The sequence below is a fragment of the Mercenaria mercenaria genome, unplaced genomic scaffold (genome assembly GCF_021730395.1).
Source record: "Mercenaria mercenaria strain notata unplaced genomic scaffold, MADL_Memer_1 contig_2084, whole genome shotgun sequence".
Lineage (NCBI taxonomy): Eukaryota > Metazoa > Mollusca > Bivalvia > Venerida > Veneridae > Mercenaria > Mercenaria mercenaria.
The window spans coordinates 3,624-67,563 of NW_026460119.1; the positions used below are offsets into that span (position 1 = coordinate 3,624).

The window sequence follows — 63,940 nt, forward strand, 5'->3', positions numbered from 1 at the left end:
TTGTTCATTGAACATTGGTTTACTCACCGCCTGACTCTGCTATTTTAGATTCTAATAGTGACATACGGCAAACATTGGTAAATCAAGCATACAGGGGGACAACAAAAATTTTAGAGTGTGTTCGAGTGTTAAGTGTTAAATAGTGTTAAGAGTCTTCCGAGATCTCAAGAATAAAAAATGTTTCGCTAAACATAACACCCTTAACGTGAATATTGAAGATTATCTATCAATCCATACTGAAAAACCATTAGAAATTTATACAGTTTGAATTTGCGTTTCCCTAATTAGATGTTGTATAAGTTGACTAGAAAAATATTAAGTTTCGCATTAGAAAGATATGTATTAATAATTATTTCTAAAAACCTGATATATTTGCAATGTGCGAAATGACGCATGTAACAAACACCTGCAGAAATAATGCATTAAAATCAAATCCTGACGATGATAACAACAAAAACAACTAGTATATCCATAATGTGTGGGTAAACATTCCACTCATTGCCTATGCACGTAGTAGCTTTGCACACATGTCGAATATACAGACTTCCTAAAATGCGACCTTCAAATTTTCCCGGAAGTAAAAAAAATAAAAGTACACAGCAGAAGTCGCATTTGTATTGGCTTATAGCAAGAGTTCATGCGCAGGGGTCACCCCGTCTAAAAGTATGCGCGTGGACTTTTTTTATTTTTTTTTTTTTTCTTTGCTAATGGGAAGTCAATTTTCAGCACTTTCTTACGATTTGAAAATACCCGGGCTTCAGCACATGTCAGCTTTTCATCTACGAAAAGAATATTTGCACTCGGAAAAAACAACACAAATTCCACAGAGGTCCGTAACGGAGCAAGGGAATATGGAGATTTTAGAACATCGTCAAATCGTCTTTTTTGATGTTGTCTAAAAGTTTCTATGTAATGTCTCGGATGTCAGATATTTCGGTGATATTTTCAAAATGAATTTCGTTTGATAATTGACACAGTGTTATGTCCCTTTGTCGATGCATTCATGTATGAGTGTTTGCAGTTACTCAGTAAAATATTTAATTGATGTAGAGGTATATTATGACTCAGTGTTTCAGTGACGCAAACATTTTACAATCTCATTATATATCTACTGTTTCTGTTGATTGAAAGATATGAACACTTAGTGCTATGAACAGAGAAATTCACAAAACTCTGATTCTTCACCGTTCTAAGTCTCTAAAATTCAAGTGACATAATAAGTTTTGTTATGTATCTTTGTACTAAAGTAACTTGATGTGCCTTTAAATATCTTAGTTAAAATCAAATGAATACGGGCCCAGTATCTTACTATTAGCACGCACTTTCCGCGGTAAAGTTACATAGGATGGTCGGAAACTTTTATTAGTTTAGATTCCTCAAAATATCCGGGGTTTCTGTGTGATTCATCCTACTGTTATCTGTGTTTGACTGTTGCAATGTCGCGATTCCTATGAGATTTAAATGATCTGTATAATGTGTTGTATAAATGTGAAACACAAAATATGTTAACGCTGCAATGCATCTCTTATCGACTATTTGTTAACATTTTCAAAGGCAGGTCCAACAATCCCAAACCGCCATGCCTATAAATAGCTATGCTGCTCACATCTGGCGTACATTTCAAATTCCAGGCACGCCCCTGGACGCGCTCTTACTAGTTAAGTTCTACCTTTACTTGTAAAATATCCTGTACAATACCTTTTTTCTCATCGCTAAAGCTATTAGATTATTATTAGCTATAAAATGCAAAGGCAAACTACAAATTTCATAATAAAGTGTTTAAACTTATCAGAATATTGTAAAAATGTCTTAGGTATTGCAGCGTTTGCAGCTTTTTCTTTCTTGTAATGTTCGTACATCTTGTATTCATAACATTTAGGGTCTGTTCCTTTCACCTAATCCGGTAAAATCTGGTAGCGTTAGTGGCAAGGAAAATTTTGACGCCGTCTTTGGGACTCCCTAACGCTCCGACTCGCGCCATTTACGTCAGTGCCAAGAGAAATAAACACATTATTATTTTGTGATGCATGGTTTATCAATGAGGTACATGTATATTCAAAACAATATCATTCTTGAGGTGTATTTCTACATTTACTGTTATTAATAACGACATTTTTACAACATTTATCCGAATGCAGTTCTTATCACGACGCCGCTTGTAGCCTTGGATGGGGATGTACCCAGTCAACATCGTGTTGGATATATATTTTTCATTCGGTTTGCTAATGCACGTCGTCAAGTTGACGATTTAAATTAACGGAAACAATAAAATTACAAATAAGCTTCTTCAGCAAGGTTACTGCTACCGCGGCGATTTCTTCGGTTTGTTTACATCTTACATGTGGTCATCTTATTTTGAATAAAGCATTGATAGTGAGGAAATTTTTAACCTTTACCCTGCTAAATTTCTAAAATTGACTGGTCCATCATTCAATTTGGGCAAAACCATTTATTATTCGAAGGGGTGTTCATCGAAATTTTACTGACTGAAGAGCTATCAGTGCAGGCCATGATCAGCCTGCATTGACGTGCGGGCTGATCTTGGTCTGCACTGGTCGCAAAGGCAAAAGCACTTGCCGCTAGCAGGCTAGAGGTAAAAGATGCTGAAATTAAAACAAAAACATGTTTTACGGTCGCGACCTAATATATTCTTTAAGATATTAACTGACGGCTGAACCGATGTGTCTGTGACTGAGATAAATATGTAAATCATCTAATATGAGCCCTCTGTTTTTTTTCTTTTCGTCAGAAATCGACAAATGCCACGATATATTAACCATTTAATTTATGACACAATCTTGTGTTTGTCAAATGAAATGAAATTTTGCTTGCATAACCAAATAAAATTTATTTTAGAATTTTTCTGAAGTTATCATTCTTGGATATCATGCAAGTTATTCCTTAATTGTATATCAGACACATTGAGCCTTATAAAGTAAAAATGCTGTATAAATTTATCTCACCAGAAGTAAACAAATCAATTAAATCCTATTTTTAGTAAACCGTGTATTATAAACGTTGGAATCCCAAATAAAACGCAAAATACGCAAATACCAACCCACTCATTGAAGTAAAATCAGCTACAGTCGATTTACCACAGGTATGGTATATTAACGGCTTATAACTGAAGGTTAAATGACAAATAAAATAAGTCCTTAAAAATTCGTTAAATCATACCTGACGTATAATGCTCATATTCTAAACATATAAAGAATGATTCAAGAGTCGTTGATTAAACGTTGTGTAAAGAAAATAACGGATAATCATGACTTATTGGTTTTATCGCCGATGCTGATTTTATTAAATTTTATCATATTTTAGCTAGTTTTAACAGTTTTAACCAAAATTTGAAACAACTTTAACATGTTTTACATAGAACTGAAACAAAGGTAATAAAACAACTATAAGAAATCAAATAGTAAACATAGGAAGAAAATATCATTTACAGTAAAGTTAGGCAAGCATTTGTAAATAGATATTAGGGACCTACGGTGGCATAAACAACATACAGAGCAGAGTAATGGATATAAGAAAGAAGTCACCATAGGAAATTCCAGTAGTGAAAACGTACAATAAACAAGCAGACGACGACAGGCAACCGAAAACAGGTAACCAGGTAAATTTTAGAAAAGAATAATACCGCGAAATTTAGGTGTCCCGTACACAGGAAACGCGTGTGGAGCTTTTAATATCCAACAGATTTGCTTCAAACTTTCAACGTCGATAAAAGATAGATGTAGCTAGAATATTAGGGCTTTTTCATTAAGATACAAACTTTAAACTAATCAAAATTACATAAAAACGGCCGATTTTTCATAAATTTACCGGTAAAATTTTATACAGCGCGATCGCAAATAGCTATTATGTCTTATAAGTAAATAAATTGAAATCAATGCGAAAAATAAAATTGGACGTTCGGCTAGAAAAGGCAAAATCAGAATAGAAAAATCTTTAATAAGAAGAAAATGCCATCAATTTAAAAACATACAGTAAAAACGAAATTGTTAACCATAATGCGAATAGTAAGTACATGGAGTAAATAAAAAAAATGTCGATGACATAGGCATGGCGTGTAACCTAAAAATAAACCTGTGTATGGAAATGTATCGGACGTAAATAGATAGTTGTTATCAACCAGTCAAAAATATAACGATATTCAACTCTTGAGTAAAATTATTTGGACTACCTTTTGATACATGTAAGTTTTATTTGAATTTATCTTATATTCGCAACAATATCAGCATTTAAACCCAAATCTGGCAATGACAATTTCTTTCGAGTGGAGAAAACTACTCGTAACTGTTTCCCAGGATTGGTCAAATTAGTTAGACTAAGACTCACATATTCCGTAAGAAATTGCCGACTTTTTTTTCAATTAAGGAAGCATGGTCGGTTCCGGGAATCGAATTTATGCCCTTCGATCAACGATGAGCGAATCCAACAATTCGAGTCAGTCACGTTTTATAATTATTGTTAAAAAAAAACAACACGAGGTACATTATTTAAAAATATGCAGCAAAAGGTACTGAAATTTAGGCAGAAAAAGGCCTGTAATGTACAAGAGGGTGTCTTTTTTCATATCCACGCTACCTAAATGTAGTTTGCATTATGGCAAGATTCATTTAAATTTTAAATGAAGATTAGTTCTAGTACATCTGTTACAATCCAGTTAAGAAAAGACGAAAGGGCAATTTGATCTGCAAACAGTAGTAATTGACAATTATAACCCAAATCTAAGTCAGTAATTAATTTCAATTACTTTAATGCACTATTTAAGTGTAATCCATCGGTAAGATATTTTGTACATTGACCCAATAATACCTATAATTTCATGTTTAATATTGGAAATGCCATTACATGTGTTTTATAATTAGCATATTTGTAATATACACTCCTTCGATTTTAATTTTAAATTAGGGGTACAATAGAAGGGTACCTGTCGAGGATATATGAATTTATATTATGTACCACGTCCGTTAATGTATCGTACCTCTTTTTTGAGCCTCAAAAAATAGATATTCGTGTAACTTTTTCATTGGTTAAAAATATCGTATAAAAGGCATAATGTTTAATTCGGCTGACCCCTGTAGAACATAACGGGACAGTTCGGATATAAAAACAAGAAGGTAATGATTTTTCATAAATATCATACCCTCAGGAAGGGAAATTTCTGGTCATTTCACTTATTAATACTGTTTCCAATAATTTCTAACTATAATGTTATTTAATTGCAACAGTAACCTTCCTTAGATGGACGGTAATAAAACTTGAAAGAGCTAGAGTTCATATCTAGTTGTGTCAAACAACCTATTATCAGGGGAAATTTCTTCTGAAAAAGGGGGAAAAAACATAATATTTTATGGGGGAAATTGGGCTCATATTTGGCCCCATAAATGGCCAAACTAATGCCTCGATGGAATAGAGCAAGTGAAAAACGTAAGAATTAAGTGTTCATAAGTGAATCAGTGAATAAAATTGATATTTTCACTGCTTCAAAAAAAAAAAGAATTATATTAAAATTATACTATAAACGTATAATTTGTAGTGTGCGATCCAATTTTACACAATTAGAGAAAATTCAGTTTGGACAATGTGTGTAAGTAATTATATATAATAATTATTCCTTACTGATTTTAAGATAAACATAAATGCAATTATACCACTTGCATACTGAATATTTTGAAATATATAAAATGTGAATAATATTGTATTGTAATATTGACTAGCAAATAATGGCAAATAATGAATAATTTCTTCATAGAAGGGTGATATATGATAATAATTACTATGTTTAATAAACTACTTTGTCAACGAAATAAAGTATACTATCACCTCTGTTAATACAATATGATTATCAATATGTCTTTCCCTGACTGGATGAGCAAATTCACAAAAAGCAGTTAATTTATTAAAAATACTTGTTTTTGAGTGTTGGACCGATAATGCATTCAGTTCTTCAGTGCAATACATTAGACCAATTTGAGTTAGACCATTTTCACATTGTAGTTTTGCTGTTTCAGAGCTAATTAAACTGCAGTTGGACGTCTATTACACTGACAAGAAAATTTTTTTTTGTAATTATACCCAAAATAAACATATTTTTAAGAGAGGAGATGTAGATCGATAAACATTATGTTGTCTTGCCCATCCAAAACATTTTAGACAAAAACAACTGCGGCTATGTTTCTTGTGGCAAAGTTGTGAGTACAACTGGAATAGGGAAAATAGGTACTTCAGTACAACTAAAATAGGGGAAATGGGTGTTGCGCATTAAACATACAGACACAGACCCAAGTATTATTACTGTATTTCAGAGAAAGTAACAGAACCTTCCAACTTATGTGAAAACAGAAACTGATTACATATATCCTACAATTACTAGTAGTTCACTTCCAACCCTTGAATATGGAATTCAACAACAGCAATAAAACCTAATATATAAAACTAAATTTGCAAATAAATTATTCATAGCTACTTAAATTCATTAGAGAAATGGAGCGGTCATCATTTTTGTGGTGAAGCTATGGCAAGGTGTTAATTTATGCAACCAGACTGAAGCTTAAACTTGTATCCTTGGAATACTGTTCCTATGCTCTACAGACCAAGCTACCAGGCTGTTTACAAATTTTCTTCCAGATTTACATTACATGTTTCTGAACTATATTGAAATTCAGCCTCAAATTTCAGTCCTATGTATTTATTAAAGGTGTCGTAACCAAGTCGAAGTCATATGTTTGATACCATATATTACAGGGTCGGATAAATGTGCAGAAGGACTTTGACTCAGACCAAGGGTTTTGCTGACCAAATTACTTGGCCTCCAGAACATTTTCTTGCAGAGTTATTGTGATCGCTCGATGTCCGGCGTCTGTCATTTGTCTGTCTGTCTGTCGTCTGTCAGCATTTAGATTGTGTATGCTATAGAGGCTGTGTTTTTCAACTGATTTCCATGAAATTTGGTCAGAATAATAACCTTAATGAAGTCTAGGATAAGTTCGAAAATGGGTCATCTGGGGTCAAAAACTAGGTCACTAGGTCAAATAAAAAAAACCTTGTGTATGCGATGGAGGCTGTATTTTTCAATTAATCTGCATGAAATTTAATCAGAATGATTGCCTTGATGAAAACTAGATCAGTTTGAATATGGGTCATCTGGGGTCAAAAAGTAGGTCACTAGGTCAAATCAAAGAAAAACCTTGTTTATGTAATAGAAGCTGTATTTTTTAATTGATCTTCATGAATTTTAGTCAAAATCATTGCCTTGATAAAATCTAGGTCAAGTTTGAATATGGGTCATCTGGGGTTAAAAACTAGGTCACTAGGTCAAATAAAAAAAATAACTTATGTATGCAATAGGGGCTGCATTTTACACCCGATCTTCATGAAATTTGATGAGAATGTTTGTCTGGATGACATCTAGGTTGACTTTTAATATGGGTCATCTAAGGTCAAAAACTAGATCACCTAGTCAAATTAAGAAAAACCTTTTGTATGTGATAGAGGCCTTGATGAAATCTAGGTCAAGATTGAATATGGGTCATCTGGGGTAAAAAAGTAGGTCACTAGGTCAAAGCAAAGAAAAACCTTGTGTATGGGATAGAAGCTACAGTTTTCAATTGATCTTCATGATATTTGGTCAGAATGAGAACATTGATGAAATCTAGGTCGAGTTTAAATATGGATTATCTGGGATTAAAAAGTAGGTCACTAGGTCAAATCAAAGAAAAACCTTGTGTATGCGATAGAAGCTGTATTTTTCAATTGATCTTCATGAAATTTGGTCCGAATGATTTCCTTGATGAAATCTAGGTCAGATTTGAATATGGGTCATCTAACATCAAAAACTAGGTCACTAGGTCATATCAAATAAAATACTTGTTTAAACTCAAGAAACCACATTTTTGGTCAAATTCTACTGAAAATTGGCCAGAATATTTGTTTCCATGAAATCCCAAAGATAAACATGTTTACGCTGTTATGGTGTGTTTCTCAGGTAAGCGACCTAGAGCCATCTTGGCCCTCTTGTTTAACTTTTAGGAATGAGTTGTAACAGTTGTTAAAACATGCAAAACATGGTAAAAATGAATTATGAAAGCATGCTGACATCCATAAGAGCATGTCCTGAACAACAACATTGTTTTGAAGATGAAAGAGTAGCTGTAAAGAGTATTGAAACTGATGTAATTGACACAGAAAAAGATATTTCTAAAGATGACCGTAGTACATGTATAACTAAATTTTCAGGTGTAGAAATCATGAGGTCAGTTGTGGACAGTATATACAAGGTGTGCAATGGCTATACTTGGAAGACATCCTTACAGGTTGTCTTTGCGTTAGTAGCATTTCTGCCTCAGACAGAAAGTGCAGTCGAGAATCAAGAAGTTGCTAACCTTAGGGTACAGGTTGTATTCACTGATCTACCTGAACCGTACTTGCCAGGAATTGGCAGAGCATACAGTTTAGACGATTTAGGTGTTGAATTTAGGCCATCTTCTCACTCTAGAGATGATGAGGAATTCAGGGACAGCTTTCACACACCTCCAGATTTTGGAGTGCTTTCAGGACATGACCACAATAGAGGCCAGCTTTGCCTTACTTTAGATCAAACTGACTTGAAGGTAAGTTTGTACTTTCACTTTCAAATGTGTAAGTGATGGGTCGATCATAAAGGCCAGTGAGCTTTTACTTTTAGATTGAATCAGTTTCCAGTCAAGTGCTGATAGATCGAGCCTTGCAATAGTAATGTATATTGTATGATGGTGAGGAGCTATCTTAAGTGTAGAGACTGGTTTTGATTCACCTGTTTGCCTGGGTACTTAGAGAAGTTAATGTTCTAAGTTTTATACTGTCTCAAAAATTGAGGGGAGAGCATAAGGTCATATAGTTATTAATTTGTGTTCATCCATTCATTCAGTCTCATTGTTTTTGCCTGGAAAATACCCCACACTTTCATTCAGATAAATATAATTTCATGTTTAAAATGTTATTTTTATGCCCCCAACATCTACTGATGCGGGAGGCATATGGTGATCCGTACGAGGTTAATCAAATGGGACCATTTCGTCTAGCATCAATACCCCTTACTAGAATGGCTTGATACTAATGCAGATGTAACCTGTGACCATTCCTCATCTTCAGACATCACCTGACCTCAGTTTGACCTTGACCTTGACCTCATTTTGGACTTAGGTGCAAAATCTATCGACAAGGATGCCACTGGGGGCATCAAGCATTTATTGAACGCAGCTCCTTTTTTAATTTATTTCAGGCCAGACGCGTTGAAGAAAACTTGACCAGTATTGGTCTGACAGTTGTGTCTCAGGATGGTATGTAAAAATAAAAAAAAAATCTCTTCTTTTGATTACAATCTTTACATTTTCAGGCATACTCTTGCTGATGATACTTGATTTAAGAAATAATTTATAGCAAAAGAGTGCTTTAACACTATTTATGCAGGATAAGGGGTTATACGCCGGGCGTAATATTTTCATGAAGGCGCAGCCCAAGTGAAATTATTTGTACCATGTATTACCGCTCGAGTGTATAGGCTTAAAACACGGTTTTGTTATAAATTATTTCAATTCTAATATGCCTTTAATCTAAAACAGTGGATAAAATAATATTATAGTAGCACTCTGTCTTGGTCGCAACCCTTTGATTTCACCGTATGTTAACGTGACATCATTCTAGAGTAAGCGTGTTTTAACAGAGGCAAGCATATTAGAATTTGGTATGCTCTGGGATTGTCATTGAAATTTGTTTCTAACAATAGTTGTGACAGCGAGTCTGAAAATTTCACCTTATAAGTATATAAAAACCCTGATATTTTGAGGTGCATCAATATAATGCAACGGTAATACTGTAAGTCATGAAGTGTTCAGTTTGAATTTGAAATTTGCCTATTTACACCTTAAGCCCATGTTTAGTGGTATTTAGGAAATGATTTATAACAAATCAGGTAGGTACAGGGTATATCATTTTTTCACTTGATCATAACATATGCATGTATATAGAACTAATGCAAATAAAAACTACATAATATAGTATCACTGTATGGTAACTACACCGGTAGCCGTGTGTTTGGATCTGTCCGATATGGCCTCTCCCGGGCAAAAAATGTCAAAAATATCACGTAAGTTTTGATGTTTTCTACGATTAAATACATATTTTTACAAAAAGATTTATTAGGTATTCAGTTTTCATTCTAAGGTCTAAGTTATTCGATATAAAAAGATCAGATTATTCCAGTTTTAATTACTAAATGATAAAAGCGTACAGATTATGGGAATCAAGAAGCGAAAACGAAACTTTTAAAGATGTTATCAGAGCTCTTGCAATTGTATCATCAGACAAATCAGTTAAAAAGAAAGAAGAAACATTTCTGACATATCTTGTTATCGATCTCTGAACTAAAAGTGTAGTATTTTTGTGAAAAATACCATCATAAGTCAATCATATGTATCAAGTGTGTAACGGTTTGGATATAAGTAATTGAAAAGCAGTTAACGGTTTGGATTTAGTATATGCACCAGTTTGGATAGCAACATAATTCACATTCCTGCACGAAAAAATCGGGATCAAAGTTGATAAAATCATATACATCCACATCTATCTCCTTTATTCATTAGTGTGATATAAGAGGTAATCTTGTGTATGGATTGCATATAGACTAAAAAAATCTATGGAAAGAAATAAACTGAAGGTCATAAAACTAAATATCTAAGATATGTATAAACGATTCGAATTTAACATTGTACCTAGAGAAATTATTTTTGGTATTGGTGCATGAAAATGTGTTACATTGAATAACGAATTTATTTCATGGAATAGTTTCAAAATAAATCACTATATATCCTGATAGGTTTGTTAAATGAGTTCTAAAAACAGCAGCGTAAGAATGTTTGAGTGCCAGGCTGGTTATATATCCAAGTCATTTGTTTTTGAAAGCTTGGGTTCCATCTACCGTCTCGAGGGTGATTTGATTTGAATTCTTTTACAATAAATGTTTATTTGTTTATCATATTTGATAGAAGTGGAATTAGTACCTGCTTAGAAAATAGGCCCAAAATAAACAAAAACGTTTGTTTGCCCCTTTATCTACCAACTTAAATGCAACCTCTGTGCACATTAGCTATTTCACTATTCCAAAAGATGATTTGCATCGACTACTTGAAGAATACGAAGGGCTATTGCGCGCATCCGTTCGTTGACTTCCGCATACTCCTTGTTAATTATTTGTAAGATGTTATATCAGTAATGACTAGTGGGAATTTATTGAAACTAATTGTTCAATGTGATAATCTGACATGCAATACATATGTTCCATAATTCTAGTTTGCTTTTTTACAAATGTATGACTCTTTTCCCGATTCACTAAATTTAATTTTGTACTTTTTGTACGTATGCAGGTATCTCAATAATCAATAGTTAGGAGGATCTAACATGCAAAGTGAGGTTCTACAAGTCTGACTTTAACTACATTGCAGAGTTATGCCGCTTCATTTAGCTAACAAATAATGCTGTAGCTTTGGTATGTAAGCAGGTACCTCACATACTACTTTTAAGAATGAAATGATGCTTCAAACACCTGTTCACTCTAATTATCCGACATACAATGCAAAGGCTCAAAGACTGATTCTCTTGCTTTTTCAAAACAAATATATATCGCTATTTTGACTTGACTTAGCAAGTTATGGTTAAGTTTATATATGTAAGCAGGTATCAAAGTGTTATTTAGCATCAGAAGAGGTGAAATTTCTATGACTAAAACATACGTCTTACCAAAATTCTTGGCCCTTTTGTACTTGATTATGCCATTGATTCATTCAATTATTTCTTTTGTGACATGGCATTTGAATAGTCGACTGTTGTACTTGATATTCGCCCTTTTTCATCAAAATGTATGTAAACAGTCGTGAAATTAGAACAGAAGTCAGTATATAATTAAACAAGCTAGTGAATCATTTTTTTAAAAGCTCTGTTTTGAAATGTGAGATTGGGAGACAGATAACAAAGCCTTTAATGTGACCCTACTATTGAACTAACAATCATGCATAATCAACAATAGTATTCTTGCACTTGCAGCCTATTTTACTTAGTAATAGGCCTGTGCGTTTGAATTTACTACAAAGATTAATGGTGCTGACGATTGCTTTTCGTGGCCAAAAAATCCCCTCCCACTGGTATTTTAGATTGGAAAATTTCACTGCTACACTTGAGAAAAGAAATTATAATACTTAGAAACAAACATTATTTAAAATTAGCAGTTAAAAGTGTTAATCCAAACCGCAAACATCCAAAGAGATTAAGTCATCCAAACCGGTGTACACTTGTTATCCAAACTGTTACATTCATGTGTTCATGACATTATACGTTTTGAGTCCTTTTGAAGCTTAGGTGCTATGTACATATCACAGATTATGCATACTTATACTAGAGATTATCATATAGTATATTTACATCAATTTAGTCCAAATAGCTTGATTTTATAGATAATAAAAATGAAATTTTGGAACATCTGACGCAAAAATGAACAATTTCCATGAGTTTATCAGATATATTTGTGCTAAATACGATTCCGGTAACCATGTCAGTCCGGCGATTACTTCTTTGGACATTACCAGTGTTAGTGAACAAATTTTGATAACAAAACGTAGCAAGACGTATTAAATATCTGTAAGAACTTACATGACCTTCCGTTGTTTTCTGCTTTGAGCGGCCATATTGGACAACCCAAACACACGGCTATCGTTGTAGTTACCATACAGTGAGTATGTAACTCTGTAATTCAGTGATGGTGTGGAAGAATATCTATACTTGGAGGCACTTATAACTGTAAAGTTACACAAATACCCCTGTCTCAGTATCTATTGAGTAGATGTTGTTGAAAGTTTCAACAAACGTAGTTAAGAAGTGATTAATAATATTTAAAAATATTTTTCGTCGCATAATAATCAAAATTTAGAAAACAACAGCACTTATTTCAGTGTTGCGTTAAAGTGCAAATTTACAAAATCTGCTCCTTCTCCAATCACACAGTTTTACAGTTGGCTAATTAAACTTGTATGCCCTCATTGGGCGTTTATGATAGCTAGGCAACGTCGCTGCATTGACGTTTCGTGTTATGTGTGTAATTTTGGAGAATGTTGGTTCATTCCTGTACAAGCCTTGCTCTCATCTGAGGAAGGGTCTGTGGCACGTGACATCTTTTTACCCACCGATTGAGTTCCTCCCAAAGGTTTTTGTCGAGCCCGCTTGCGGAAGCGAAGACATAGTTGTCCAAAATGGCTGTTCGGTGTATGTGCGTGCGTCCGTGCGTGCGTGCGTCCGGATTTGTTTGTCCGGACCATAACTTTGACATGCATGGAGCAATCTTGTTTATATTTGGCGTGAATGTTAACCTCAGTAAGACGGAGTGTCATGCACAAACCCCAGGTTCCTATCTCAAAGGTCAAGGTCACACTTACAGGTCAAAGGTCAATTTCAAAAATGACTTTGTCCGGAGCATTTCTTCTTCATGCTTGGAGGGATTTTGATGTAACTTGGCACAATTGTTCACTATCATGAGACGGAGTGTCATGCGCAAGTACCAGGTCCCTAGGTCTAAGGTCAAGGTCACACTTAGCGGTCAAAGGATACAAGAATGACAACTTTGCCCTGAGCATTTCTTCTTCATGCATGGAGGGATTTTGATGTAACTTGGCACAAATGTTTATCACTATGAGACGGAGTGTCATGCACAAGAACCAGGTCCCTAGGTCTAAGATCAAGTTCACACTTAAGAGGTCAAAAGTCAGATACAAGAATGACTTTGTCTGGAGCATTTCTTTTTGGCGCATAGAGGGATTTTGCAGCCAAAACCAAAAATTTGACCCACTTAAAATTAGAAAAATCTTAAAAATGTGAATGTTAAATAACAGTTCTTAACTTGTTTTTTTCAAAAGTCCAACATCTGAAAATTACCACAACATTGATAGCGTTTAAACAATATCGAATACTGATATATATGTGCATTTACTCATGTTACGGATGGTAGAATTTAGTGACCATCTATATTTTTGGATATTAAGAAATTAAACAATAACGCAGTTACTTATTCAAAAGAAACTCTTTAATGAAACATAATTGAACAACACGTCCGACACACAATCCAATCAATATGACATTTTCTACCGTCAATACCGAGAGAGAATAAATGTGTATGACTGATAATTTTAAGCTGTATTTTTAAAACAAAAATTTGAATATTTACACTTGTTATAATTATTAAATTGAGCATCGTATAGAAGAAAATTGGCAACCCTCTGTCAATTTAGAATGTCCTTAACACCACACAATAAGTTGCGGATGTGCTACATATATTACAGTGCTGGAATGGCGATTCTAAAAACATACAACTCCGTTACGGAAGTGATAAAATTTACAACGAAATAAAAACATAAGCCTAAAGAAAATATTGTTGTTGTTGTTTTTTTCTACAATGGGAACATGGTTTTGGAACTTTATCAAATGTTTTAAAGAATTGATTAAAACACAACACAATAAGTTGACATATTACAGTTCTGGCACTGCTTAAGTATTAGAAACCTGTCACCTAACATAGATTCAAAAACAATACATTTCATTAAATTAAAGAGACAACCATTGAAACAGTACATTTTCAAACAATTACCTGCACAAGACTAAACAGCAACTAAACTAAACTACCATGTGTGACATTTATACAAAATCTGTATATACAGCAAATATTGGGGCATCTAGTAACGGAAGTGATAATGCGTTACGGAAATTGTGTTACATGTATAGTAAAGCCTATAATCAAACTGCTGTGTGTAATAGATTAACGACCATAATATAAAATGTCAGGGCTCTTTAGAAACAGTTCAAATGATAAAACCCTCTCATGATGCAGGCTTTCTATCCATCTATGATCTCCGTCAATGAACATCGAACATTTCTTGATGTTCCTGTCTTTTCTAAATAATCAACTATTTTGTATACGTCTGATTTCTTTTATTCTTTTTATATCTTGGACGAATGGGACTTTTCATTTGTTACTATATTTCCAAGATTCAGTAAGTAAATTAATCTGAACTTCATGAGCCATGTCTTAAATTACGCAGCCATCCAGATGTCTCTCCTCGCACACGAGTTTCTGTGATTTGTCAGCAACAGTTGAATTTGCATTTTTCGGTTACTTTTCTCAGGGTTCAAATTTAGACAAGCATACAAGCTAAATGCTAGTGGAATTTGAGAATAGCTAGTGGGCTTGGAATGTACTAGCTAATTTCAGCTAGTCAATAATATACCAAGCAAATGTCTTCAAAGCTTTTTTCTGCATGAAAGGAATGTTATCATTTGTGTTTATAAATGATATTTCATTGTTCAACAAAACTCTGATATAATGCATAATTGCAGCTGGCATTAAGTTAAAATGGAAGGCTTTGACTTTAGCTTGTTAAGTGGATAAAAATGGCACTAGCTATTTTAAGCTAATAGAATTTTTTTGTGTGACTGGCTACTTACAGAGATTAATCAGTAGGTTTTGGCCAGTAAAATATTAATATAGTTATTAAATATTATAGTTTAACATTCATGACATTAGCCGGTATCTTTTCATTTTAGCTAGTGAACAAAGAGGGCACTAGCTACTTTTAGCTAGTAGAAAATGTTGCTAAATTTGACCCCTGCTTTTCTGATATTAGTGTGTTTGTCAACCATTTTATTACCATTTTCTAAACAATTCCAACTCAATTAATAATGTTAATAAACGTTTCCTTACTAACATTTTCTGTCTTTTATTCTGTCACATCGATGTTTCTTACGTTCAACATACAACAGTTTATATTGGATAATAAAGTCTGTAAAGATTCCTTGAAAGCAAAGAATGCAGTCATCTAAAATAATAGCAGACTCGGTTTGATTAAGTCCGTTCAAATCATTGTAAGTCATATGTGCCACTATATTTTCTTTGGACATGGAAGAAAAATAGTCAAATTTGTCAAAAGGAAATTCAGAGAAACCTAATTACAATTAAACAAGTCTACGAATACTTTATTTCTACTACATAAATAATAAAATTTCTATGTAACCTCCGTAACATAATATCTTCTCGGTAACAGAATAAAACATGTGGCCTTTTTTCAAAAAGTTAGTAAGATTTTAAATATTACATAATGACGAGAACATTACTGAAACCAGATCATATTGGTGCAGTGACTAAACAAGGACAAGTTCAATGCAGTCAGACAAACTATCTCACCTCCATAACGGTATTGTGGGAAAACTCAAGCTCTATATCACTTTTCTACTGATAAAATAGTCAGAAAAAAATATATATTTCTTGAATCTGAGTCAGTTTTGACATATCTCTTTGGCCAAACTTTCATGTATGAAATTTGAATGTCGCACTGGAATTTACGAACACGTTATCGCCTCCGTAACGGATATGTTTAAAGAGGCATGTTTATTTCAGCGCTATATTTTATGTATAGTTTTACGTTCAAACCAAATTGGAAAAGCAGAGAAAACACATTCAAACACCTTAAAATATAATCTCATAAACATCATGTAGTAGAATGCTTTTTTTGTACACAAATATGAACTTACCTCATTTACTTGAAATACTGTTCCACCAATAATTTAAAATTACACTTAAAAGTCTTTGCAGATCAGCCTCTGCTTCCTTCGAGTGACGCATGAGAAAAACTTCCGCATTTCAGTAGGCAGTTAGAACAGCTAAGATGTTATGTTACGGAAGTAATACGTGACGGAAGAGATAAAATTAATTCAATATTTGATAACTGTTCGATACCTTGATCATGTTGATGGCATATACTAAAAACAAGCCTTCTTACTGATGCATTCAAGGTAAATGATACAGACACAGAGGGAAAACACCATTGTTATCACGTACATTTGAAGAAGTCCCCGTTACGGAGGAGAGATTTTTAAATCGCGACAAAATAAAAATGAACTGGAAACGATAATATCAGAAATATTTACTTATCAGATAGTAACAAGAGAGTTATTTTGATAAAGTTATATCATTTGCCGACAGTTTGTGTCAATTTTGTCACATCTATACCTTTTTCAAAATACTTCGTTAATATATTAGTTATTGTTACGGTAGGTGAGAACTGTTTTAGGTGACAGTAATAATTATGACCGGGATGAATGCATTTTGTGCTTATGCTATTGAAAATGTCCTTCCGCAATTACAATGAACCCTCTTTCATAATACTGCATGTAGGTTTGGTGCACAGATGTACTCCAGTGCTATCAACGGAGTTATTATTTGGCTCAGTATACTTGGCGACATGGCTGAAATGAGCAGAAAGCTTTTATTTCAGTCCTACTGTACATAGAAAGTAGAAAAAATCGACTAAAAGTATTACAAAAACAAAGAATATGCCCTGGCTAAAGTAAAAACCTCTTTCCAATGTAATGTATTCATCATGTGTTTGTAATAGATGTAAAGAATGAAGGCGACAAGGAATTTGCTAAAGTGGGTCAAAGTTTTGGTTTTGACTGTTTGATGTAACTTGGCACAATTGTTCATCATCATGAGACGGAGTGTCATGCGCAAAATCCTAGAATTACTTCCCTTTGTTGTTACTATAAATAGCTTATATTCGTAACTTTTTTATTACTGGTCGTAGGGAAAAATCAAGACCACTTTCCTGTAGTACAACATGCATGTTACATCCAATTTTCAGGTCTATTTTGACCTATCCCAACTGGTGAGGATTTTTGTGTGGACTTAGAATTTTTTTTTAGATTTACGTCCCTTTGTTGTTACTTTGAAGAACTTACATTGTAACTTTTTGCAATCTCTTTTTTATTTGGCATAAATGTTTGCCTCAATGAGACAAGGAGTGTCATGTGCAACTCCCAGTCATTTTGACAGCTGGCGGGCTCGACATGTTGCCCGTGGGCATCTAGTCTTTAATATTCAAGTCGGGGGACTTGGATGGCCATCAGATACGTTTACGTTATTATTATGCAGCAACGTAAGTGTAGCTCTTGCAGTGTGACAGGGAGCGCAGCAGCCTGTCCTGGACAAACCTCATACCACAGTTGTTTCACATCATGGGCAATACCTCTGGTTGGATTATTTCATTCTGACACGTTCAAATTGCTGTTGATGAGTAGGTTTGTCTTGTGGTGCATGGACACCCCGCTCAAACCATAGCTGATTCCCCTCTGTAAACCTCTCTCCCCTTTCATGATATACTGGTGTACGACCATCGTTACCAAGTAAACGAAACTTCTTTTCATCTGTGAAAAGAACATATGCACTTTCTGCTTGCATGACTCGATGATGACACTGCGCCCATTGGTCTCTCTAGTATCTAGATAGTACCGTAGATCATTTATAAGGTTTTTAATCTTTTTATTTTTGCTATGCAATACAATTTTAAAGCTATAACTAAAATTACAGGTGATCATCTTAAATTAAAGTATTTTCATCAGCGATAAGGTTTCTTAAAAATGGTCGATATGAAGAAATATATGAAGTTCGTAGTCTTTATTGTGAATAGAATTCTGCTTAAAAAATCATAACGGTCACCCACATTTAAACTCAATCCACATGGAACCCCCCCCCCCCCCTCCACACACACACACTCTGGATCTACCCATTTTGGTGGACATGAAATTTCATTGTTTTTGACAAGTACACCCATACCAATAAATCATGATTTTACTCTTTCTTTGGGATTTAATTTTGTGGACTAGCTCAGCCATGATGTAATAATTCAGACATCCCAACTCTCTCGATCCCATCGGGTTTCTCCCGATTCTGGATGTAAAACCCGATTACGCCGATAAGAAGTCCAAATCTCCTGATTAAAAAATCAAACAAAGAAAAAAAGATCTGCTCCATTACATCAATTAATCCTCACTAATAACGAATCTGTAAACAACAGTTTTCGGATATTTTCATACCTATTTACCTCAGTTGATTGTTGTTTATTGCATGATATAACAAAGCCAGATGTTGATTACTTAGTACACAGAAATTAGATGCCTACATATACTTTAGTTTGACCACGTGTTTTGAGCCGTGGCGGAATGATACACTTTTTCAGTTTGTCACCTCAACGCAACAAAGTCGTATCTTCTTATAAATTTATAATAAGATACGACTTTGTTGCGTTGAGGTGACGATTAATTTATTATTATTGGGTTATATCGATATGCGGTCCATACCTGGCTGGCAAATCACTCTAGACTAAGTTGATATGTGTGTTTTGTTTATTATGACTCAATTATGTCGCTGGCGCAATTGGTAGAATGTAATGATTATAAACCGTAAGGTGCGAGTTCAATCCCAGGTTACGACCATAATTTTTCTCTACTATACCTTTTTTCAATTTTATTTTAGTCAAACATTTTTGAAGACTCTTTTTTAAAAAGCACTTTACATATTGCTATAATAATGTTTTACTTATTTTTCATTGTTTCTATATTAAGAAATATTTTGCTACTTTTATTTCAATTTAATTCATGTCATGTAATTTCATATAACTTCACTTGCTGTGTTTGTTGATGACTCTTCAGCCGTGTAAATCTCTGTCAGACGATGTATCGGAATCAAGGTTAAGCGTGATGATCACTGGTGCTGGAAGATCATTAACTTATCGATACAATGAACTTCACAGTTTTCTCGAGCAATGACTATTGAAATAAACAATTAAAAAATGTGAAAAAGAAAATGTGAAATTATCCAGGCTCGAACCTAGAAAAGCAAAATTGCTAAGCCAACGCCATATCCTTTGGAACTTGCATTCGTTTACATTCTTCTCCGTAACCTATACCGTACGCCACTGTATACACAGTTGTACGGTATTAGTACGGCGTATAGTCGTTAGCTTTATGTTGCAAGGGTTGTCGCCCTTTGCTTATCTCCTCCATTTATTATCAAAAAGAGTTGATTTACATTTCTTTGCCAATAAACATTGATTTGCATCGTTACCGTTGTTCCTTGTTAAATGGCGTGGTGGCAGCGCTAAAACAAACCCACGTTCTTCCCCTACACACCAAGGACGAGCGAGTTCATGGACATTTGACCAATAAACCAGTGCACAAAAACAACTTGCTGTAACAAAGGCAGTGACGAGGCAGTTTTTCTTTGACTGTTAAACGCAAATTGACAACTATGGTTTGTGTAAGGGCGCCGAAACAGTGGTCCCTGACCAAAAATGAAACATAAACTTCTTTTGAAGGATGGAAACAAAATCTTCATTACACACTATCCCTCGGTCCAAATTTTGCCAGTTTTCTTGTTGATGGTTTCACCTGGGCAAAGAAGACCGTAACTCATCCACTTAGAGGTTTTGATGACGATGGTGAGGCTGTTCCTCACGCAAAAAGTCGCACTGCCGCACATAAGTGTACCCATCTATCTACATTGTATCTATAAATACTGCTTGACACCCTTGCGAGTATTTTATGCAGGTGCGCGTCAGTGCATAAGAGTTTAAAAGCAGGAATGTACAGGAGAAATAAAGTAATACATAAAGTATTTTTGAGAATTTGAGACAAAGCTGATAGTGCTAATAAAAAGGCGAAATGTACAGTAAAAGGATTAAAAACAGCCTGGTCACTCATAAGTCCTGGCCAAGTTTGGTTACCCCTTGCCTAAACTGGTCCAGGGTAGGTGCCTGAGCAATGTCAGCCGGCAAAGAATTCCAGAGAATGATGGTAGCCGGGTAGAAAGAGAACTTGTAATAATTACAGGGTGTTTGAATTTGCCGGAAAGATAGGGAATGCATGTGTCTAGTGAGCCGGGTAGGAGGTAAAATATAAGATGGCATTGGCACTGCAACCAGTCCATGGACAATCTTGTAAAACATCAGTAGCCTGGCATCATTCCTTCTGTTTGCAAGGGAACGCCACCCCAATTGCTTTAACATGTGTGTGACACTGCTGTAGTTTGAATAGTCACTGGTGACCCATCGAGCGGCCCTGCGTTGGACCATCTCGATTTTATGTATGTTGAGCTGTGTATGTGGACTCCACACTGAGCTGCAGTACTCTAGTTGTGGTCTAACAAGGGTTTTGTAGGCAAATTCCCTAATATTTTGCTGTTTGGAGGGAATATTGCGCTTAATGAAGTTAAGTGTTTGACCAGCTGTTGAAGTGACCTGGTTTATGTGTTTGTTCCAGTTTAGATCTGAAGTGATGCTAACACCAAGGTATTTTGCATCACTCACAGTTGCTAGTGTCTGCCCATGTAGTGTGTAAGTGGATTTGTAAGGGTGTTTAGACTTGGAAAATTTTAATCACTGTACATTTGGATGGGTTGGATTCCATGTCCCATGTGTGTTCCCATTTTTGTAACCTGGTTAAGTCCTCTTGCAGAGTATGTTGTTGTGTAATATTGTTGACTGTGATATAATCAGCAGTATCATCAGCAAATAACCGGACCTGTGAAACAATATTTTTTAGGTAGGTCGTTCATGTATAGCAGAAAGAGAAGAGGGCCGAGGACAGAGCCCTGTGGGACACCAGATGTGACCGGGACCTCATCCGACTTATCACCATTGACTAAGACGGACAGACGGCGACCGATGAGAAATGATTTGACCCACTGTAGTGTACAGTCCTGGATGCCATGTTGGTGCAGCTTATATAGTAACTTTAGGTGATTAACCTTACCAAACGCCTTTGAGAAGTCGAGGAGTATTAAGTCTGTTTGGTGACCTTGAATTAAATTCCTGAATAGGTCCTCGACAAGTCCTAATAGTTGAGTTTCGCATGACCGTTTTGACCTGAAGCCATGTTGAAGGTGATAAAGTATGTTGTTGACCTGGAAATGTTTAGTGATGTTTGATGCGACAATGTGCTCCATAACTTTGCAAAGAACACATGTCAGAGAAATGGGTCTATAGTTAGCAGGGTTGCTTTTATCACCTTTGCTTAAAGAGAGGAGTGACATTCGCCTTGGACCAGACGGAAGGGATAGTGCCTGTTTCTAGAGATTTTTGGAAAAGTTTGGTGACCAGGGGGGCAATTTGTACACTTGAGCTAATGTTGGGACAAATAACCAATTATAGTAACTTGACCTGGAAAAACAAGATGGCATCACGAAATTGGGGTTGGTCACATTATTTACTCATATGCTGCTACAGATGTCTAAAGATGCATTTTAATCATTTAATACACACATATACAATTGTAAAAATGCATTTAATTTATAACATTATAAAATCAAATGTTTTGAAACTCACCATGAAAACAAGTCAATTTTTGTGCAGATTTTGCGAAAAAGTTATGTATCCAAAATGAAAATAATTTATATCCTCATATATTTTAAATCTAAGAAAACCAGGATCCCAGGAAATTTTTCGATGAAAATAATAATTATCTGGTCCTAGGTCCTAAAAATCCCAGGATCCTAGCCTTTCTTGAATACCAGGATTTTCAATCCAGGATAGAAAGATTTCCCAGGAAATTCCCAGGAAATTCTTTTACCTGGGAATAATTTCTGCACGGGCGGGTCAATTAAACATCATGGTGAGGTTCCGGACAGTGACGAGGACATTTCACCTACCATTCAAAAATTAATCGTTCTTACCTGGCTGAGGCTTATTCACCCAGAACTTCCTGCGCATGTGAAACAGAGATACGGTACAGAACTACGGTCGCAGACACTTGCCTGTCTGAAGCCGGAAATATCTCTGGCTCTTGACACATTGTTAGACGAAGTTCATTCTGTCGCGGAGGTTAAAGTATTAAAAGCATCATATAAGGCCAAGAACAAAATTTCCAGCTCTAAATCCAAAAGACCATCCATAACGTGTACTGTGCAAACAAGCAGGACGGCCTTCTCAACACTATCTGAGTGCATGTATCTACCTCCCTGAGGGAGATCGGTTATATATAAGTAAAGCACGACAGACTGTTTCCTACGACTCCTCGTTGGAGGTTAGTGGCGATACACCTCAAGTCACAGATAACACTAGTAATTCTAGGGTAGCCGCTATGTCGCGACGCGTTAGCACTAAGCAATCGCCATATTTCAAAGCATTTTATAAGCACTTCCCATTACATCTTACGCTTGATACTGGGGCTGAAATGTCTTTGATTAAGGCTTCAACTGCTCGCGTATCGGTGCCGTTGTTACTAAGAGTAATCAAAGCGCTCGTCAGGCTGATGGGTTCACAGCCTTAGAGGTAATTGGAGAAACAAGACTAACTCTATCTAGACACGATAAAGACATGTATTTGGAAGCTCTCGTTGTAGGCGATCTTGACAGCGACATACTTGCTGGAATTCCTTTCATGACGCATAATGACATTTCTGTTAGACCGGCTAAACAGCAAATTACCATTGATGGTTGCGGCGTTTTTAACTACGGTTCTCGCGTTAGTGACAAAAACGAAAATCGCGTGAGACGAGCTCAAGCTAGCATCCTACGAGCCATCTGGCCAGGAGACTATGTTGAACTTGATGTTCCATCAGATTTTGCGGAGGACTGTATCATAGCTATTGAACCGCGTAATGACAATGCTCCAGTTGGAACTGTTGATTGGCCGATACCTCAAATTACTGAATAGATCGCGGGAAAAATCCTTTGTGCAACGATACCTACCAACCACAACAGTTACGGAAAAATGATCATGTCTGTCAAGTTTTGAATACATGTGTTCCTTCTGTCAATGATGAGACTAGTAACAGATCACAAGTATCTGCAGCAAGTTCTCCTAAGTATTACTCTGACACTGTCAAGCTTGATCCTGATGAAATCCTTCCTAGTGACACTCGTAATCAATTTCAAGAACTGTTAAGGGAACATGATGAAGTTTTCAGTACTGACCTGCAGGGTTATAATGGGGCGGAAGGATCTTTTGAAGCAGTTGTTAATATGGGACAACTCAACCCCCACAACGCAAAGGTCGTCTTCCTCAATACGGTCGCGATAAGCTAGTACAGCTACAAGAAATATTTGATGAATTAGAAGGTCAGGGTGTATTCAAGCGACCAGAGGATGTTGGTGTCTCAGTTGAGTATCTAAATCCCTCCTTTCTGGTCAAGAAGTCGTCTGTTGAATTTCATTTGGTAACTGCTTTTGCTGAAGTTGGACAGTACAGTAAACCACAACCTTCGTTAATGCCAGATATAGACTCTGTTTTGAGAACTGTTGGTCAGTGGAAATATGTCATTGTTGCTGATCTTACAAGTGCCTTTTATCAGATACCATTATCGCGTTCATCGATGAAATATTGCGGTGTTGCTACACCATTCCGCGGGGTTCGAGTGTACACTAAAAGTGCCATGGGAATGCCTGGTTCTGAAACTGCTCTAGAGGAATTAATGTGTCGCGTACTAGGTGACTGTTTACAAGATGGCTGTGTCGCAGAGTTAGCTGATGATTTGTACAGTGGGGGGAACAGCCCTTAAGAACTTATTCGTAACTGGACCAGAGTCCTAAAAGCACTTCGGAAGTGCAACCTTAGGTTATCTCCGTCAAAAACAATCGTCTGTCTGCGTTCATCTACGATACTTGGTTGGGTTTGGAAGGATGGCCAAATCTCCGCCAGTTCACATAAGGTTGCGGTCTTGTGTTCGTGATCTTCGTGCATTCATAGGCGCTTATAAGATGCTTGCAAGAGTCTTACCAGGGTGTGCAGAATACTTAGCGTCATTGGAAGAGGCTTCATCTGGAAAAGAGTCCCGTGATAAACTAGTGTGGACAGATAGCTTACGTTCGGAATTCAGTTCTGCACAACATGCCTTGAGCACACACAAATCTATAACGCTTCCCAAGACCGATGATCAGTTATGGATTGTAACTGATGGATACGTTTCAAAACATGGTATAGGTGCTACTTTGTATGTCAATCGGGGCAACAAGTTGTTACTAGCAGGATTCTTTAGTGCCAAACTTAAAAATCACCAAGTGTCATGGTTACCATGCGAGATCGAAGCCTTGAGCATAGCGGCCGCGGTTAAGCATTTTGCTCCTTTCATAATTCAGTCTAAACATAAGCCGTGTGTACTAACTGATAGTAAACCTTGCGTACAGGCTATACTGAAACTTCGTCGTGGTGAATTTTCTGCAAGTCCCCGCGTTACCTCATTTCTGTCTGTGGTTAGTCGGTTTCAAGTGAGTGTGCAACATGTCGCTGGGTCAGCTAACTTTCCTTCAGATTTCGCGAGTAGAAATGATGCCAAGTGCTTGGAACCGCTTTGCATTTAAAACTTTGTCATCCCACTAAACATCAGTTACAATTAGTTCTTAAGCGTCAGTTTTATGCATTGAATCTCTCAAAAGCAATTGACAGAGTGTGTGAGAGTTGTCATACGTGTGCTTCTCTCAAGCAATTTCCTGAAAGTCTTGTGAAACAATCCTCAGAGGAACCACCTGAGCGTGTTGGTATCAACTTCGCGGCAGATGTCTTAAAGCGAAACCGCCAACTTGTACTTGTTCGTGAAACAGTCACATCTTACACATGAACTGATCCCATTAATAGATCATGACATCGTTTTGAATCAGCATAGTTTACGTGAGAAGGATTATAAATACAGTGAGAAATCTAAATGTCCTAATGTTACACACAGTTCAAACAAGGTCAGTGTAGGAGATTTAGTATATTTGTATTCAGATAAGCAGAAATCTCGTCTGAGAGACAGATACCTTGTTGTTTCTATTGACGGTGAATGGTGCTTTATAAAAAAAGTTCACTGGAAATCAGTTACGCGCTACATCTTACAAAATAAAACTGTCTGTATGTTACCGCGTTGAGAGTGAGATTCATTCTAATTATTCCTCAAGTCTGCAAGATTTTGAAAACGAGAGTGATAATGAGGACACTGAATCAAACACGTGCGTTTCTGAGATGGTTCCAATACCTCCGACATTAACTACACCATTAATGAATGACAATGTCCTTCATGAGCCTTCTGAACCCCAAATGTTAATCGGCGAAATTGATGAAAGCCCTCCTCTGGACAATGGGCGTTCTGATGAAGGTATTGATGAAATTCCCCAGTCTAGGCCACAAAGATGTCATAAACCTCCAAAGTACTTGGAGGATTATGAGACAATAAACAATTCATGACTATAAACTACATACCAGTATTTGTAAACCTGGCGGTATATTTACCACTAGTGCACACTAGTGTACATATTGGAATATTGGTCATCTATGATAGCTTAAGAGTTCGGTTGAGAAATGTTTTTCATGTGATAGGACTAATATCCGTATGTTTCCATGTGACAGTGTATTTTTTAACATTTCTTTGTACTATGCTTTCCCGTTTTATTTTCTATATGATTAGGAAATCACTTTAAGTATAAAATAGGTATATTTACTAAACAAGTGTTAAATAACCTACATATTTGAATATTGACATACTTTTTGTTTAGCAGTTACTTATGTTTAATTTTTATGTGGCACATGTACTGTTCCATATATCAGCTTGAGATATAACTTCATGTTCTGAACTACCGTACTTGTACTTTTAAGTTGGATGCTTAACTATTTTAATAATTTGAGAATAGTTTTTTTCTTTAAAGATAGAAGAAGAGGTTGCGCCACTGTATACACATTTGTACAGTATTAGTACGGTGTACAGTCGTTAGCTTTATGTTGCAAGGGTTGCAGGGTCGCCCTTTGCTTATCTCCTCCATTTGTAATCAAAATGAGTTGATTTACGTTTTTTTGCCAATAAACATTGATTTGCATCGTTACCGTTGTTCCTTGTTAACTGGCGGTATAAGTTATATTACATATACGTTCCTACCCTTTTTGGGAAAATCAACTGCCCTACATTAATTAGTCACAGCTGCTCAAAACATGTGGCCGACCTATAATGATTCACACTAAGTTTTGTTTTAATCAACCTAGCTGGGTCGGGTTTGGCAACGGTCCATTGCATTATTGTGCAGGATATATAGTATATTCGGCAACCTGATTTCTTATTCAGTGGCCATCAAGCTTAAATTGTAACCAATGTAGTACTGAGGTTTAGTTGCTGGTTACAGAATTAAACAATTGTATTGCATTACCTATTTCGCTGGGTTTTTTTGAGATTACCATTATTTGCTTAAGTCAGAAATTGACTCCGCCCTGCCAGGTTGGATGAAATGCATTATAAGATTAAATGATTGGAATATTGCAATAAGACTTTGAACTTACTAAACTGATATTTGAATTGTCAATTATTTTGTTTTATTTCCATTTTGAATTTTTGTTCTGGTTTATAGTTTTGCAAGAATGTTCTTTAAAAACTGTAAAAAAACAGTTATACAAAACAAAACAACATTACTAGTAAAGTGTATATTCTGCTTAGCAACAATGAAAACAAAGTACATGTTGTGAAGCTAAATATATTTGATTTGATGCTTTTTACAGATAAGCAAACTACCAGTGATAACAGAAGAGCTGAACTTTCCACCTCAGTCTGTGCACATGGCTCATTGTCGAATGACAGTTATATAATCGCCATTATACAGCAAGAGAGAAAGACAGAGGCAGAATCATATGTACAATTAAGAGCAAACACGTTTGACAGGCGATGGCCACACAAGCACCTGAAGCCTGACAAGATGGCTGAAGCTAGCTTTGTTTATACTGGTGAGCTTAAAGTATTGTATTTTTGAGGGGACTTCCATTCTTAAAAAACAAGATTTGTATAAAGGAAGCATTTTGGACACTGATATCATAAGATGTCAAAGCTACTGTTCCATTTGTCTCATCAAAAATAAACATAGGTCTAAGTTAACTCAAAGTCACTTTGCATGTTGTCGAAAAACATTTTATCAGAAAAATAAACATTCACCTATGAAGAAATCTCCAAAGAAAGGATTTAAAACAAGTTCTAGGCTAGGTAGGTTTAGCTTGTATGCAATTCGTACAAACAGAGGCAAAAGCTGTTGGGTATATACCAGTTTTCTAATGATTTTGTCACTGCTCAAATTTATATAATAATAATATGAAATCCTTCATTTCAATCTGCTATATCGAAGAAATACTTACCCCCATAAAATGAAGTGATGACTTAAGGTTTAGGATTATATGTGACAGAGCATGAGATTTTGGGTCCAAATGTGATTTTTGTCATGGAGAAATAACCACTTTTCGGACACCATGTTTTTGTGATCGCCCTACGTCCGTCGTCCGTCTGTCTGTAATTTCTTGTGAACACGATAGAGACAACATTTTGCAAGCAATTTTGATCGAACTTGTACAAAACTTGAATTGGCATGATATCCCGGTTCCTTTCGAAAACTGGCCAGATCCCATCATGGGTTCTAGAGTTATTGCCCCTTAAAGGGCCAGAATTTGCGTGTGTGCGTGCGTTAACAATTTCTTGTCTGCAGGATAGTGGTTTCACTTATGATTTTATTTTAACCAAACTTGCACACAACTTGTATCACCATAAGATCTTTGTTCCTTTGTTGAACTGGCCAGATCCCATTATGGGTTCCAGAGTTATCGTCCCTGAAAGGGCCAGAATTAGCTATTTTGACATTGTCTGCACAATAGCAGCTTTATTTATGATTTGATTTTTACCAAACTTGCACACAACTTGTATCACCATAAGATTTTGGTTCCTTTATGAACCGGGAAGATTCCATTATTGGTTCCAGAGTTATGGCTCCTAAAAGGGCCATAATTAGCTATTTTGACCTTGTCTGCACAATAGCAGCTTCATTTATGATTTGATTTTAACCAAACTTGCATACAACTTCTTGTATCACCATAAGATCTTGGTTCCTTTTTTTGAACTGGCTAGATTTCATTATTGGTTCCAGAGTTATGGCTCCTGAAAGGGCCATAATTAGCTATTTTGACCTTGTCTGCACTATAGCAGCTTAATTTATTATTTGAATTTAATCAAACTTGCACAAAACTTGTGTCACCATAAGATCTCGGTTCCTTTCTTGAACCAGCCAGATCCCATAATGGATTTTAACCAAACTGTTCACTGTTCGCCTTGTTCTCGATGCTTCCGAGGGATCTACTTTTCAGATTTTATTTACTTCACAACAGCGGGTGTTAAGTGCTGTGTGGCGGCCGTAAAAAGTCGCCCCGACTTCATCTCAGTGTTGTTATATTTTCTGGTCCTTCGGGATCATTGATTTCAACTCATTTAGATTTGAAGATTGAATACTGCTTAAGCCGGTGCTAGGGGGCGTGGGCAGTGTTGCATTTTCCATTACTGCTCATGAACAGACTCAATCAAACCGAGTCTGCAATTTTCACTGTTCGCCTTGTTCTCGATGCTTCCGAGGGATCTACTTTTCAGATTTTATTTACACACAACTTGTATCACCACAAGATCTCTGTTCCTTTCTTGAACAGGCCAGATTCCATTATGGGTTCTAGAGTTATGGCCCCTGATAGGGTCAGAATTGACTAATTTGACATTGTCTGCACTATAGCAGCTTCATTTATGATTTGAATTTAACCAAACTGGCACACAACTTGTATCACCATAAGATCTTGATTCCTTTTTATATGCCCGAAGGACATATAACAGAAATTGACATTGATGGTGACAAGATCAAATCAGTACATTATATAAGGTACCTAGGGGCATTCTTAGATGAAAATCTTAGTTTTAAGGATTATGTCAAGAGAAAATGTCAGACCGCAATGGTTAATTATCTTAGAATAAAAAATATCAGAAAATACCTTACTAAAGAGGCTACTGAAATTCTGGTATTATCACTGGTCATTTCACATATAGATTATTGCAATGCAATATTGTATGGTATTCCTCTCTGTGAAATTCAGAAAATGCAAAGGATACAAAACATGTATATGTGTGCCAAACTCGTTTTAAGACTCAGCAAGTACGACAGTTCAAAACAAGCTTTGTTCCGACTACATTGGCTTCCTATCAAAGCTAGAATTGAATTTAAGATTTTAACTGTCATGTTTAATTGTTCAATCGGCCAAGCACAATCTTACTTAACTGAATTATTATCGGAACAAGCACCAACACGTAGTTTAAGGTCTTCAGACTCTGTTACAGGTTGGTACGAGGTACCATTTAACAAACGTAAAACATTTGGCGATAGAAGTTTTCAAACTGTAGGGCCGAACCTATGGAACAAACTACCAGTAGAAGTGAGAAATTCTGATTCGGTGGACACTTTTAAGAAAAAGCTCAATACACTGTTTTTTAAAAGCTTTGAATCATGGTTCTGATTGTTTCTCTATTGGTTGACTGAATATGGTAGAGACGCTGAGTATACTCTACTATGTAGTGTGATTGACATATGTTTATACGCAATGTTGCAATTTGCACTGTACAGTAATTTTGTCAAATATGTCGTGTTTCATTGTTTGATACCATTATATATATAATTTATCATAATTTTTCTCTCTTTTTTTTAATTTAATGTACAACGCCAGTGAATATACTATGTGTAAAATAAGCCGTTTAATCAAATAAAGCAGTTTCAGTTTCAGTTTCAGACTTACTATGTTATCGTCTCGGTGTCCGTCTGTCTGTCTGTCTGTTGGTTAGCAATTTCCCTTCCTCTCTGTAACTCCTGAACCCCTTGAAGGATTTCAAAGAAACCTGACACAAATGTTTACCTGATCGAAACGACGTGCAGAGCGCATGTTTCGGATTGCTCACTTCAAGGTCAAGGTCACACAACTTTTGTTTTGTGTGTATATTGCTCTGCATTTGCGTTGCATTGCAGTGCTCTTGTTAGCTCACCTGTCACATAGTGACAAGGTGAGCTTTTGTGATCACCCTTTGTCCGTCGTCAGTCCGTGCGTCCGTCAACAATTTCTTGTCTGCACGATAGAGGTTTCATTTATGATTTTATTTTAACCAAACTTGCACACAACTTGTAATGTATCACCATAAGATCTCGATTCTTTTCTTGAACTGGCCAGATTCCATTATGAGTTCCAGAGTTATGGCCCCTGAAAGGGCCGAAATTAGCTATTTTGACCATGTCTGCACAATAGCAGCTCGGGGGGGGAGACATATTGTTTTTGCCCTGTCCATCCGTCCGTACGTCACACTTTATTTCCGAGCAATAACTGGAGAACCATTTGACCTAGAACCTTCAAACTTCATAGGGTGGCAGGGCTTATGGAGGAGACGACCCCTATTGTTTTTGGGGTCACTCCGTCAAAGGTCAAGGTCACAGGGACCTGAACATGGAAAACCATTTCTGATCAATAACTTGAGAATCACTTGACCAAGAATGTTGAAACTTCATAGGATGATTGGTCATGCAGAGTAGATGACCCATATTGATTTTGGGATCACTCCGTTGAAGGTCAATCTCACGGGCCTGAACATGGAAAACCATTTCCGATCAATAACTTGAGAACGACTTGACCCAGAATGTTGAAACTTCATAGGATGATTTGTCATGCAGAGTAGATGACCCCTATTGATTTTGGGGTCACTCCGTTGAAGGTCAAGGTCACAGGGGCCTGAACATGGAAAACCATTTCCGATCAATAACTTGAGAACGACTTGACCCAGAATGTTGACACTTCATAGGATGATTGGTCATGCAGAGTAGATGACCTCTATTGATTTTGGGGTCACTCCGTTGAAGGTCAAGCTCACGAGCCTGAACATGGAAAACAATTTCCGATCAATAACTTAAGAACGACTTGACCCAGAATGTTGAAACTTCATAGAATGATTTGTCATGCAGAGTAGATGACCCCTATTGATTTTGGGGTCACTCCGTTGAAGGTCAAGGTCACAGGGGCTTGAACATGGAAAACAATTTCCGATCAGTAACTTTAGAACGACTTTACCCAAAATGTTGAAACTTCATAGGATGATTGGTCATGCAGAGTAGATGAATCCTGTTGATTTTGGGGTCACTCCGTTGAAGGTCAAGGTCACAGGAGCCTGAATATGGAAACCATTTCCGATCAATAACTTGAGAATGACGACTCAGAATGTTGAAACTTCAAAGTTTGATTGGTCATGCAGAGGAAATGACTCCTATTGATTTTGGGGTCACTCCGTTAAAGGTCAAGGTCACAGGGGCCTGAACATGGAAAACAATTTCCGATCAATAACTTGAGAACCACTTGATTCAGAGTGTTGAAACTTCATAGGATGATTGGATATGCGTAGTAAATTATCTCTTTTGATTTTGGGTCACTCCGTTGAAGGTCAAGGTCACAGGGGCTTGAACATGGAAAACCATTTCCGATCAATAACTTGAGAACGACTTAATCCAGAATGTTGAAACTTCATAGGATGATTGGACATGCAGAGTAGATGTCCTCTATTGATTTTGGGGTCACTCCGTTGAAGGTCAAGGTCACAGGGGCTTAAACATTGAAAACCATTTCCGATCAATAACTTGAGAACGACTTGACCCAGAATGTTGAAACTTCATAGGATGATTGGTCATGCAGAGTAGATGACTCCTGTTGATTTTGGGGTCAATCCGTTGAAGGTCAAGATCACAGGGGCTTAAACATTGAAAACCATTTCCGATCAATAACTTGAGAACGACTTGACCCAGAATGTTGAAACTTCAAAGCATGCTTGGTCATGCAGAGTAGATGACCCATATTGATTTTGGGGTCACTCTGTTGAAGGTCAAGCTCACAGGGGCCTAAACATGGAAAACCATTTCCGATCAATAACTTGAGAACGACTTGACCCAGAATGTTGAAAATTCATAGATGATTGGTCATGCAGAGTAGATGACCCCTATTGATTTTGGGATTACTCTATTAAAGGTCAAGGTCACAGGGGCCTGAACATGGAAAAACATTTCCTGTCAGTAACTTTAGAACTACTTGACCCAGAATTTTGAAACTTCATAGGATGATCGGACATGCAGAGTAGATGACCCCTACTGATTTTGGGGTCACCCGATCATAGGTCAAGGTCACAGGGGCTTGAACATGGAAAACAGTTTCCAATTTATAACTTGAGAACCACTTAGCCCAGAATGTTGAAACTTTGTGGAATGATTGGAGATGCCAAATAGATGATTCCTATTGCATCCAGCCACTTGTGTTGCTTAGACTTTTGCTCCTGTCCACTATTGACAACCTAGGTTCACGTTCGTAAAGTATGGTTAACGCAGGTTCACGTCCGTAAACAATGGTTCCCGGCAATCAAATTATCCTATAATTACATTCTTGGTCAAAAAACTAGGATAATCAAATACTAATATAAATTTTCGAGAGAACACACAGGATAACGGGCGTAAACTATAGTTTACTCTCTTGAACCCATGTTTACGTCTGATAAACTAGGTTTCTCGATTGAACTTTAACTTGGGTGTACAACGTGAACCTACACTTACAAGCATGAACTATGGTTTACGAAGTAATCCTATGTTTTTGCTCGAAAGAATAGGTTGACATGCGTTTACGTTCGTAAAACCTAGTTTATCGACTGTGAAGCTGGGTTCATGTTATTATTGGACAATTTTCATACATGTCACGTCCGTCAACTATGGTTTACGATCATAAACCTATGCCCACGGTTGTAAGCAGGGGTTTATGTTCGTAAACTCGTAAATATAGGTTCACGGTCGTAAACCATAGTTGATTTTTTAAATTTTAAATATATCGACCGTACACCATGGTTAACATTTGAATCAAAGTACTGAGATGACTGATGGGGACAATGCTTTGTAGTTTCAAGACTTGATGTAACCCATTCATGTCAGGGAAGTACATGCAGGCATTATGTAATGCACTTGTGTGTGCCAAGAAATGGAGTGGTCACAACTTTAAGAGTGCACAACAATAAAATTTATTAACTTTGTGTTCAATACACTTCTATATTTTGTTCAAAAGGTGAAGATAAAAATCTAGTCTTGTTCAATAGCAGTTGTTCATCGACAAACAAAAACCTTTCATTGCCAGGTTTGATAAAATGAAAACGATAACGCTATACAATGTATTTCAATTTCTTCAATACTTCTGTTTGCACTCTTAGTATAATGTCCTGACATCATGTGTTCTTGACAGTCTAACAGAAACAGGCAAACTTTGTAACACTTTATAAAACTTTGGAAAGAAAGTCAAATATTCCAATATGTGAAAGTTTAAAGGAACAGGATTTCCTTGAACTGACATTGAAAAAATCTAGGCTATGTTTTCTAATGTGTACAATACTTATTAATTAAAAAAGTCAGGAATGTTTTTTGTTACAAATAAGCATCATTTTAATAAGGAGTCGTCATTAGTTAACACACAAACACCTGTAAAAATATTTTTATAGATCTACATTTTTTCCATTCCAACTATTGCTGAAATTCAGTAACTGTTTTCTTAAAAACATACATGATATATGATGATATTATTATTCATATTGTTTGTTATGTTTGTTGATCAAAATAACATTGTCTTTTTCAATTTTAGGTTATTTAATGTACACCTGTTTTTCAAACTATCAATATCATGATATAAGAAATACATTAAACCTACCGAACTGGCGTATACAGTTAGGTTCGAGTAAATTAGGATACGAAACGACCGTGGAAAAAGAACAAGATTTCTGGTGGTTCTGCCTTCGAATATAACCATCAGAAACCATTTGCACCCTCAGATAGATGAAATATATTCAACTGGTAACTTAAATGTATATCTTCAGGGATAATTACCAAGAAAATGAGGCCAAAATATAACGGGCACCTGTGGCAAGTTATCATCGCGGAGTGGTGGATTACCTCCCATAGCAAAAATTACTCGGTCTGAAAAATGATGAAATACGTATATGTACGCGCAATTATAACAGTATTTAGAGCACTTTTTACGTTAAACGATAATTTTCCTGCAGATAAATAGAAGTTTGTTCAGCGTATATGGCGAGGGGGGGTTTTTTTGTTGTTTTTTTTTAATAAAAATCTGGGAATGAATGTTTTCTTCGGTCCTTTTTCAAGGATTTCCTGAACATTATAATTATGTTAAACACGTCATATACATAATGTTCTGACCTTTAGACTAAAGAATCGGGCACATGTTCAGTTTGGGAAATGCTGTACTTTTCCAGAATGTTTCTATTGGCCCTATTGTGAGGTCGGATTTCAGGAAAAAGTAAAAAATAAATCTCTCTCCTGATTTGCGGTGGCATGGTGGTTCCAACTGAAATTACTGCATGCCCGCAAGATTCTGATGCCATAACTTTTGACAACATCTCCATGGATTCAAACCTTCCCTATATAACATGTATATTCAGGATGCTCTCTCCAATTCACAGTACATATCCATATCGACGCACTTTGCGAAATCTGCTATATCGGCGGTTTCTTTGCGTCGGCACCGGCTATTTTATACTATAAACAGTGCCCAGGTTGGTATGGGAGGCGAAAAATCGAGCTGCCATCCATGATCATAGGTATGCTGCTCAAAATAAGTAGAGCACGGAACATAAGATTGTCTTTTCTTTATTTTATAGTGTTTACTTTTTAATTATCAGCGATATTGCTCGCAGCTCGATGAAATTTGTTGATGGTGTACTGACATGGAACACTAGCCCGACTTTTTCCACAGTCTTTAACCAGTTTTTGCTTTGATAATATACATATCAAGCGCACTATTTGTATTCATTTATCAATACTCTTCTAAATAATAAAGATAAATAGGCCGAAATGTAAATGGAATTTTTCAAAACCACTTACTTTCGGTTTTGTCTTGGCACCGGCGGTCTCTCTGCATACCAGTTTTTTTTTGTTTTTTTTTTTTGTTTTTTATGCACAGGCATCTCTGCATTACGCACAGAGAGACTCTAGGCTTATGACTATCTGGAAACATTATAGCTTAAGGTACTTCCGCAAATTGAAATTAGAAATTTATGTGAAAAATCAGAATCCTCGAAACAGCTTTCGAAATGCAAGGACATAGAATATATATGATAAAAGTTGAAAAGATATATCTGTAGGTAAACTTGCGAGCATTAAAGCTACGCTGAACCCTATCTCCACAGTGCTTTGGAAGAAAATGAGTGAACATTTTTGGTGCAAAATTTTAGTATCGTATGCAACCTAAATTGCTATAAAATATTTATTTTCAAATCCAAGAAATGCCAAAATAGTGCACACGAGCGTTACTTTTTCAAGAAAATGTCTTTAAACATCCTAATGCGCAAAACACGTGCAAAGTTTTTCTAAAATATTTCGCCGCCATGTTTATTTCAAGGAATAAAATATATGATTGTTCTTTTACCTTAGATTTCCTTACTGAAATATGTATGTCTCCCTGTTCATGGTTAGAGATATCCATTTAGTATAGTTTTTCACTGTCCGATCTCCCTAATCTGTTACCGATCCTTCACATTTAAAGAATAAACGCAATGTGTAATGATAGTTTTTCGCTTTACACACCTCTCTTGGACAAGAAAGCCGTTTCACTTAAAATTTGTAAGCATCCGCTTGCAAAATATTAATGAGAGATCGGAACTTTTTCTAAAATAGAGTTGAATTTAATCATTTTCAAAAACTGGAAATATTGCACATTGTGTTGAATTTATAAATAAAACAAAAGTCCCCAAAATAAACCATTTTAGAACTTTTCCGGGAACTATATGTTTCAGCCGAACAACGCATTTCAAGATGACACAAAACTGATTTCTCTTCGTAAACAATGTCAAAGTTCACCTGAGAAACATTGCTGAAAAAGTAAAAGTGCTTACTTGTTTCAGTTTTACGTCCTGTAGAAAACAATCAACTTTCAACTTTAAATGCATATATGTTCTATAATTATTCCAATATAAAAAAAACGTCCGATCTTTTCCGTGAGAAATAAAACGAAGAAAATTTAACTATTTGTTTACACTTCAACCATGTGAAATTAAAGGCATGTACTATCACGAGACTCCCGTGCATTTTGAACCTCGTGGTGAATAAACTGAATTTACTTTAAAGTATGGTGTCTCAGTTGAGCCAGTTATTTGTTAATTTCAGAGAACATACATTAAAGAAGTGTTTATGAGATTATGCATATGTACGAATATTTACTAGTCTACTTTATATTAACAACGATAGAAGACAAGTGTGTACTCGGCAAATAGCAAGTCTATTATTTTCAGGCGTATACTGAACACTGATCCCAATGTCCGTAATTTTCAGATAAAGAACTCGTTATCCTTGGTTTCGTAGACAGTCTTAGTACTGGACCGCTGCTTCCGCTGTCAACACTGCAGTAATCACTAATGTAAAGTCAGTGTGAATTTCAATACACATTTATTATCGGTTTAAATCAACGAAAGTGTGCAAAAATATCACTGTTTAACGAAGAACCAAGATACAGAAAAGTTACTTTTGAGATATTGCTGATTTTAATCATCAGGTTTTCGCGCGAGAAGTTCAATTGATTGCATTTTGTAAAATGTTTCGTAGTTATCTAAAATTGTATACAAATTGTATTACCTCCTAACATATTTGGCTGTACATTCTTTCTGCGATTTATTCTCACTGCGTTTTTAAAAAAACATGCTGCATAAATTCTCATATTGTATAAAAAGTCGATAGATCAAAATTGGTTAGTTTACGACGCATGAAACATCTAATAAGGAATCACTATACACATCGAACTTGTCCCGGACCAGTATGCGGAAATACTGTGGCCAAATGTTTCAAGATTGTCTAAAAAATATTTGCATATATCGTGATAAATCAAATATTTCGATTGTTTTTATAATTTTTAAATATACAATCACGTATGTGTGAGAAAGTTACGTTTAGTAATTTCGGTAGCTACCGCAGGAAGTGCCGAAAATTTCATTTCCACCAAATCTTCCGTGAGATAAGCAGCGCGTAAGTACATAAATTCCATTATAATAAATTAAACCTTCTTTATACTTGCACAATCCTTGACAAGAATTTTGGACCGTTGCCAGATCTTACTCACATTAAGTCTGAGACTCGTTTTACAATTTTAGGCAGTTTGGTACACCATACATAGAAAAATCATGGTCCGCACATTGCACTACTTTTATGTATGCTGTAAATAGCAATATGTACAGATTTATTTTCGTTTTAATACATGAGGTGGTCAGATTTGAAAACAGATTTTGTACTAAGTTTAGTTCTATTCGGTAAGACAATTCTCCTATGCACTAATTTGAACTAACTTTTGCCATTCATGAATAATTACTTAAGTATTTTGAAAGGATTTATAAATCTAACCAAAAATTTGGAAAAATACAGGTAAAATATCTTCTTTGTTTATTTCCAAATTTTAGTTTTACTTCTTATACAGCTACTTTTAGTTCAGGTCTTGCAAACTGAGCTGTTTTTGTTCTCTGGAACAGCTGCATTTTAAAGCTTTTGTTCACTATATTTTCACACCTCAAATGAAGGTCACCCTAAATTCAAGATGGCGGAAGTACCTTAATTAATTTGGTGTGTTTGTCTGACTTTTTATAACTGCCAACCTGTTTATAGCAAAGAATCGCCGGTGCCGACTCAAGAAACCGCCGATAAAGCATATTTCGCAAAGAGGCCGCCAATATGGATATGCACCATGCAATTGTGTATTAAATTTTAGTAACTATTTGAAATTCAATTAATTTTTATTCAAACTGACGAATAAGTAATGAATTTTTTCTACCTATTCTATTTCAAGTAAACCACTGTTTTTTTATTTTATTTTTATTATTATTATCTTTTATATAGTATTAATTTTTATAAATAACATATCTCTTGAAAATATTTTCTTAGACATGCGAAAGGTATTTCATTTCAGCCCTCTATTTTCTGAAATAATATTTTAGAAATAACACCTGCACAGAAAAGATACTTTAACAGATTGCGAATCGGGATTAGACTCTTCCACGCGTTAGATACTACATATTAACAGAACAGTGAAACAGACTAGAATCGGGATCTTTAGGATGTTGCCGCATATTTATAGATTCGCCTACTGATTAACGGTACTGATCGCCGCAAACTGATACAGTTTCTCCGTAATACACATCCACAACAGTGTCGAGGCACGGTGATGAAAAAATCAATAATCTGTCAGCTTATCAGTGGCGTTGCAATTTCTTAGTAGTTGCTTTTTTTCACGCAGAATCATTAACACATTTTTTGAGCGCATTGAAACTAGTTATTGGATTTCAGAATAGGTCACATGATCAAAACAAGTGTCGGTTTCAGAATCGATCACGTGATCAAATCAAGCGTCTTTATTATTCTTACGCTTAAGAAGATCTATTATAATTTATATTTTTAATCAGTTTAGTTTTCTTCACACACTGTTGTTGATATAAAATGTGTAGATTTATTTAATCATATCTGGATCGAAAATATAATTGCAAAATGCAATATGAAAGTTATGTTTGGTAAATACTTTGGAACTTGTTTTCTGTGTGTTGTCGGTTTGGTCATAAGCTCGACAAGAAAATTGAAAGACAGTTTGTTAAATCTGGGGGCATTGCCCCCAAAAAGTAGGTTTCTCGAATAAACAATGCATTTCGCTCGTTTTCCTATGTGGTTTGATTGGATTCCGTTCTCGGAACCTGACTTTTTTGTAAGATTTTAATTTTTGCTGTTTCAGATTCCCAAGTGAGAATTATGTGCCGTTTGTATCACTAATGAAGCAAACACTATGTATTTTTTCACCATTTTTAGTCTGTAATATCCTTACACTACCTTTACATGTTAACGAAGATGGTTCATCACAACAATACCCTATGCTCGATTTAGTTTGATATGGAGAACCCATAATATCTAAGATTTTGCAAACATCTTTCCCGCACAGTTTTAATTCAGTGTTTTGTGGTAGCCAGCCTTTCTGTACTTTCAGTACTTTGATTATATATTCATAAATAGATCATCATATTTAAATTTTCACAATATTCTTATACTTCGCTATTTCAAGTCACTTCGAGGAATTCCGAATCACCATTATTCATATCTACCAACAGATGTCTACCTACTCACACTAGTTTAGCCAGGTAAGCTTTTGAATGCTTATCAACTTTATGGTCATGCTGTCCCCTGGTGATATATTTCCTTTGCATCTGAACTTTAAACAATGAGTTCATTCAATGACAAATCACTGTTTGCGTTTTTAGCTCACCTGAGCACGAAGTGCTCAAAGGTGAGCTTTTGTGATCGCCCTGTGTCCGTAGTCCATCGTCGTCTGTCCATCGTCGTCAACAATTTGACTGTTAACTCTCTAGAGGTCATCTGGGGTCAAAAACAAGGTCACCAGGTCAAATGAAAGGAAAAGCTTGTTAACACTCTAGAGCTCACAATTTTGGCCCAATCATTATGAAACTTGGTCAGAATGTTACTCACAATTAAGTCTTGGACGAATTAGATTTTGGGTCATCTGGGATAAAAACTAGGTCATGCGGTCAAATCAAAGGAAAAGCTTGTTAACACTCTAGAGGGCACAATTTGGCCCAATCTTACTGAAACTTGGTCAGAATGTTACCCTCAATAAAATCTTGGACGAATTTGATATTGGGTCATCTGGGGTCAAAAACTAGGTCACCAGGTCAGATCAAAGGAAAAGACTCTTAACACTGTAGAGGCCACATTTATGACTGTATCTTCATGAATCTTGGTCAGAATGTTTATCTTGATGGTCTCAAGGTATAGTTTGAATCTGTGTCATGTAGATTCAAAAACTAGGTCACCAGGTCAAATCGAAGGAAAAGCTTGTTAAATCTGTAGAGGCCACATTTATGACCATATCTTAATAAAACTTGGTCAGAATGTTAATCTTATGATCTATAGGTCAAGAACAAATCTGGGTCAGGTGAGGTCAAAAACTAGGTTACTAGGTCAAATCAAAGGAAAAGCTTGTTAACACTCTAGAGGCCACATTTATAACTTTATCTTCATGAAACTTAGAATGTAAATCTTGATGATCTTTAGGTCAACTTTGAATCTGGGTCATGTGGGGTCAAAAACTAGGTCACCGGGTCAAATCAGAGGAAAAGCTAGTTAACGCTTTAGAGACGACATTTATGACCATATCTTAATGAAACTTGGTCAGAATGTTAATTTTGATGATCTTTAGGTCAATAGGTCAGGTGAGCGATACAGGGCCTTCATGGCCCTCTTGTATTATATTTGAAGTATATAGTAGTACAGAAAATATCCACTGAAACAAATACAATTTCCAAAATGAAACTATTTTTATAATGACATTATTATATTTCCAGATGACGATCCTCTTGTTGAGCACTTCCTTTTTTCACCGGATTGTGAATACATACTAAATGAACAACAAGATAATCCGCAGGTATGTTAAATGTTTTAATGTAATTTGTTGGTTTTAGCTCACCTGAGCACGAAGTGCTCAAAGGTGAGCTTTAGTGATCGCCCTGTGTCCGTAGTCAACAATTTGACTGTAAACACTCTAGAGGTCACAATTTTTGCTCAAACTTAACGAAACCTGGTCAGAATGTTACCCTCAATAAAATCTTGGATGAGTTTGATATTGGGTCATGTGGGATTAAAAACTAGGTCACCAGATCAAATCAAAGGAAAAGCTTGTTAACACTCTAGAGGTTACAATTTTGGCCCAATCTTAATGAAACTTGGTCAGAATGTTACCCTAAATAAAATTTTGAAGGAATTTAAAACTGGGTCATCTGGGGACAAAAACTAGGTCACCAGGTCAAATCAAAGGAAAAGCTTGTTAACACTCTAGAGGTCACAAATTTTGCCCAATCTTAATGAAATTTGGTCAGAATGTTACCCTAAATAAAATATTGGAGGAATTTAATATTGGGTCATCTGGAGACAAAAACTAGGTCACCAGGTCAAATCAAGCGAAAAGCTTGTTAACACTCTAGAGGTCACATTTTTGGTCCAATCTTAATGAAGCTTGGTCAGAATATTACCCTCAACAAAATCTTGGACCGGTTTGATATTAGGTTATCTGAGGTCAAAAACCAGGTCACCAGGTTAAATCAAAGGAAAAGATTGTTAACACTCTGGAGGTCACAATTTGGGCCCAATCTTAATGAAACTTGGTCAGAATGTTACCCTCAACAAAGTCTTGGACGAGTTTGATATTGGGTCACCGACGGTCAAAAACTAGGTCACCAGGTCAAATCCAAGGAAAAGCTTGTTAACACTGTAGAGGCCATATTTATGACTGTATCTTCATGAATCTTGGTCAGATTGTCAATCTTGATGGTCCAAAGGTTCAGTTTGAATCTGGGTTATGTAGGATAAAAAACTAGTCACCAGGTCAAATCAAAGGCAAAGCTAGTTTACATGGTAGAGGCCACATTTGTGACCATATCTTAATGAAATTAGGTCAGAATGTTAATCTTGATGATCTTTAAGTCATATTGAAATCTGTGTCATGTGGGGTCGAAAAATAGGTCACTAGGTCAAATCAAAGGAAAAGCTTGTTAACACTCTAGAGGCCACATTTATGCCTGTATCTTCACGAAACTTAGTCAGAATGTTAATCTTGGTGATTTTTAGGTCATATTCGAATCTGGATCATGTTTGGTCAAAAACTAGGTCACTGGGTCATATCGAAGGAAAAGCTATTTAACACTTTAGAGACCACTTTTATGACCATATCTTATTGAAACTTGGTCAGAATGTTAATCTTGATGATCTTTAGGTCAGTAGGTCAGGTGAGCGATACAGGGCCTACATGGCCCTCTTGTTATAAAAGACTTGGTCAGTTGGATATTTTCATTGAAATGTAAAGAAAATGAAAACTAACAAAGACTACTAAATTATACTTTCCGAACGGGAAGCATATAGTTACTGCTTCATCTGTCTGTCTGTCTCGGCATCTGTCTGTCCATCCCTCCATCCAACAAAATTTGTCCAGAGTATTTCTCAGCAACAGTCTAGTTGTAATTTAATGAAACTTCACAGGAGGTATCACTATCAAGAGGAGATGCGCATTTAGTCTTTGTGTTCCAGCAGCATAGATTTTGTTTGCCCTTGATTGTATTAACATTAGTAATTACTATACATGTGTATAGTGCCTTTTCTTGTCCGTAGTATAACTCAGCAACAACTGGCTGGATTTTATTGAAACTTCACAGGAAGCTCTACACCTAGAATGAGATGAGCATTTTGTATTCAATATTGTCCTACATTCAGTTGCTATCTTTACACGTTTTTTTGAAGCATAGACATGCTATATTTTTTAGCTCGACTATTCGAAGAATAGGGGAGCTATCCTACTCGCTTCGGCGTTGGCGTTAGCGTTAGCGTGAGCGTGAGCGTCACACAAATGTTAAAGTTTGCGTACCACCGAAAATATTTTCAAAGTCCATTGAGATATTGCTTTCATATTTTGCGTACTTGTATACCATCATCACCCCAGTCTGTAAAAAGTAGGAGGCAACTCTATCAAGCATTTTGACTGAATTATGGCCCCTTTTCGACTTAGAATAAATGTTAAAGTTTGCGTACCACCCCAAACATTTTCAAAGTCCATTGAGATATTGCTTTCATATTTTGCATACTTGTTTACTATCATGACCCCAGTCTGTAAAAAGTAGGAGGCAACTCTATCAAGCATTTTGACTGAATTATGGCCCCTTTTCGACTTAGAATAAATGTTAAAGTTTGCGTACCACCCCAAACATTTTCAAAGTCCATTGAGATATTGCTTTCATATTTTGCATACTTGTTTACTATCATGACCCCAGTCTGTAAAAAGGAGGAGGCAACTCTATCAAGCATTTTGACTGAATTATGGCCCCTTTTCAACTTAGAATAAATGCTAAAGTTTGCGTACCACCGAAAATATTTTCAAAGTCCATTGAGCTATTGCTTTCATATTTTGCGTACTTGTTTACCATCATGACCCCAGTCTGTAAAAAGTAGGAGGCAACTCTATCAAGCATTTTGACTGAATTATGGCCCCTTTTCGACTTAAAATAAATGTTAAAGTTTGCGTACCACCCCAAACATTTTCAAAGTCCATTGAGATATTGCTTTCATATTTTGCGTACTTGTTTACTATCATGACCCCAGTCTGTAAAAAGGAGGAGGCAACTCTATCAAGCATTTTGACTGAATTATGGCCCTTATTTGACTTAGAATATGCTTATTGTAATGTTAAAGTTTTACTCATTGCTTATATTATACTATCAAGCACTGAGAATAGTCGAGCGCGCTGTCCACTGACAGCTCTTGTTTCTTTTTGTTCTTGATATTTTGTTGATTTCTGTATCTGCAAAGATTGCAATTACAAAATGTTAGGGGTTCTTCAAGTATCATTTCCTTGTTTCCTTTAAGCAAATATTAGAAAACTACTTATAATTCTCTGTATCATGTGCGAATGAATATATTTGATTAAATAAAATTTCTCAAAAGAGAACAAATCCATACAATGGCGGGAGATAATTATAATATTGATTTAGCACTGTCCATGTGTCAGTCTGTCTATGTTACAAAGTTCACCTGTGCAACTCCTCTGACAACAAACGGCAGATTTACGTCGAACTTCCCAGAAATGATCATTGCCAAGCCTAGTTGTGGATTTCATTGGTAAGATCTGGTTCATTGGTTTACTTTGGAGTTATGGCCCTTAATTTGTCATTTTTTAGCTCACCTAAGCCAAAGGCTCCTGGTGAGCTTTTGTGACCGCTCAATGTCCGTCGTCAGTCGTCCGTCGTCCGTCGTGTGTTCGTCATCATTTTCTAAAAAAAAATCTTCTTCTTGAAAACCATTGGGCAGAATTACACCAAACTTCACAGGAATGATCCTTTGGTGGTCCCCTTTCAAAATTGTTCAAAGAAATTAATTCCATGCAGAACTCTGGTTGCCATGGCAACCGAAAGGAAAAATTTTAAAAATCTTCTTGTCCTAAACCGCAAGATGTAGAGCCTTGATATTTGGCATGTGACATCATCTTATGGTCCTCTATCAAGATTGTTCAAATTGTGCCCCTGGGGTGAAAAGAGGCCCTGCTCGGGGGTCACTAGTTTTACATAGACTTGTATAGAAAAAGACTTTAAAATTCTTTTTGTCTGAAACTATAAGACCTAGGCCTTTGATATTTTGTATGTAGCATTGCCTTGTGGTCCTCTTTGAAGATTGTTCAAATTGTGCCCCAGGGGTGAAAAGAGGCCCCGCATCGGGGGTCCCAAGTTTTACATAGACATATAGAGAAAAACTTCAAAAATCTTCTTGTCTAAAAGTGCAAGGCCTAGACTTTTGATATTTGGTGTGTTGCATTGCCTTGTAGTCCTCTACCAAAATTGTTCAAATTATTACCCTGGGGTGAAAAGAGGCCCTGTCCCAGGGGTTCCAAGTTTAACATAGATTTATATAGGGGGAAAAAATCTTTTTGTCTGAAAGTTCAAGGCCTAGGCCTTTGATATTTGGTATGTATCATTGCCTAGTGGACATCTAACAGGATTGTTCAAATTATGCCCCTGGGGTGAAAAGAGGCCCTACTTGTTATATGAGTTATATAGGAAAAAATACTTAAAAAATTATCAGATCATATTTCCTAGACTGTTTAATTATATTTACCTGATGTACCCAAGTAAATACATGTCACCTTACTGTGACCTTGACCTACTTTCTTGTTTTGTGAGATACAGCCTTGAAATTTGGATGACATGTACAGTTTTGCACACCGATCTTAAAACTGACTTTCAGTTACCATGAATGTGACCTACTGACCTGCTTTCTAATATTTTAGCATCAGTTTGCCATTTGAAACATGTGGCTCATATTACTCAGTTGAGTGATTTAGGGTCATCATGACCCTCCTGTTTGTCAAATCTATGGTATTTTGGCTAAGCTTCTCGTAGATTAATTTTCATCAAATCTTACAGCATTGATCAGTGCCAACCCTTGTTATATATATTGTTGGCATGTTTTGATTCAGTGATTTTCAGTTGAGTTATCGGCCATGATTCATCATATTTTACTTTGTCTTAACAAGGATACCACTAGGACCAATTACATCAAACTTCATTAAAGCAATTATTGCAATGATTTGTTTTGTATGGCATGGACATATTACTGTTCAGTGACTTTCAACGCAGTCATGGCCCTTCATTTGTCAAACTTAATGATGTTTTGGCAACTTCTCATATTCTTGTTTAATGATTTTCAATGGAGTTATGATCCTTGATTTGTCACATTCTTAGATACCTGTGCTACTTCTATACAACTTGTTGCAATTCCACCAAACTTAACAGGATTGATCTAAGTTCTAATCTTAGATGTTTATATCATTGGAAAGTTGCAGTTCAATGAAATATATTTGTGGCATTTTGGAATATCTGCATGTTGTGTTTTGGAGATTTACATTTTTCATGGAAAATAATCTCTCTTTGCTGAAAATAATTTTGCAAGTAGTTTCTTTACATTTTATTCTGATGTCACATGATATATTTTAATAAATTATGCGTTTAACATGTTTAATGGAGCATCTGTATTTTAAAGTGCAAAATAAAAGAATATGGCATCATTTTAAGAAACAATAATAATTATTGTAGTAAACAGTTATAATACTTGTTCAAATACTTAAATTCTAGAATTTTGGTGCAAGCAGTAGAACTGGTGCAGCTCAAGAGGATTTTGATGAACATAATGGAGCATATGCTTCAGTGGAATCTGAGAAAGGCAAAATAGATTACTATATTTTTGTTATCTCCCTTCAGTTGAAGGCTGATGTGAGAAATTGTGATCAGCCTATGTCCGCCATCAGTCTCTCATCTATTAATCAGCATTTGCTTCGAAAAATATTTCTTAAATGTTTGACCAATATCACTTAAACTTGAATAATTGTGAATGAAAAGAAGAGATCATTGCAGAATATGTTATATACTATTGTCACCAAAGAATTGAAAATGATTTCACAGAAATGATCTAAAAATCTGCAACCTGGATGAAATATTACTAGAAGAAATCTAGAAGTGTGTATCTTTTCAATGTTTTATGACAAGTACAATTGAGCTGCGCCATGAGAAAACCAACATAGTGCGTTTGCGACCAACATGGATCCAGACCAGCCTGCGCATCCGCGCAGTCTGGTAACGATCCATGCTGTTCGCTAACAAGTTTCTCTAATTGCAAGAGGCTTTGAAAGTACTACTGAATAGTAGTTCTTTTGTTCCTATTTTCTTCATTGTCTTTATTGTAACCAATGAAGAATTTGGTCACCAATGACAGACACTTAATATGTGTTGTATGATAAAACTTTCTGGCATTTTATATAGCAAATCTGACAGTATGTAAGGAAACGTTAAAGTCATTCAAAGCATTTTATCGTGATTGTTCAGCATACCTGAACATTATTTAAGTCATTTTAACCAGCAGGGGAAAATTCCCAAATGGGAAAATTGTTACTAAATGTAGCATCAGCATTGTTTTGCTTGCATCATTTAAATGGGCAATTGTATAAGAATAATCAAAGTATCATTAAATGAAATACAGAGTTTTGGCCCTGGATTAATCAAGTTTTATACCTAACCTCAGTAACATGACAAGTGATTAGTGTGCAGTGTAGCTGTGCAAATTTTAGTCATGTTTTGATGAAATGATTTCCAGCGGAGTCATGACCAATGATTTGTAAAATTCATTTATCTGTGCTACTTTTCCTATACTACTGGTTGGAATTCAACCAAACTTCACAGGAGTAAGCACTACCAAGCCTAGTTGTGTATGTCATTGGAATGTTATGGTTCAGTAATTTTCTCTGGAGTTATGGCCATGAATTTGATGCATTTTAAACTTTCTGCATAATAAGTGGTGGGAGATATGTGAAAAATCCTCTAGTTGACTTCAAACTTAGTATATAGGTAGGTGGTGATGAGAGGATATGCACAGCGCATGAACCAGGGTCAAGGTCACAGATTGAGTTCAAATGTGAAATCTGTCCTTCACATTTTGTTTCCAGAACACAACTTAAAACTATTAAGGGTATTGACTTGAAACTTACAATATAAATAGGTGATGATGAAAATGTTGGTATAATTTGGTAAAAAGCATTGAAAAGAGTTCAAAAGACTTAAAACGAGCATTTGTTTGTTTTACATGTAAGATCAAACATTTTTCGCTTGTTAACACCAGGTTTTGCAACATGAAAGATATTTTGACCTTACTCTGAAACGAAAAAACCAGATATCATGTAACAGCTTTGACTGTACATATATATTATATAAAGGTTTTCAATCAAAGAACTAATATAAAGAATATTATGTGACTTTGGTATGAATTAGCCCCTGTTGAATGCAAAACAGTCAAATTCTTAAAATAGGGGTAAACAAATTTACAGGGTATAAAATTCACCCTAAACTGTTAGTCAGTGACTAATTTAAGCCATTCAGAGTCTTTGAATGCCCTGAGAAAATATCTCCAAATTACCCTTAAAGTATGTTTTTTGCTCAACTATTGGAAGAATAGGCAGAGCTATTGAAAACACATATTTTTGGGGATTCAAATCAACATCCGTGTCCCAGTTTGGTTAAGTTTTGTATGTAAGCTGTTATTTTAGTTACTGCTTGTGGGATTGGATTGTACTTCATACACTTGTTTTCTGTGATGAGTGGACATGCAGTGCACAGGTTCTATAAATCTTTCTTGAATTTTTACAAAGTTGTGCCTCTTTTTCAACTCAGCAGATCTTGGTTAAGTTTTGAATTTTAAACTGGTATGTCATTGGCCGCTGATGGGAATAGATTGAAATGTCACACACTCACTGTGATATTCTGACATGCAGTACACAGGACCTGTACACTTACTTGCTATTTAGTATTGAAAAATGAGACAAGGGGTCAACAAATGTTTGTTCCGAACACAAGTTTTTCTGCAATTAAATATGATTGTCCAAAAAAGCCATACTAACAGTAGTACAGGGATATTACTGGCACATTTGAAATGTCTGCATGACTAAATTTTGTCATTTACAGACAGTTAAGGATGAAATCTAATATCCTGTAAACTTGTTTTGCCCTTTTCACTTTTAAATTTTATGGGGACTAATTGTACCCCACGAACAACGAAGTTGTAAGGGGGGTATACTGGTTTCAGGTTGTTTGTCTGTCCATCTGTCCGTCCGTCTGTCTGTAGACACAATCTTGTGCGCACCATCTCTCCTCATCCCCTTGACACAATTTAATGAAACTTCACACAAGTGATCAGTAACAACAGTAGTTGTGCATGGTGCATATAAGGTTCTTTCAGAAAAAAAATGCAGAGTTATGGGACTTTGTTTTTTGTATACATAGAGTCTGCATATGCAATCTTGTGCGCGCTAAATCTCCTGAACCCATGCACACAATTTAATGAAACTTCACACACGTGATCAGTAGTAACCCTAGTTGTGCATGGTGCATGTTAGGTTATTTCAGAAAAAAATTCTGCACAGTTATGGGACTTTGTTCTTTGTTAATATGCTATATACATACAGTCTGCATATGCAATCTTGTGCGCGCTTAATCTCCTGAACACTTGCACACAATTTAATGAAACTTCACGAAGTGTTCAGTACCAACCTAGTTGTGCATGGTGCATGCTACGTTCTTTTAGATACATATTCTGCAGAGTTATGGACTTTGTTTTTTGTTACTATATAGAATCTGCATATGCAATCTTGTGCGCGCATAATCTCCCGAACCATTGCACACAATTTAATGAAACTTCACACAATTTGATCAGTACCAACCTTACATGTGCATCGTGCATGTTAGGTTCTTTCAGAAAAATATTCTGCAGAGTTATGGGACTTTGATTTTTGTTACTATACTATATACATAGAGTCTATATACATACACATAATTATGCAGTCTTGTTTGCGTCAAATTGCAATGTACAGTGTCAGTGCGTGAGGGGAGTACATTAATCACCTTCAGTGATAGCTCTAATTTGCACCAAAAGCACACAAAGTCATACTCTTTTGGAGAAAGGGAAGTGTATTTTTCAGGTGTTCATGAGAGAAGGTTTCGATATGCAGGGCATGTGGAGCAAAATGGTCACTGGAAGTTAGAGATAGAGAATACCAACCAGGAAACAACACATTCTATCCAGAACTGTGCTACCAAGAAGGTAAACTTTCTTGTGCAACTTACGTTTTATTGAGAAATTACGCCGGACAGTTTGAAGAGTTGCAAGAATTTTAGAAAAGCTGTAACCTTATCAAACAAAATGGAGGACATGTATTATTTTGCTGGTAGGTGTTAATTGGTGCTAGTTTAAATATGAATAATTCTGCTAGCCCAAATTAAAAAGACAACACCAAAGTTACCATTTAGCAGTATATAGAATGTTTATTCTTATTGTTTGATTTTAAGATGCATAGATGACATAAAACCCAAGTAAATGCTAGGATTGTGTTTGTGAGTGTAGAGAGCAGTTTACTAATGAAACAAAGCTCAGTGACTTACACAGCACATACAGCTTTGTGAAGATAATTTACCTAAAATTGACTTTATGTGATCAGAAAATTGATATGACCATGGTGTCCTGCAAGATGGTTTCCTTTTATTATGAGTCAAAAGTTTTAGCTGCAAAGTAAAATTAAAGAAGATGTAATACATTTTATTACTTATTCTAGTCATAAGTTAGAACTGTGTAGTAAAAGCAAAGTAGCTAACTATGAAGTTTAATATATGCTTATCATAGAAATGTTCTGATAAGACTGTCAGCTTCTTGCTCAGTATTTTTAGATATGCGTAAAATGTAGAGCTAGATATATATACACATTCATCCATTTGTCTGCAACATGCATTGCTAGATTTTATTTCTAACTTCCTGTTTAATTTGAGCTTAGAACATAAGTAAACTCCGGTTTGCATAAAAGGGATATCTTTTTCCCAGTTCATATCTAGTTTGATATATTGTTATTATATATGCGTCTTATTATGAATCTTAGACGTTTAATTTAATTATGATAAGCTATTTTTCATAAATTCTCAATAATACCTTTGCATTTGTCAAAACTTAAGCAGATTTGCATGAAAATATAATTTCTTAGTCAAAAAAGTAATGCAGAGAGTAAATAATTTATTTGGATGTTTCAAAGTCATTAAATAAATTATGAAGTGCCTTAATTTATGGAAATTTATAAAATCTCTCAATTTAAATTTTAAAAATTTCCCATGTCTCTTATCTTATAACTTTAAATTTCTAACATTGCCAGCTCTAAATTTTTCATCTGTCCTGAAATTTATTTTTGTATTTAATAGAATTAGTCTTTCTTTTAAAGAACTAGAAATTTTAAAATCGGTCAACTAGATTTCTTGATTGTCAAATAACCCCATCAAAATTGACCCCCAGGGTCAATTATTTACAGGTCTTAATTCAAATTCACTGATCAGCCTTTCAAATTTTATTCAGAATTACAATATTTCAAATTCACCGTTAAAACTGTTAGGGCACTGGTTTACCATCGGGGGCACCCTCTTTGTAAATCTTATGGGAATGGCTTGTTCCAATAATTTTCAAATTCCTTTATTCCAACTTTTATTGTTACAGCTTATCTATTTTATTATTAATCATTGTTAATTACTTTTTACAAGTACATTGGACCAATTCATCAAATTTATAAATATTTGATATTGTTTTTATGATGACATTTTTTCAGTACTTTTGCATCCATGCCCTTTTGTAAACTTAATGTTTTGCAACTTTATCATTGAGATTTTAAATTAAGAGTTTTGTCAGATTATTAGATTTAAAGTTATATTGATATTTTATTTTATTTTAATGTTTCTTAAGCATTGGACGAATTTCATACATTTGTTTTCTGAACCTATTACATAAACAGATTTATTTTAATTTAATGTTAATATTAATAGTTTTATAGAAAATTTTTTAGAATTTTCAATACAATTTTGAATCAATACTGATTTGTTGAAAATTTAACTTATTAAATTTGAAAGTCATATGAAATATTATGATTTTGGAATAATATTTTGAAATTTTATTTCTTTAAAATAATTTTGATATTTTTCAAGTATTTTACTTAATTTCATGAAAATTAAAAATTTTTAAAGTATAATTGAATTTAAAAAAAAGATATTTTAAAAATATAATATGTAAACATTTAAATTTTAATCTAAATTCTAGAAATGGAAAGAGAATGGGCAATTATTATAAATTATGAAATGGAAAATAATGATTTGAACAAAATAATTACTAAATTATTGCTAAAAAGCTGAGAAATTTACTATTTCCATTACTAAATAATCCATTCTAAAAATTCAAATGTTGACAATCATTCAATGAATTGATAAAGAGGAAGTCAGAAATTTTTAACTTTGCCAAATGAATGATTTACAATAACACAGAACTGGTCAATTTAGAAATTGAGAACTTTCGTTTGGACCAGCTGGACGAAAGCCCTGGCCTTTACGGAATATACCACAGTATTCGAGCTGGTAACGAGCATCTTCCCAATTTTTAATGAAAGAGTTTGGAAAAACCCCACTAATGGGGTAGCAGCGTCTGGCTGTGTCAATCCTACTTTTTACTAGCCCAAGTAATTAGATTGTTTCCTATTTTTTATGTTTTAATGCACTTAAAATTGACAATAAAAAATAGTGTTTTCATTACTTGTTGCTATAAACAAATTAAAGTATTAAAGGAAGTTAAGTCATTGCAAAGTTTAGTATTTTATACGATATTAAGTTTTAAACGGAAAATCAATGGTAATTTATAAAGATTCACTTTTGGAGTTATTATAGCAATTCAAGAATAATGAGGTAAATTGACAGTAAGATATTGCCGGTTAATAAGTTATTAACATTAATTATGATAGTTCATATTGAATATTTATATGTGAAAGATTCAGAGTCATGCTATGAAATTATCTTTACTTGTAACAACTTGGAACAAAATTCACAGAATAATTCAACTGATTGTATCATAATTGTATAATTTTATATGCATGAAAATTAATTTTAAAATTTAAAAATGTGGAATTTTTGAAAACCTTTTCAAAACTATTAAGTATGGTTAAAAAAAAACAGTCAGTAAATTAGTTAAATTTAAATTGAAAATATTTCCAAAACTTACTTTATATTATTAATTTTATAAAAAAGTTTAAATTGGTTAAATAATTAACTTGAAAGATTAAAACTTAACGATCTTTATGTTAATAAGTAAAATTTTTCCTTTAAAGTTTTTGACATGAAGATATGCCTAAAAACAAAATCTAAAATTAAGCTTTTTATTAATTTAAATATATATTAATTAATATGGGTTGGTAATTCTTTGAATACAAAGTATCTTAAATGGTGAAAATTTTTTAAACTAATAAGTGTAAATTTTTTAATTTTGATTGAAATATAATTCTAAGGATTTTTCTAACATGAGATGGCAGCTTGAAAATATATTTTTGAATTAAACGTTCCATTTTAATTTTTTGATATTTATTTAATGGGATATTGTGTCAAATTTTTTGATAATGATTCAAAGGTTGTCTAATTTAATTTTTGCAAATTGTCTTTCAAATTATTTGTAAGTTTTGAATTAAACTTAAGTGTTAGGTTTAATTGGGAATTTTTCAGAAAATGAAAGGCTTTTTCTTTATAATTGAAAAGACAAGGTCAAATTTTCCTCCAATTTCTGAAAAATTTATGCAAAAAACAATAAGTAGACGGTTTTTAATTGTTCTGTACTAAACACTTTAGAATTTTAATTATACCTTAATTTATTCCATTTTGCTAAATTTATGCAGACAGAAACAACAATTGAAGGTTGTGGTTCGTTTTTGTTCTTCTGCAATCGTCTTTGGCTTATCTTTGACTGCACTCAATTCTTTACATTTAATGAATTCACAACTAAAAACAATTGGCAGGTTAAAGGTTTTCAGAAAAATTGTTAGGGCTTTTTTTTATCAAGTTGTGCATTTTGTCGAAAACCAAACATAGCCAAATTTAATAACTTCTGATTATAACTTTGATGTGCATTGTTTGAAATTCTAAGTTATGGACTTGTTTAATTCAAAAATAAGTCTGGATATGAATTTGCGCTACATAAAAAATTAATAACTAAGTAACACTAGGCTGCAGAATCTAATCTTTAAAATTTGGTTTAGTTATATTTTTGAATGAAGGAAATTGTGCCTAATTCGAACACAAATGAAAAAATTACAAATTTATAACTAAATCTGGGTTCTTCAAGAAATCTGAAGGTTAAGGATTGTATTTTTAAATACAAAAAATCTAAAAAAAGCAATTTTTAGCAAATAAATGAAACATTTTGGGTTTAAATTAAATTTAATGGATTAAGAAAAGCCACTTTAAAAGAATAATTTAATTAAGCAATATGAATCGCATGTGAGAAAATTATGTATGAATGAATACAAGAAAACATTACATAACAGGACGAGTAATTTGTAACTAGTTTTAGAAAATTAACCGAATAATGAGATTGAAGTACTTAAAATAGTGAAATAAGTAATTTGTAATTGTATAAAATAAGCTCAGTGACTTACACAGCACATACAGCTTTGTGAAGATAATTTACCTAAAATTGACTTTATGTGATCAGAAAATTGATATGACCATGGTGTCCTGCAAGATGGTTTCCTTTTATTATGAGTCAAAAGTTTTAGCTGCAAAGTAAAATTAAAGAAGATGTAATACATTTTATTACTTATTCTAGTCATAAGTTAGAACTGTGTAGTAAAAGCAAAGTAGCTAACTATGAAGTTTAATATATGCTTATCATAGAAATGTTCTGATAAGACTGTCAGCTTCTTGCTCAGTATTTTTAGATATGCGTAAAATGTAGAGCTAGAATTTTATATACACATTCATCCATTTGTCTGCAACATGCATTGCTAGATTTTATTTCTAACTTCCTGTTTAATTTGAGCTTAGAACATAAGTAAACTCCGGTTTGCATAAAAGGGATATCTTTTTCCCAGTTCCAGCTCATCTCAGGTTTGGAGAATAATACTTATAGGTATTATCGTTACTAGTGCATGTCTGCTTTATATCAACCTACATATCTGTCTGTCTTGCCTCAGATGTCTTTAATTGTAATTGAGAGAAGTCAAGGTCATATTTTACTGTCAAATGATAAACTTCCTATATTTATGGACCTCTTCATCTTTTAGTCATGTTTATAAGCCTGTTTATATGCCAGCATTTGGTTTCCAATCAATTACTTGAGACTATTTGTTCTTATGGCTGTCAAACATAATAGGTTAATAGCCAGAGAGCAGTAAATGATCATTGTTGATTTGGCAATGAGTGTGTCAAAAGTCAAGTTCAAAGTAACATTAATGCTGAAGAGAGGCCTCTAATTTAACTTGCTGGAGAATGCTTCATTAAAATCTTGCTCTACATTTCTGGAGAATGTTTCATAAAAATCTTGCTCTACATTTCTCTCTCAGAAGGCCTAGAGCTTAGATATTTGACATGTAGCATTGCCTAGTAGACCTCTACAAAATTTGTTCAAATCATGACCCCCGGGGTCAAAATTGACCCCGCCTCAGGTGTCACTTGATTTTACATAGGAAAATATTTAAAAAATCTTCTTCTCTAAAACCAGAAGCCCTAAAGCTTAGATATTTTACATGTGGCATTGCCTAGTGGATCTCTGCAAAATTTGTTCAAATTATGACCCCGTAGGTCAAAATTGACCCCGCCCCAGGGGTCACTTGATTTTACATAGGAAAATCTTCAAAAAATTTCTAAAAATAAACCAGAAGGTCTAGAGCCTAGATATTTCACTTGTAGCATTGCCTAGTAGACCTCTACAAAATTTGTTCAAAGTATGTCCCCCGGGGTCAAAAATGACCCCGCCCCAGGGGTCACTTGATTTTACTCAGTTGAGTGATTTAGGGTCATCATGACCCTCTTGTTTGTCAAATCTATGGTATTTTGGCTAAGCTTCTCGTAGATTAATTTTCATCAAATCTTACAGCATTGATCAGTGCCAACCCTTGTTATATATATTGTTGGCATGTTTTGATTCAGTGATTTTCAGTTGAGTTATCGGCCATGATTCATCATATTTTACTTTGTCTTAACAAGGATACCACTAGGACCAATTACATCAAACTTCATTAAAGCAATTATTGCAATGATTTGTTTTGTATGGCATGGACATATTACTGTTCAGTGACTTTCAACGCAGTCATGGCCCTTCATTTGTCAAACTTAATGATGTTTTGGCAACTTCTCGTATACCATTGGACAGATTTTCATGAAAACTTGCAAGAGTTTTATGTCACCGGCATGTTCGGGTTTAGTGATTAACTAGCAGAGTTATATCCATTGATTTATTTTATTTTACAGTGTTTACACTGTTTGCTGTAAAGCATTGGACTGAATTTCACTAAACATCTATTGCGTGATTACTGCGAACCATAGTTGTGCATATCATCGGCATATTCTTGTTTAATGATTTTCAATGGAGTTATGATCCTTGATTTGTCACATTCTTAGATACCTGTGCTACTTCTATACAACTTGTTGCAATTCCGCCAAACTTAACAGGATTGATCTAAGTTCTAATCTTAGATGTTTATATCATTGGAAAGTTGCAGTTCAATGAAATATATTTGTGGCATTTTGGAATATCTGCATGTTGTGTTTTGGAGATTTACATTTTTCATGGAAAATAATCTCTCTTTGCTGAAAATAATTTTGCAAGTAGTTTCTTTACATTTTATTCTGATGTCACATGATATATTATAATAAATTATGCGTTTAACATGTTTAATGGAGCATCTGTATTTTAAAGTGCAAAATAAAAGAATATGGCATCATTTTAAGAAACAATAATAATTATTGTAGTAAACAGTTATAATACTTGTTCAAATACTTAAATTCTAGAATTTTGGTGCAAGCAGTAGAACTGGTGCAGCTCAAGAGGATTTTGATGAACATAATGGAGCATATGCTTCAGTGGAATCTGAGAAAGGCAAAATAGATTACTATATTTTTGTTATCTCCCTTCAATAGAAGGCTGATGTGAGAAATTGTGATCAGCCTATGTCCGGCATCAGTCTCTCATCTATTAATCAGCATTTGCTTCGAAAAATATTTCTTAAATGTTTGACCAATATCACTTAAACTTGAATAATTGTGAATGAAAAGAAGAGATCATTGCAGAATATGTTATATACTATTGTCACCAAAGAATTGAAAATGATTTCACAGAAAGATCTAAAAATCTGCAACCTGGATGAAATATTACTAGAAGAAATCTAGAAGTGTGTATCTTTTCAATGTTTTATGACAAGTACAATTGAGCTGCGCCATGAGAAAACCAACATAGTGCGTTTGCGACCAACATGGATCCAGACCAGCCTGCGCATCCGCGCAGTCTGGTAACGATCCATGCTGTTCGCTAACAAGTTTCTCTAATTGCAAGAGGCTTTGAAAGCGAACAGCATGGATCCTGACCAGACTGCGCGGATGCGCAGGCTGGTCTGGATCCATGCTGGTCGCAAACGCACTACGTTGGTTTTCTCATGGCGCGGCTCAATTGGTACTGAATAGTAGTTCTTTTGTTCCTATTTTCTTCATTGTCTTTATTGTAACCAATGAAGAATTTGGTCACCAATGACAGACACTTAATATGTGTTGTATGATAAAACTTTCTGGCATTTTATATAGCAAATCTGACAGTATGTAAGGAAACGTTAAAGTCATTCAAAGCATTTTATCGTGATTGTTCAGCATACCTGAACATTATTTAAGTCATTTTAACCAGCAGGGGAAAATTCCCAAATGGGAAAATTGTTACTAAATGTAGCATCAGCATTGTTTTGCTTGCTTCATTTAAATGGGCAATTGTATAAGAATAATCAAAGTATCATTAAATGAAATACAGAGTTTTGGCCCTGGATTAATCAAGTTTTATACCTAACCTCAGTAACATGACAAGTGATTAGTGTGCAGTGTAGCTGTGCAAATTTTAGTCATGTTTTGATGAAATGATTTCCAGCGTAGTCATGACCAATGATTTGTAAAATTCATTTATCTGTGCTACTTTTCCTATACTACTGGTTGGAATTCAACCAAACTTCACAGGAGTAAGCACTACCAAGCCTAGTTGTGTATGTCATTGGAATGTTATGGTTCAGTAATTTTCTCTGGAGTTATGGCCATGAATTTGATGCATTTTAAACTTTCTGCATAATAAGTGGTGGGAGATATGTGAAAAATCCTCTAGTTGACTTCAAACTTAGTATATAGGTAGGTGGTGATGAGAGGATATGCACAGCGCATGAACCAGGGTCAAGGTCACAGATTGAGTTCAAATGTGAAATCTGTCCTTCACATTTTGTTTCCAGAACACAACTTAAAACTATTAAGGGTATTGACTTGAAACTTACAATATAAATAGGTGATGATGAAAATGTTGGTATAATTTGGTAAAAAGCATTGAAAAGAGTTCAAAAGACTTAAAACGAGCATTTGTTTGTTTTACATGTAAGATCAAACATTTTTCGCTTGTTAACACCAGGTTTTGCAACATGAAAGATATTTTGACCTTACTCTGAAACGAAAAAACCAGATATCATGTAACAGCTTTGACTGTACATATATATTATATAAAGGTTTTCAATCAAAGAACTAATATAAAGAATATTATGTGACTTTGGTATGAATTAGCCCCTGTTGAATGCAAAACAGTCAAATTCTTAAAATAGGGGTAAACAAATTTACAGGGTATAAAATTCACCCTAAACTGTTAGTCAGTGACTAATTTAAGCCATTCAGAGTCTTTGAATGCCCTGAGAAAATATCTCCAAATTACCCTTAAAGTATGTTTTTTGCTCAACTATTGGAAGAATAGGCAGAGCTATTGAAAACACATATTTTTTGGGGTTCAAATCAACATCCGTGTCCCAGTTTGGTTAAGTTTTGTATGTAAGCTGTTATTTTAGTTACTGCTTGTGGGATTGGATTGTACTTCATACACTTGTTTTCTATGATGAGTGGACATGCAGTGCACAGGTTCTATAAATCTTTCTTGAATTTTTACAAAGTTGTGCCTCTTTTTCAACTTAGCAGATCTTGGTTAAGTTTTGAATTTTAAACTGGTATGTCATTGGCCGCTGATGGGAATAGATTGAAATGTCACACACTCACTGTGATATTCTGACATGCAGTACACAGGACCTGTACACTTACTTGCTATTTAGTATTGAAAAATGAGACAAGGGGTCAACAAATGTTTGTTCCGAACACAAGTTTTTCTGCAATTAAATATGATTGTCCAAAAAAGCCATACTAACAGTAGTACAGGGATATTATTGGCACATTTGAAATGTCTGCATGACTAAATTTTGTCATTTACAGACAGTTAAGGATGAAATCTAATATCCTGTAAACTTGTTTTGCCCTTTTCACTTTTAAATTTTATGGGGACTAATTGTACCCCACGAACAACGAAGTTGTAAGGGGGGTATACTGGTTTCAGGTTGTTTGTCTGTCCATCTGTCCGTCCGTCTGTCTGTAGACACAATCTTGTGCGCACCATCTCTCCTCATCCCCTTGACACAATTTAATGAAACTTCACACAAGTGATCAGTAACAACAGTAGTTGTGCATGGTGCATATAAGGTTCTTTCAGAAAAAAAATGCAGAGTTATGGGACTTTGTTTTTTGTATACATAGAGTCTGCATATGCAATCTTGTGCGCGCTAAATCTCCTGAACCCATGCACACAATTTAATGAAACTTCACACACGTGATCAGTAGTAACCCTAGTTGTGCATGGTGCATGTTAGGTTATTTCAGAAAAAAATTCTGCACAGTTATGGGACTTTGTTCTTTGTTAATTTGCTATATACATACAGTCTGCATATGCAATCTTGTGCGCGCTTAATCTCCTGAACCCTTGCACACAATTTAATGAAACTTCACGAAGTGTTCAGTACCAACCTAGTTGTGCATGGTGCATGCTACGTTCTTTTAGATACATATTCTGCAGAGTTATGGACTTTGTTTTTTGTTACTATATAGAATCTGCATATGCAATCTTGTGCGCGCATAATCTCCCGAACCATTGCACACAATTTAATGAAACTTCACACGATTTGATCAGTACCAACCTTACTTGTGCATCGTGCATGTTAGGTTCTTTCAGAAAAATATTCTGCAGAGTTATGGGACTTTGATTTTTGTTACTATACTATATACATAGAGTCTATATACATACACATAATTATGCAGTCTTGTTTGCGTCAAATTGCAATGTACAGTGTCAGTGCGTGAGGGGAGTACATTAATCACCTTCAGTGATAGCTCTAATTTGCACCAAAAGCACACAAAGTCATACTCTTTTGGAGAAAGGGAAGTGTATTTTTCAGGTGTTCATGAGAGAAGGTTTCGATATGCAGGGCATGTGGAGCAAAATGGTCACTGGAAGTTAGAGATAGAGAATACCAACCAGGAAACAACACATTCTATCCAGAACTGTGCTACCAAGAAGGTAAACTTTCTTGTGCAACTTACGTTTTATTGAGAAATTACGCCGGACAGTTTGAAGAGTTGCAAGAATTTTAGAAAAGCTGTAACCTTATCAAACAAAATAGGTGAATGTGATAAAAGTATAATTTGGTTATGTGGTCAAATTGCTAAATCAAGACAGTATATGGAGGACATGTATTATTTTGCTGGTAGGTGTTAATTGGTGCTAGTTTAAATATGAATAATTCTGCTAGCCCAAATTAAAAAGACAACACCAAAGTTACCATTTAGCAGTATATAGAATGTTTATTCTTATTGTTTGATTTTAAGATGCATAGATGACATAAAACCCAAGTAAATGCTAGGATTGTGTTTGTGAGTGTAGAGAGCAGTTTACTAATGAAACAAAGCTCAGTGACTTACACAGCACATACAGCTTTGTGAAGATAATTTACCTAAAATTGACTTTATGTGATCAGAAAATTGATATGACCATGGTGTCCTGCAAGATGGTTTCCTTTTATTATGAGTCAAAAGTTTTAGCTGCAAAGTAAAATTAAAGAAGATGTAATACATTTTATTACTTATTCTAGTCATAAGTTAGAACTGTGTAGTAAAAGCAAAGTAGCTAACTATGAAGTTTAATATATGCTTATCATAGAAATGTTCTGATAAGACTGTCAGCTTCTTGCTCAGTATTTTTAGATATGCGTAAAATGTAGAGCTAGATATATATACACATTCATCCATTTGTCTGCAACATGCATTGCTAGATTTTATTTCTAACTTCCTGTTTAATTTGAGCTTAGAACATAAGTAAACTCCGGTTTGCATAAAAGGGATATCTTTTTTCCCAGTTCCAGCTCATCTCAGGTTTGGAGAATAATACTTATAGGTATTATCGTTACTAGTGCATGTCTGCTTTATATCAACCTACATATCTGTCTGTCTTGCCTCAGATGTCTTTAATTGTAATTGAGAGAAGTCAAGGTCATATTTTACTGTCAAATGATAAACTTCCTATATTTATGGACCTCTTCATCTTTTAGTCATGTTTATAAGCCTGTTTATATGCCAGCATTTGGTTTCCAATCAATTACTTGAGACTATTTGTTCTTATGGCTGTCAAACATAATAGGTTAATAGCCAGAGAGCAGTAAATGATCATTGTTGATTTGGCAATGAGTGTGTCAAAAGTCAAGTTCAAAGTAACATTAATGCTGAAGAGAGGCCTCTAATTTAACTTGCTGGAGAATGCTTCATTAAAATCTTGCTCTACATTTCTGGAGAATGTTTCATAAAAATCTTGCTCTACATTTCTCTCTCAGAAGGCCTAGAGCTTAGATATTTGACATGTAGCATTGCCTAGTAGACCTCTACAAAATTTGTTCAAATCATGACCCCCGGGGTCAAAATTGACCCCGCCTCAGGTGTCACTTGATTTTACATAGGAAAATATTCAAAAAATTTCTGAAAATAAACCAGAAGGCCTAGAGCCTAGATATTTCACTTGTAGCATTGCTAGTAGACTTCTACAAATTTTGTTCAAATCATGTCCCCCGGGGTCAAAATTGACCCCGCCCCAGAGGTCACTTGATTTTACATAGGAAAATCTTTTAAAAAATTCTAAAAATAAACCAGAAGGCCTAGATCTTAGATATTTGACATGTAGCATTGCCTAGTAGACTTCTACAAATTTGTTCAAATCATGATCCCTGGGGTCAAATTGACCCCGCCCCATGGGGTTACTTGATTGTACATAGAGAAATCTTCAAAATTTTCTAAAAATAAACCAGAAGGCCTTGAGCTTAGATATTTCACATGTAGCATTACCTAGTGGACCTCTACAAAAAAAATTCAAATCTTGACCCCCACTGTCAAACTGACCCAGCCCCAGGGGTTACTTGATTGTACATAGAGAAATCTTCATAAATTTGCTAAAAATAAACCAAAAGGCCTAGATCTTAGATATTATATATGTAACATTGCCTAGTAGACATTTACAAACTTTGTTTAAATCATGACCCCCGGGGTAAAATTGACCCCGCCCCAGGGGTTCATTGATTGTACATAGGAAAATCTTCAAAAAAAATTCTAAAAATCATCAGTTTGACATTTGAAACATGTAGCTCATATTACTCAGGTGAGCGATCCAGGATCATCTTGACCCTCTTGTTTGTCTGTAAAACTAAATTTACAAAGAAACTGGTCTTTTGTTTAATGCTTTTTTTTTCATAACAGAGGTGTAATTATGTCTTTCCCCCCCCCCCCCCCCCCCCCCACACACACACTCTGGGGGAGACATATTGTTTTTGCCCTGTCCGTCCGTCCGTCACACTTCATTTCCGAGCAATAACTGGAGAACCATTTGACCTAGAACATTCAAACTTCGTAGGTTGGTAGGGCTTATAGAGGAGACGACCCCTATTGTTTTTGGGGTCAAAGGTCAAGGTCACAGGGGCCTGAACATGGAAAACCATATCCGATCAATAACTAGAGAACGACTTGACCCAGAATGTTGAAACTTCATAGGATGATTGGTCATGCAGAGTAGATGACCCCCTATTGATTTTGGGGATATTCTTTTGAAGGTCAAGGTCACAGGGTCCTGAACATTGAAAACATTTTCGGTCAGTAACTTGAGAACCACTTGACCCAGAATGTTAAAACTTAATAGGATGATTGGTTATGCAGAGTAAATGACCCCTATCGATTTTGGGGTCACTCTGTTAAAGGTCAAGGTCACAGTGGCCTGAACATTGAAAACCGTTTCACATCAGTAACTTTAGAACCTCTCGACCCAGAATGTTGAAACTTCATAGGATGATTGTTCCTGCAGAGTAAATGACCCCTATTTGTTTTTGCGGTCACTCCTTTAAAGGTCAAGGTCACAGGGGCCTGAACATTGATAACAATTTCCGATCAATAACTTGAGAACCTCTTGACCCAGAGTGTTGAAACTTCATCGGATGATGGCACATTCAGAGTAGATGACCCCTATTGAAACAGAGTAGATGACCCCTATCGATTTTGGGGTCACTCTGTTAAAGGTCAAGGTCACAGGACCCTGAACATGGAAAACAATTTCCGATCAATAACTTGAGAACCTCTTGACCCAGAGTGTTGAAACTTCATCGGATGATGGCACATTCAGAGTAGATGACCCCTATTGATTTTTGGGTGTTTCTTTTAAAGGTCAAGGTCACAGGGGCCTGGTCATGTAAAATCATTTCCGGAAAATAACTTGAGAACCACTTGACCTAGAATGTTGAAACTTAATAAGATGATTGGACATGCAAAGTAGATGACCCCTATTTATTTTGGGGTCACTTGATCAAAGGTCAAGGTCACAGGAACCTGAACAGTGACTTGAGAACCACTAGGCCAAGAGTGTTGAAACTTAGAAGGATGACTGGACATGCCAAGTAGATGATCCCTATTGCAGCCAACCATCAGTGTCTCTTTGACTTTCGCTCCTGACCCCTATAGGACTTTGCATTGGGGGAGACATGCGCTTTTTTACAAAAGCAATTTCTAGTTAACAGTGGTCATAATGTATTACAAGTAAAATTCATTGCTTCACCTTTTTAGGTACTCTTCCATCTGCATTATCTAGTGTATTATTTTTAATTTGAAAATGATAAATATCAAAAGACAACACTTGTGG

The 63,940-nt window shown here is 35.2% G+C and overlaps 1 protein-coding gene across 1 annotated transcript; it reads left to right on the forward strand.

Annotated features, from left to right (window-relative positions):
• Positions 1-2,710: 2,710 nt before the first annotated feature.
• On the forward strand, positions 2,711-60,295 carry LOC128552151 (uncharacterized; the record flags this gene model as incomplete). Its single annotated transcript, XM_053533170.1, has 9 exons — positions 2,711-4,198; positions 8,245-8,618; positions 9,269-9,326; positions 27,366-27,587; positions 41,104-41,183; positions 46,426-46,513; positions 49,815-49,936; positions 56,683-56,770; positions 60,174-60,295. Coding segments are annotated over exons 2-9 (1,143 nt in total), but the record flags the coding sequence as incomplete, so codon positions are not given.
• Between the last annotated feature and the right edge of the window lie 3,645 nt (positions 60,296-63,940).